This window comes from Neopsephotus bourkii, unplaced genomic scaffold, assembly GCF_033783945.1.
Source record: "Neopsephotus bourkii isolate Nb327-2 ecotype Australia unplaced genomic scaffold, CSIRO-AGI_Nbou_v1 NB_284, whole genome shotgun sequence".
NCBI classification, from domain to species: Eukaryota; Metazoa; Chordata; class Aves; order Psittaciformes; family Psittacidae; genus Neopsephotus; species Neopsephotus bourkii.
Genome location: NW_026900793.1, coordinates 2,139,429 through 2,210,990, shown reverse-complemented (window position 1 = coordinate 2,210,990; position 71,562 = coordinate 2,139,429). Strand labels below are relative to the sequence as shown.

General features: G+C 45.1%; 1 protein-coding gene and 1 pseudogene across 1 annotated transcript; both read right to left on the bottom strand.

Annotated features, from left to right (window-relative positions):
- Positions 1-27,077: 27,077 nt before the first annotated feature.
- Positions 27,078-29,871, bottom strand: LOC133208786 (uncharacterized; annotated as a pseudogene).
- Positions 29,872-36,462: 6,591 nt separating this feature from the next.
- On the bottom strand, positions 36,463-63,875 carry RHOA (ras homolog family member A). Its single transcript, XM_061347067.1, has 5 exons — positions 63,713-63,875; positions 44,769-44,926; positions 41,833-41,953; positions 38,738-38,868; positions 36,463-37,741 (listed from the first exon to the last, which is right to left on the bottom strand). The coding sequence occupies exons 2-5, from the start codon at positions 44,922-44,924 to the stop codon at positions 37,568-37,570; spliced, it is 582 nt and encodes a 193-aa protein (XP_061203051.1). The 5' UTR covers positions 44,925-44,926; positions 63,713-63,875; the 3' UTR covers positions 36,463-37,567.
- Positions 63,876-71,562: the final 7,687 nt, after the last annotated feature.

The following is a 71,562-nucleotide window of genomic DNA, read 5'->3' as shown; positions in this document are numbered from 1 at the left end:
ATTTCAAAGCTCTTCCTGCTGTACTGATGGTTCTCCTCAGCCCTTTTCTGTCAGAAAATATTCTTCTTTCTTAGTTTTTTTAGTCCCATAAGTCTAAAGCAAAACTTAATGCTCAGAACTCCACTATTAGACACAAAAATAATTACTGCATCCAGCCATTTAGTTTTTATTATCTGCAGTAAGAAAAACTAATAAAAATCAGCCATTTAATACTTCACAGAGAAAAAAAAAACTCTGAAATATTAATTCCATGCAGACTGTAAAAAACCTGTGCTTTCTATACTTTAGACTTATAAAAGGAGAAATTTATAAACTAAAACATTTCTTTTTACTACTCTCCACCAAAAAGCACCAGTTTTTTAACAGCCTGTACATCCCTAAACAAAATAAATATACTGTTTTGGTTTTCTTTAAACCTAGGCATTCAATTTACTTTTTATAAGTACATACACCAAAAAGCACCTTCATATAACTGGTATGTTGGTTCAGTAGCCACTACCATAACCATTATATGCAAAAAAAAAAAAAGTAAATAAAGTAAGAAAAACAAAAACCAAAACCAACCTTGGCCATATTTTCTATGCCTGAGAACATCCAAAAAAGTTTGCTAAGCTCAAAAGCACTAAACACCACAGCACCCTAAAAAAATCCGCAGCACAAAAAAAGTTAACTGGCACACACCCATATAAGTATTAACAAAACTTAAAAATTTTAGTTAAGAAAAAAGCATTTCAAAAAACTCAAAAAAACAAAGCAAAAAATAAAAGACAAAGCATAAAAACCTCAAAACACCCCAAACACCTCACCTTGATAAAAAGCAAACCCAAATGAAATGCCCTGTTTGGAAGCTGTGCCTTATATATCCCAGGTCCTACCCACAGCCCCTCCCTCAATGCCCTGGCTCAGGGGTGGGGGCAATCACTACCTGGTGTAAAAGCAGCCTGACAAGGGACAGCTGGATTGGTTTTGCTTGGATTTTGCTTTATTGCCTTATCTCTGGCTTTTAAATTTTTGGTTTCTTTTTTGTCCTTTAGGATTACATTCAAAACTCACAGACTGCATAGCTTCAATTTTATGAAGTCAGGCTGAGAATTATGTTTAGTTTCTGACTGTGTAGGGTTTTTTTAATCTCAGATTCTGGGTCTCGGATTCACAGGAGCTTATTTCCACACAGAGTGGTTCAGACTCATATGTTTAAGCTGCACAGGTGCTCTAGCTCACACTTAGGTTCAATCTGGCTTTGACTGCCTCACTCATCCACACAAGTCTCATGCTAACACAGAGTTCTTGGCTCAGACTCGCTCTCACTTTCTAACTAAATAAAGACATTCAGGTGGTTTAGCCAAGGTTGGGAGCTTTGAAAGAGAAAGAGGGCTATTACATAACAGGCCAGCATTGGTGGGTGGGGTGGTGGTGGTGATGATGATGGCCAGCACATGGTGCTCATGTTGGTTCTTTTGTTTCTTGCAGGTGATAAAGAGGAACTTGGCAGCTGTGGCAAGATCCCAGGATCAGTTTGAGATCCATGGCAGTATAGAAGATAAGTAGAAGGACTGCTGCTTGGGACTGGAGGGTGAGGGACAAGATCAGGATGGCAGGAAGGTGTTTGAAGTATAGCATGGGGCTGAGGGAAAGGCAGGGGCTATTTTGCAGCATGAGCTTACATGGGTAGGGCAGCTATAGCTTGACTGTGTTATGGAGTGAGGGTGTCACCCATAACCCTTCCCTCAGTGCTCTCAGTCAGGGGTGGGGCAAACTCCCAGCTGGGATAAAAGAACCCTGACAATCCACAGCTGAGTCTTACTTAATGTGGCTCTGGTTCATTGGCTGCTTCCCAGCTTTAATTTTTGTTTTTTTTTTCTGTGGCTTAGACTCCCATTCAAGATTCAGAGACCACCCAGGCCCTCTTTCACCCAGACTGGCTCAAACTCATACTTCATTTAAATTGCACAGACACTCTCTGGTTCAGACTTTGCCTCACACTCCCTTAGGCTCAATCTGACACTGGTTGGCTCATACATCCACATAAATTTCATACTGATTCTAACACAGAATTTCTGGTTCAGACTACTTGAATAAGGCTCCCTGACACAAAGTCAGCCTCTCTCCAGCTGAAAAATAACATTCAGATGACTCAGCTAAGGAGAGCCATGCTTGGAATACCCAAGAAACAACTTCTTTCAGGGTCGGCTGCAGCTTCTATTTTTCTCTTAATGTCTGCCTGTTTCAATTTTGGTTTTAGGTGCCACAAGTAACTCAAGAGAGGTGAAGCTGCCAACTGAGGAGGGCTGTGAGAAGGTAAAAGGATTGTCTGCCTGAGTGGTGACTCAGAGAGTAACACGTCAAAGGGTTCACTACTTGTGTTTGTCACTGCAGGTCCTACCTTCTATCTCTGGAATCAGATGAGTGTTGGATGTGAGGTAGGGAGGTAACAACAGTGGTTGTGAGGGTCACTTACTTCTTGCAAGCACTATGGTTAATTCTCTTTATTGTATCCTAGGTTCTGGAGTGCAGCAGGAGCCTAGCACCCTATTCTGCAATAGATTTGGTCAAGGCGAACATAATATTAAGAAGGCTAAGTAGAGATACAGAAGAGGCGGGCATCGATGGCTGGTGTGGTGGAAGTAATGACCAACACAGCCTGTTCCCTCTTGTTTCTTTGTCTCTGGCAGATAATGAAGAGCAACTTGGCAATGGCTGCAACATGGCTGGCATCTGCTGTGGGAGTTCTGAGCAGTGCGGCTGCTTGGAGACACATGGCACTATGCACGTTAAGTATAGGGAGTGCTTTAGGAGGCGAGGGGGAGGGGGACAATGTCAGAATAGCAAGAAGGAGTTTGAGGGGTAGCATTGCAATGTAGTATTTGAGCCAGAATGTCTGAGAACACCCTTGGAGGTGCGTGGGAGGGGAATGGTCAATTTTAGTGTAGGTAGTGCCTCAGAGTCACATGCCAGGATGAAAAGGTGCCGTTTGTGGGGCTTAAGTCTGAGGTATTATGTCAGGGAGAATAGGTAATGATCCGTGGTGAAACACAGAATGGGGGAAAGTACTGTTTGTTCTCTTTGGCTCCTTGCAGACAGTTTTGCTTTGGCTGCTTCATGCAGAGTCCGGCTTTGGTTCCTACCCAGAAAGTTCTGCTTTCGAAGTGCCTGGGAAAGTCCTGAGCCTTGGAGACCTTCTTAGATTTGGTTGGGCGCTTCTTGCAACGTGGGCTGGCCCCCTGCGTCGCAATGAGTGTACATTTTTGTGAGTGTGAAAGCCTGAGCCTCGTGCTGTGTGAGGGAGGCAGAAGCTCATGCCAGGCAGGTGAAGGTTGCCTGCGCGGGGACGCCCGCTAAGGTTGAGCCTGCCACCTCTCACTGCCATGATGATTCTCGGAGCTGGTTTGCTGATGGTCTTCCCAGGGTCCTTGGGCTTGGTAAGATAAAGAAGCATGAGAAGTATCCTTTCCTATCTCTATAGTTTGCCATGTTAATAAACTATTAGTGAGTTGTTTGCTTGTCTCTGGTTTTGTCTCACCTGGAATTGTTGAACTGTGCAAGGTATGTGGTGCAGTTTTATAATGTCAGTGTAGCTGTGTACTCTTGATGAGCTGTGTGAATGGACAGAAGAGCTCTGAGAATAAGCTTGTAATGAATGAGTCAGGGCCAGAGAGTCTTCTTGGGAGTGGGTGTGATAGTATATCTAGAGTTAGTGTCTGAGGCAGAGGGTGTAGAGGCTATGTTGAGAGAGTCTGAATGTCAGTCTGTGTATGCATGTCAACTGAAGTGTCAGTGTGAGCTTGGGCTGAGACTTAGAGGCAGAATAAGCTTTTGTTTGGCATTGAGGTAACGGATGCCAGGTTGTTCTTGCAGATGGGGAGATGGTTAGCCCCATGTGAGAGGCTGATGTAGTAGAGTTAAGCAGAGTTGAAGGTACCAGGTGGGTAAACTTGTTGTGTCAGAAGCAAGTTATGCCTTGTTTTTTTGGCTGGCTTATGACTTGCTGTATTATTTTAATTTGGAGGTGCAGAACATGGAGCTAAGTGAGACCTCTGACCCTGACCTGACTTGAGCAAGGTGAGTTATAGTTAGAGAACTGAATTAGCAACTGATTGAGTGTCTTGTAATTTTCATGAAATCAGAAACATTCTGAATTGTCTACAGATGTGAAAAAGTCAGTGGATGAGCAGTGAAGTGATGGGAGAGGGAAATGGGACTTGGGGAGGAGTGCTTGCAGCTTTGAACCCTCTGTGTGTTTCTACTTGCTTGTTTTTCAGGTGCTGAATCCAACTCAGGAGGGTTGAAGATGCAAATCAAGGAGGGCTGTGAGAAGATAAATGGGTTGTGTGTGTGTGTGGCTGCTTAGAGTTGAGAGTATCATGGCAAAGGGGTTCAGTATTTGTGTTTGGTATTGCACGTCCTGCCTTTTAAACTGGAGTCGGATGAGTGTGTGAGGTGAGGCAGGGAGGTAAAAATAGAGGTTGTGGGTTAGTTTCTTTTTGCAAGCCCCATGGTAATTTGTTGCTCTCGTACTCCTAGGTTCCAGAGGGCAGGACGAAGCCCGGCATCAGACCCTGCTATTATTTTGGACCATGAGAGCACCATGTTGAGGACCATTGGAGGAGGCAGAAGGTTGTTATGGAACAGGCTGGCATTGTTTGCTGGGCAGGGGGTAGTGATGGCCAGCACAGTGTGTTGCTCTTCGTTTGTTGTTCCAGACGATGAAGAGGAACTTTGCAAATGCAGCGAGATCCCAGGTCTTTGTTGTGGGAATTGGGAACATTGAGGCTGTCTTGAGACCCATGGCGTTACGGAAGCTAAGCAGAGGGACTCCTGTTTGGGAAAAGAAGGGTGAGGTACACTGTCACGGTAGCAGGAAGGGGTTTGAAATGTGGCATGGGACCGAGGGAAAGGCAGTAGGTTAGTTAACCGTATGAGATAACTGTGGGCAGGGCAGCTTCAGCTTGACTGTTGTATAGTACAAGAGGTCTGTGTTCTGTATCAGCACCTCTTCAGGTCTTGATATCCTCATTGTTTATTGAGCACTAGGTCGTCAGCACATTGCTCTGGCACTGTTGTAAAATCACAGAATCATAGAATAGTAAGGCTGGAAAGAGCATTAAGATCATCAAATTCTAACCCCCCTGCTATGGGCAGGGACACCTCGCACTAAACCATATCACCCAAGGACTCTTCCAACCTGGTCTTGAACACTGTCAGGGATGGAGCATTCACAGCCTCCCTGGGCAACCTATTTCAGTGCCTCACCACACTAACAGGAAAGTGTCAGTCACCTAAGTGCCAACTGGAAATTTCCTTTACAGTTATACAAGCATAAAACACAGTAGAGCTTGCACTTCTGAGTCATAAATTTTAAATGCCTGGAAGGGAAATGGTTAGCAGTAGTGAAGGTAGTGACTCAGAGTTATGTGCCAGGATAAAAAGGTGACGTTTGTTGGGCTTAACTCTGGGGTGTTGTGTCAGAGACAATATGTAATGGTCCGTGGTGAAGCACACAAAAATGGAAAGTACTGTTTGTCTTTGGCTCCTTCTTGCAGTGTCCTGCTTTGGCTGCTCCCCAAAAATTCCAGCTTTGGTTCCTTTCCAGAAAGTTCTGCTTCTGAACTGCTTGGAAAAGTTCTGAGCCTTGGAGACTTTCTTAGATTTGGTTGGCTGCTTCATGCAACATGGGCTGGCCCCCTGCGTCGCAATGAGGGTGCCTTTTTTTTGAGTACCAAAGCCCGAGCCTCATGCTGTGTGAGGAGGCAGAAGCACATGCCAGGAAGGTGAACGTTGCCTGCATGGGGACACATGCTCAGGTTGAGCCTGCCACCTCCCACTGCCATGATGATTCTCGGAGGTGGTTTGCTGATGGTCTTCCCAGGGTCCTTGGGCTTGGTAAGATAATCAACCATAAGAAGTATCCTTTACTGTCTCTATACTTTCCTATGTTAATAAACTAGTTGAGAGTTTTCTGTTTGTGTTTGGTTTTCTCTTACCTATAGTTCTTGATTTCTGGAATTTATGTGGTGGGTTTTTATAATCACAGTGTAGCTCTCTATTCTTGATAAGCTGTGTGAATGGACAGTAGAGCTCTGGGATTAAGCTTGTAATGAATGAATCGGGGCCAGAGAGTCTGCTTGGGAGTGGGTGTGATAGTATATCTAGAGTTAGTTTCTGAGCCAGAGTGTCTCAGCCTGCTTTTGTATCTCGGTTCTCTTGGTATCCCTGTTTGTTGGTTAGAACATAGTCTGCGTATTTTCATGCTTGCAGATCTTCAAGTTGGGCTTTTTGCGTGTCTATTATGTCAGGTTTTGTGGTTGTTTTTGGAATCGCTTTGTCATGTTGGTCTTTGTTCTTGGCCTCCTGAGGAGCCCCGTTGCATTGTTCTTGCTGCTGTGCAGGTGATCTGGGCAGATTTAGTGTTCCATCTGCGAGGTAGCCTACGCCTGGTAGATTTTTCTCTCTTTTTGGTGTCACAGAGTCTGTAATGTTCTCTGTGTGTGTGTGTTTGCCTTCAAGTTGCTCTGCTCATAGTCTGTAGTTGGCCCAGGTGGACCATCTATAGTGCAAGTCTATGTGTACTATGATTAGAGACAAAGCTTATGCATTTTCTTCGGATGGAGGTTACAAGTTCTGGGCTCATCAATAGTCTTTAGAGATACAAAGTTGTGTGGGTATTTAGTTGTTTTTTAGCAACACGGCTTTAATTTTGCAATTGTTTTTTCAGATACCCCTTATGAAGCAGTTGTCAACGTGATGAAAATAGCCTTGCATTAAGGAACTGCGGCAGAGATGCACAGCAGTCGGTAGAGACTCAGAGGGACCCCATAGTGATCCCATAACGATCGCACGGTGATGGGCTGCGGGGGAGGGGAGCGGTGCGGCGCCGGGCGCTCTCGCTGCTGCCATCCTGTGTCCACAGTTCGGTACTGCAGCCCGGGCTCCTAGCATAAGACCCGGAAGTGGCCGGTGTCACGTGGTGGCTGCCATTGCTTCCGGTGAGCAATGGCCGGCGTGGCTGCTCGTTGGGGTGCGGGCGGGCCCGCGCCGTGCTCCTGGCCGCCGCCCGGTGCTCGCGCGGCGGCTCCGGTCCCTCCGGCGCCGTTTCGGTGACCCATGCGCAGCGCCCGGGAGCAGCATGGCGGCGGGCAGGGTCCTGGTCCGGGTCCCGGCGGCGGCAGCAGGTAGCAGTGAGATCCGAGTCAGCGGGGGTCCGGGGCGAGCGGGGAGGCCTTGGGCGGGCGCAGAGCGGCGTCTCCTGCCCTCTGGGCGCCCGGCGCGGGAAGCCTCACAGCGCCCGGTGCTCGGTTCTGGGGGGGGAGTAAAGAAACGGGAGGGGGTTACCTAGAGGTCCTTGATTCACACTGCACTTGCATGGGTAGGGAAGGGGGTGAAGAGAGAAATACCCGTTTAAAAACCAGCCAAGGAATTCCCTGTTTATTTTCTGTGGTCTAAACTTGCCCTTAGTTTGGAAATGAGACTGTTCACTGTGGCTTTAAGGTGCTCAAAGATTTCGAGACTGTAATTCTCCATGAAATGTGTGAGGTCTGCAGCAGGGGCTTCAGTTTTATGCCGTTTTTAGCTATTTTTTGGACTATTTATGGCCATTTCTCCCCTCTTTTAAGGTTTTCGTGGCTATTTCTGAACTGGTTTGGGCTATTTCTAACCCTTTTCTGCCCAGATCTAACTCTTTTTAAGCCATTTTGGCCATTCCCAAACCCTTTTTGTCCTGTTCTTTACCGGTTTCCTGCCATTTTTAACCCATTTCTGCCCTTTCCTCTCTGAACAGGCTCCTGGCCGTGTGCTGTCTGCACAGGTGTGCAGCAGGCCCCTTTCTCTTCCTTCTTTACTCATGTCCTTTTAGGGTTCGATTTCAGAACTCTCTGGCAGGCACACGGTACCCCACCTTACTGTTGAACCACAGCAGCAGTTTGCAGCGGCTTAGTTTTATAGGTTGTACAAAGGTAGTCAAGCAGTTGTGCAAGCCTGGTGTTAGCAGTCCTCGCAAGCTCTGCGTGTATTGGGAGGTGATGGCGTACTCCCGTGTGGTTGTGCTGTTGTGGCAAGTATCCTGTAGGAACTTAAGTCCTCCACAGCAGTAGAGGAGAGTGTCTCAAAGCAGTTTTTAAGGCTCCTGAGTTACGTGCTTAATGAGTTATGTGCTGCCGAGTTATGTCTTGCTTAATTTTGGGCACGGAAAGTAAGTGATGGCATCGGTTGGGTGCTGTAGTTGGGAGAACCAGTGCCTGGGTTTAGACAGAGTGAAGTGAGAATGGCTGAAGTGGCAGCGAAATTGAGTAAGAGTCCAGCTGTGCTGATACTTGGCACCAGATGTAGCAAGCTGGACTATCTAATCAGGGTGTGCTTAGTCCACATCTGCGTGTACTGATCTTGCTTTGCTGCAGATGTGATGTTAGAGCTGACTAGTCTGGCAGTAATGCGTGTTTGGGTTTCGCTTACCTGAAGTGCTGAGGGCAAAACACTTCACTTGTCAAGGTTTAAAACAACCCCAGCCTTGTCTTTGCACTCTTCAGAAACACTCATTTGATCTGGTTTGTTTCTTAACAGGCACGTGGCACGGTTACGACCATCTCGAAGGAATACCTGGATCTGCCCTCACTCTTTGTGATCCTGGATTCCAGAGAGACTTCCGAGTGTACCTGCAGCTGAGGCAGAAGTGGGTAGCGTTTAGTAAGTGCCCTTTCGACTTGGTATCTGTTAAGAGATATTCAGGAGGTTCAGTCGCTGTCTGGCTACAGTTTCTGCCTTGGTAAATCTCCTCCTCTACATATGGTGCTCATAGAAGGAAGCAGAATTCACTGTTCACTTTTTCTGGAAGGCTACAGGTGTGTGTGTAAGGGGCCATAATGCAGTCTCAGTAGCGATGAGAGTGAAAAAGGCTTGTGTTACTAGCAACCTGCTTGCTCTGTAGCAATTTCTTGCTATTTCTGATCCATTTTCTGCCTTTTCCTAACTTGGTTTAACCCATTTATGGCCCTTTCTAACCCTTTTGTGCCCATTTCTAACCCATTTTAAGGGTGGTTTTTTTTTGGCCATTTGTCAACAATTCGTGGCCATTTCTATTTCGTATTTGCCCTTTTCTTACCAGTTCGGAGCCTTTTTTTGGCCATTTCTAACCCATTTCTGCCCATTGCTAACCCATTTCAGGTCTTTTTTGGCTATTTCTAAACAATTGATGGCCACTTCTTTCTTATTTTTGCCCATTTCTCACCCTATTGAAGTCTTTTTTGGCTATTTCTGAACAATATATGGCCATTTCTAGCCTGTTTTAACATTTTCTTAGCTATTTCTAAACCGGCTTGGGACATTTCTAACCCTTTTTTGCCCAGTTCTAACTCTTCCTAGGCCATTTTGGCCATTCACAAACCATTTTTCTCCTTTTCTTACCAATTTCTTGCCATTTCTAACCTGGTTTTGCCCTTTCCTGACTTGGTTTAAACCGTTTTTGGCCCTTTACCCCTTTTTAAGTCTTTTTTGGCTATTTCTAAACTATTGCCGGTCATTCCTATCTTATTTTTCCCCATTTCTCACCAGTTTTAAGGCTGTTTTGGCTGGTTCTAACCCATTTTTCCCATTGCTAACCCGTTTTCAGTCCTTTTTGGCTATTCCTAAACAATTGATGGCCACTTGTATCTTTGCCCATTTCCTACCAGTTTTAAGCCTTTTTTGGCTATTTCTGAACTCCTTATGGCCATTTCTAGCCTGTTTTAAGCTTTCCTTAGCTATTTCTAAACTGGCTTGAGCTATTTCTAACCTTTTTTTGCCCAGTTCTAACTCTTTTTAAGCCATTTTGGCTATTTCCAAACCATTTTTGTCCAGTGCTTACCGATTTCTTGACATTTCTAACCCACTTCTGCCCTTTCCTGACTTGGTTTGAACCCTTTTTATCTGTTTCTAACCCCTTTTATCTTCTTTGTGCTATTTCTGTAGGATTTACAGTCATTTCTGTCTTAGTTTTGCCCATTTCCTACCAATTTTAAGCCATTTTTGGCTATTTCTGAACAATGTATGGCCATCTGTAGCCTGTTTTAACATTTTCTTAGCTATTTCTAAACTAGTTTGTCCTATCTCTATCCCTTTTTTGTCCAGTTCTAACTCTTTTTAAGACATTTTGGCCATTTCCAAACCGTTTTTGTCCGGTTCTTACCAATTTCTTGCCATTTCTGACCTGGTTTCGCCCTTTCCTGACTTGGTTTAAACCATTTTTGGCCCTTTCTAACCCATTTTCAGTCTTTCTTGGCTATTTCTAAGCGATTGCTGGTCATTCCTATCTTATTTTTGCCATTTTCTTACTAGTTTTGTACCATTTTTGTCTATTTTTGGACTATTTATGGCCATTTCTTGCCTCTTTTAAGGTTTTTGTAGCTTTTTCTGAACTGGTTTGGGCTATTTCTAACCCTTTTCTGCCCCAGTTCTAACTCTTTTAAGCCATTTTGGCCATTCCCAAACTCTTTTTGTCCTGTTCTTTACCGGTTTCCTGCCATTTTTAACCCATTTCTGCCCTTTCCTCTCTGAACAGGCTCCTGGCCGTGTGCTGTCTGCGCAGGTGTGCAGCAGGCCCCTTTCTCTTCCTTCTTTACTCATGTCCTTTTAGGGTTCGATTTCAGAACTCTCTGGCAGGCACACGGTACCCCACCTTACTTGTGAACCACACAGCAGTTTGCAGCGGCTAAGTTTTATAGGTTGTACAAAGGTAGTCAAGCAGTTGTGCAAGCCTGGTGTTAGCAGTCCTCGCAAGCTCTGCGTGTATCGGGAGGTGATGGCGTACTCCCGTGTGGTTGTGCTGTTGTGGCAAGTATCCTGTAGGAACTTAAGTCCTCCACAGCAGTAGAGGAGAGTGTCTCAAAGCAGTTTTTAAGGCTCCTGAGTTACGTGCTTAATGAGTTATGTGCTGCCGAGTTATGTCCTGCTTAATTTTGGGCACGGAAAGTAAGTGATGGCATCGGTTGGGTGCTGTAGTTGGGAGAACCAGTGCCTGGATTTAGACAGAGTGAAGTGAGAATGGCTTAAGTGGCAGCGAAATTGAGTAAGAGTCCAGCTGTGCTGATACTTGGCACCAGATGTAGCAAGCTGAGCTATCTAATCAGGGTGTGCTTAGTCCACATCTGCTTGTACTGATCTTGCTTTGCTGCAGATGTGATGTTAGAGCTGACTAGTCTGGCAGTAATGCGTGTTTGGGTTTCGCTTACCTGAAGTGCTGAGGGCAAAACACTTCACTTGTCAAGGTTTAAAACAACCCCAGCCTTGTCTTTGCACTCTTCAGAAACACTCATTTGATCTGGTTTGTTTCTTAACAGGCACGTGGCACGGTTTCGACCATCTCGAAGGAATCCCTGGATCTGCCCTCACTCTTTGTGATCCTGGATTCCAGAGAGACTTGCAGTGTACCTGCAGCTGAGGCAAAAGTGGGTAGCGTTTAGTAAGTGCCCTTTCGACTTGGTATCTGTTAAGAGATATTCAGGAGGTTCAGTCGCTGTCTGGCTACAGTTTCTGCCTCGGTAAATCTCCTCCTCTACATATGGTGCTCACAGAAGGAAGCAGAATTCACTTTTCACTTTTTCTGGAAGGCTACAGGTGTGTGTGTAAGGGGCCATAATGCAGTCTCAGTAGCGATGAGAGTGAAAAAGGCTTGTGTTACTAGCAACCTGCTTGCTCTGTAGCAATTTCTTGCTATTTCTGATCCATTTTCTGCCTTTTCCTAACTTGGTTTAACCCATTTATGGCCCTTTCTAACCCTTTTGTGCCCATTTCTAACCCATTTTAAGGGTGGTTTTTTTTTGGCCATTTGTCAACAATTCGTGGCCATTTCTATTTCGTATTTGCCCTTTTCTTACCAGTTCGGAGCCTTTTTTTGGCCATTTCTAACCCATTTCTGCCCATTGCTAACCCATTTCAGGTCCTTTTTGGCTATTTCTAAACAATTGATGGCCACTTCTTTCTTATTTTTGCCCATTTCTCACCCTATTGAAGTCTTTTTTTGGCTATTTCTGAACAATTTATGGCCATTTCTAGCCTGTTTTAACATTTTCTTAGCTATTTCTAAACCGGCTTGGGACATTTCTAACCCTTTTTTGCCCAGTTCTAACTCTTCCTAGGCCATTTTGGCCATTCCCAAACCATTTTTATCCTTTTCTTACCAATTTCTTGCCATTGTTAACCTGGTTTTGCCCTTTCCTGACTTGGTTTAAACCGTTTTTGGCCCATTACCCCTTTTTAAGTCTTTTTTGGCTATTTCTAAACTATTGCCGGTCATTCCTATCTTATTTTTCCCCATTTCTCACCAGTTTTAAGGCTGTTTTGGCTGGTTCTAACCCATTTTTCCCATTGCTAACCCGTTTTCAGTCCTTTTTGGCTGTTCCTAAACAATTGATGGCCACTTGTATCTTATTTTTGCCCATTTCCTACCAGTTTTAAGCCTTTTTTGGCTATTTCTGAACTCCTTATGGCCATTTCTAGCCTGTTTTAAGCTTTCCTTAGCTATTTCTAAACTGGCTTGAGCTATTTCTAACCTTATTTTGCCCAGTTCTAACTCTTTTTAAGCCATTTTGGCCATTTCCAAACCGTTTTTGTCCAGTGCTTACCGATTTCTTGCCATTTCTAACCCGCTTTTGCCCTTTCCTGACTTGATTTGAACCATTTTTATCCGTTTCTAACCCCTTTTATCTTCTTTGTGCTATTTCTGTAGGATTTACAGTCATTTCTGTCGTAGTTTTGCCCATTTCCTACCAGTTTTAAGCCATTTTGGGCTATTTCTGAACAATGTATGGCCATTTCTAGCCTGTTTTAACATTTTCTTAGCTATTTCTAAACTAGTTTGTCCTATCTCTATCCCTTTTTTGTCCAGTTCTAACTCTTCTTAAGACATTTTGGCCATTTCCAAACCGTTTTTGTCCGGTTCTTACCAATTTCTTGCCATTTCTGACCTGGTTTCGCCCTTTCCTGACTTGGTTTAAACCATTTTTGGCCCTTTCTAACCCATTTTCAGTCTTTTTTGGCTATTTCTAAGCGATTGCTGGTCATTCCTATCTTATTTTTGCCATTTTCTTACTAGTTTTGTACCATTTTTGTCTATTTTTGGACTATTTATGGCCATTTCGTGCCTCTTTTAAGGTTTTTGTAGCTTTTTCTGAACTGGTTTGGGCTATTTCTAACCCTTTTCTGCCCAGTTCTAACTCTTTTTAAGCCATTTTGGCCATTCCCAAACTCTTTTTGTCCTGTTCTTTACCGGTTTCCTGCCATTCTTAACCCATTTCTGCCCTTTCCTCTCTGAACAGGCTCCTGGCCGTGTGCTGTCTGCGCAGGTGTGCAGCAGGCCCCTTTCTCTTCCTTCTTTACTCATGTCCTTTTAGGGTTCAATTTCAGAACTCTCTGGCAGGCACACGGTACCCCACCTTACTGTTGAACCACAGCAGCAGTTTGCAGCGGCTTAGTTTTATAGGTTGTACAGAGGTAGTCAAGCAGTTGTGCAAGCCTGGTGTTAGCGGTCCTCGCAAGCTCTGCGTGTATCGGGAGGTGATGGCGTACTCCCGTGTGGTTGTGGTATTGTGGCAAGTATCCTGTAGGAACTTAAGTCCTCCACAGCAGTAGTGCCTTAAAGCAGTTTTTAAGGCTCCTGAGTTACGTGCTTAATGAGTTATGTGCTGCCGAGTTATGTCTTGCTTAATTTTGGGCACGGAAAGTAAGTGATGGCGTCGGTTGGGTGCTGTAGTTGGGAGAACCAGTGCCTGGGTTTAGACAGAGTGAAGTGAGAATGGCTTAAGTGGCAGCGAAATTGAGTAAGAGTCCAGCTGTGCTGATACTTGGCACCAGATGTAGCAAGCTGAACTATCTAATCAGGGTGTGCTTAGTCCACATCTGCTTGTACTGATCTTGCTTTGCTGCAGATGTGATGTTAGAGCTGACTAGTCTGGCAGTAATGCGTGTTTGGGTTTCGCTTACCTGAAGTGCTGAGGGCAAAACACTTCACTTGTCAAGGTTTAAAACAACCCCAGCCTTGTCTTTGCACTCTTCAGAAACACTCATTTGATCTGGTTTGTTTCTTAACAGGCACGTGGCACGGTTGCGACCATCTCGAAGGAATACCTGGATCTGCCCTCACTCTTTGTGATCCTGGCTTCCAGAGAGACTTCCGAGTGTACCTGCAGCTGAGGCAAAAGTGGGTAGCGTTTAGTAAGTGCCCTTTTGACTTGGTATCTGTTAAGAGATATTCAGGAGGTTCAGTCGCTGTCTGGCTACAGTTTCTGCCTTGGTAAATCTCCTCCTCTACATATGGTGCTCATAGAAGGAAGCAGAATTCACTTTTCACTTTTTCTGGAAGGCTACAGGTGTGTGTGTAAGGGGCCATAATGTAGTCTCAGTAGCGATGAGAGTGAAAAAGGCTTGTGTTACTAGCAACCTGCTTGCTCTGTAGCAATTTCTTGCTATTTCTGATCCATTTTCTGCCTTTTCCTAACTTGGTTTAACCCATTTATGGCCCTTTCTAACCCTTTTGTGCCCATTTCTAACCCATTTTAAGGGTGGTTTTTTTTTGGCCATTTGTCAACAATTCGTGGCCATTTCTATTTCGTATTTGCCCTTTTCTTACCAGTTCGGAGCCTTTTTTTGGCCATTTCTAACCCATTTCTGCCCATTGCTAACCCATTTCAGGTCTTTTTTGGCTATTTCTAAACAATTGATGGCCACTTCTTTCTTATTTTTGCCCATTTCTCACCCTATTGAAGTCTTTTTTTGGCTATTTCTGAACAATATATGGCCATTTCTAGCCTGTTTTATCATTTTCTTTAGCTATTTCTAACAGGGCTTGGGACATTTCTAACCCTTTTTTTGCCCAGTTCTAACTCTTCCTGTAGGCCATTTTGGCCATTCCCAAACCATTTTTCTCCTTTTCTTACCAATTTCTTGCCATTTCTAACCTGGTTTTGCCCTTTCCTGACTTGGTTTAAACCGTTTTTGGCCCTTTACCCCTTTTTAAGTCTTTTTTGGCTATTTCTAAACTATTGCCGGTCATTCCTACCTTATTTTTCCCCATTTCTCACCAGTTTTAAGGCTGTTTTGGCTGGTTCTAACCCATTTTTCCCCATTGCTAACCCGTTTTCAGTCCTTTTTGGCTATTCCTAAGCAATTGATGGCCACTTGTATCTTATTTTTGCCCATTTCCTACCAGTTTTAAGCCTTTTTTGGCTATTTCTGAACTCCTTATGGCCATTTCTAGCCTGTTTTAAGCTTTCCTTAGCTATTTCTAAACTGGCTTGAGCTATTTCTAACCTTTTTTTGCCGAGTTCTAACTCTTTTTAAGCCATTTTGGCCATTTCCAAACCGTTTTTGTCCAGTGCTTACCGATTTCTTGCCATTTCTAACCCGCTTTTGCCCTTTCCTGACTTGGTTTGAACCATTTTTATCCGTTTCTAACCCCTTTTATCTTCTTTGTGCTATTTCTGTAGGATTTACAGTCATTTCTGTCGTAGTTTTGCCCATTCCCTACCAGTTTTAAGCCATTTTGGGCTATTTCTGAACAATGTATGGCCATTTCTAGCCTGTTTTAACATTTTCTTAGCTATTTCTAAACTAGTTTGTCCTATCTCTATCCCTTTTTTGTCCAGTTCTAACTCTTTTTAAGACATTTTGGCCTTTTCCAAACCGTTTTTGTCCGGTTCTTACCAATTTCTTGCCATTTCTGACCTGGTTTCGCCCTTTCCTGACTTGGTTTAAACCATTTTTGGCCCTTTCTAACCCATTTTCAGTCTTTTTTGGCTATTTCTAAGCGATTGCTGGTCATTCCTATCTTATTTTTGCCATTTTCTTACTAGTTTTGTACCATTTTTGTCTATTTTTGGACTATTTATGGCCATTTCTTGCCTCTTTTAAGGTTTTTGTAGCTTTTTCTGAACTGGTTTGGGCTATTTCTAACCCTTTTCTGCCCAGTTCTAACTCTTTTTAAGCCATTTTGGCCATTCCCAAACTCTTTTTGTCCTGTTCTTTACCGGTTTCCTGCCATTTTTAACCCATTTCTGCCCTTTCCTCTCTGAACAGGCTCCTGGCCGTGTGCTGTCTGCGCAGGTGTGCAGCAGGCCCCTTTCTCTTCCTTCTTTACTCATGTCCTTTTAGGGTTCGATTTCAGAACTCTCTGGCAGGCACACGGTACCCCACCTTACTGTTGAACCACAGCAGCAGTTTGCAGCGGCTTAGTTTTATAGGTTGTACAAAGGTAGTCAAGCAGTTGTGCAAGCCTGGTGTTAGCAGTCCTCGCAAGCTCTGCGTGTATCGGGAGGTGATGGCGTACTCCCGTGTGGTTGTGCTGTTGTGGCAAGTATCCTGTAGGAACTTAAGTCCTCCACAGCAGTAGAGGAGAGTGTCTCAAAGCAGTTTTTAAGGCTCCTGAGTTACGTGCTTAATGAGTTATGTGCTGCCGAGTTATGTCCTGCTTAATTTTGGGCACGGAAAGTAAGTGATGGCATCGGTTGGGTGCTGTAGTTGGGAGAACCAGTGCCTGGATTTAGACAGAGTGAAGTGAGAATGGCTTAAGTGGCAGCAAAACTGAGTAAGAGTCCAGCTGTGCTGATACTTGGCACCAGATGTAGCAAGCTGAGCTATCTAATCAGGGTGTGCTTAGTCCACATCTGCTTGTACTGATCTTGCTTTGCTGCAGATGTGATGTTAGAGCTGACTAGCCTGGCAGTAATGCGTGTTTGGGTTTCGCTTACCTGAAGTGCTGAGGGCAAAACACTTCACTTGTCAAGGTTTAAAACAACCCCAGCCTTGTCTTTGCACTCTTCAGAAACACTCATTTGATCTGGTTTGTTTCTTAACAGGCACGTGGCACGGTTACGACCATCTCGAAGGAATACCTGGATCTGCCCTCACTCTTTGTGATCCTGGATTCCAGAGAGACTTCCGAGTGTACCTGCAGCTGAGGCAAAAGTGGGTAGCGTTTAGTAAGTGCCCTTTCGACTTGGTATCTGTTAAGAGATATTCAGGAGGTTCAGTCGCTGTCTGGCTACAGTTTCTGCCTCGGTAAATCTCCTCCTCTACATATGGTGCTCACAGAAGGAAGCAGAATTCACTTTTCACTTTTTCTGGAAGGCTACAGGTGTGTGTGTAAGGGGCCATAATGCAGTCTCAGTAGCGATGAGAGTGAAAAAGGCTTGTGTTACTAGCAACCTGCTTGCTCTGTAGCAATTTCTTGCTATTTCTGATCCATTTTCTGCCTTTTCCTAACTTGGTTTAACCCATTTATGGCCCTTTCTAACCCTTTTGTGCCCATTTCTAACCCATTTTAAGGGTTTTTTTTTTTTTGGCCATTTGTAAACAATTCGTGGCCATTTCTATTTCGTATTTGCCCTTTTCTTACCAGGTCGGAGCCTTTTTTTGGCTATTTCTAACCCATTGCTGCCCATTGCTAACCCATTTCAGGTCTTTTTTGGCTATTTCTAAACAATTGATGGCCACTTCTTTCTTATTTTTGCCCATTTCTCACCCTGTTGAAGTCTTTTTTTGGCTATTTCTGAACAATTTATGGCCATTTCTAGCCTGTTTTAACATTTTCTTAGCTATTTCTAAACCGGCTTGGGACATTTCTAACCCTTTTTTGCCCAGTTCTAACTCTTCCTAGGCCATTTTGGCCATTCCCAAACCATTTTTTGTCCAGTGCTTACCAGTTTCTTGCCATTTCTAACCCACTTTTGCCCTTTCCTGACTTGGTTTGAACCACTTTTATCCGTTTCAAAGCCCTTTTATCTCCTTTGTGCTATTTCTATACAATATACAGTCATTTCTCTCTTATTTTTGCTCATTTCTCATCAGTTTTAAGCAGATTTTGGCTATTTCTGAACAATTCATGGCCATTTCTTGCCTGTTTTAAGCTTTTCTTAGCTATTTCTAATCTGGCTTATGGTATTTCTAAGCCTTTTTTGCCCAGTTCTAACACTTTATAAGCCATTTTGGCCATTTCCAAACGATTTTTATCTTGTTCTTACCTATTTCTTGCCATTTCTGACCTGTTTTTGCCTTTTCCTGACTTGGTTTAAACCATTTTTGTCCGTTTCTTACCCATTTCAAGTCTTTTTTGGCTATTGCTAAACAATTGCTAGTCATTCCTATCTTACTTTTGCCCATTCGTTACCAGTTTTAATTGTATTTTGGCTGTTTCTAACCCATTTTTCCCATTGCTAACCCATTTTTAGTCTTTTTTGGCTATTTCTAAACAATTGATGGCCTTTTCTATCTTATTTTGTCCATTTCTTACCAGTTTTAAGCTATTTTGGCTGTTTCTGAACTATTTATGGCCTTTTCTAGCCTGTTCTAAGCTTTTCTTAGCTATTTCTAAGCTAGTGTGTCTTATTTCTAACCCTTTTTTGGCCCAGTTCTAACTCTTCTTAAGCCATTTTGGCTGTTTCCAAACCGTTTTTGTCCTGTTTTTTCCAATTTCCTCTATTTCTAACCTGGCTTTGCCCTTTCCTCACTTAGTTTGAAACATTTTTATCTATTTCTAACTCTTCTTTTAACTCCTTTTGCTTTTTCCATACAGATCATGGTCATTTTTAGCTTTTTCTTGCCGATTTGTTACTAGTTTTATACCATTTTTGGCTATTTTTGGACTGTTTATGGGCATTTCTAGCCTGTTTGAACCTTTTTTTAGCTTTTTCTGAACTGGTTTCAGCTATTTCTAGCCCTGTTTTGCCCAGTTCTAACTCTTTATAAGCCATTGTGTCCATTCCCGAACCATTTTTGTGCAGTTCTTTCCAATTTCTTGCTATTTCTAACCCTTTTTTACCCTTTCCTTACTTGATTCGAGCCATTTTTGCCCATTCCTAACCCATTGCTGGCCATTTGTAACCCATTTTAAGTCTTTTTTGGCTATTTCTAAAAAAATTATGGCCATTTCTATTCTATTTTTGCCCATTTCTCACCAGGTTTAAGCTTTTTTTGGCTGTTTCTTGTCCATTCTTGCCCCTTTGTACCGTATTTTAAGCATCGTTTACTATTTCTAAGCTATTGATGATAATTTTTATCTTACTTTTGCCAATTCCTTACCTTTTGTAATCCTTTTTTGGCTATTTCTAATCCATTCTTTGCCATTTGTACCCCATTTATACCATGCCGAGCTGTGCTGTTTCGTGCCGAGCAGTGCAGTGAAAATTCTGGCCCTTCCCATGGCAGGGGGCTTGGAAGCTCATGATACTAAGGTCCTTTCGAACCCTAATTCTTATGTGATTCTATAGTTTTAATACAGGGCAGTGGGGGAATGGGGGATAATAGGGTGTAATGGGAGGTAACGGGGGTTAACCGGGGTGTAATGGGAGGCATGTGGCCGCAGCACGGTGTTCGCGCACCAGTTCTGGTCCCCCGCCGCTGCCCTCTTCTCCTTCATCCCTGACTGCAGCCATCGGTCCGTCACACCGACGAACACCGTTGATTGGCCGCCGGTCTCTAGGCGGTCAGGGATTGGACGACGCTGACATTCCGTCTCCATATCCCGCCCTCTCCGTGAGGCGAGCTGCGCCGTGATTGGCTATTAGGCGGGAGAGGGCGAGGCTATAAAGGGGGCGCGGGGGGGGGGGTGGCAGCCGTTTTTTCGTCGGCGGTGATTGGGGTTAAGATAGCGGCGGTCTCGGCAGCGGCGGCGGCTTCGGCAACAGGAGCGGCTGGAGCGGCGCGGGGTCGTTTCGGAAGGAGGGGGCAGGAGCGGCGGGGGAGGGCCGGTGGCAGCGCCGGAAGAGGCTCTTGCGGCGGCAGTGGCGAGGTAGTAAAAGAGCGGCGGCCGCCGGAGGAGCGGCAAGGGCAGTGGGCAGTGCCAGCGGCGGTGGCCGGAGCGGCGGGGGGTGGTGGGGGAAGGAACTAGGGGACTTAGAGTTCATCAGTGCATTTAATTAAATTTGACTTACTTCATGTTTATATACGACTGTACAAATTTGAGTTTTAGTGGAGGCTTTGACGCTTTTGTTCACTTCTGTTCACTTCTATTCATTTAATCATTTTTTTAATAGAGTTGTATTCACTTAATACTGACTTTCAGCCACTTTAAATTTTGTTCTGTATTTGTTCACTTTATATTCGCTTTTTAGTCACATTTTTCAGGTTTTGTTTTTTTGTTTTCCGGTTTTTAATCACTTCTGTTTGCATTTATACCCTTTTTATTGAGGCATGTTAACTTTTGCTTACTTTTACTCAATTTTTTGTACAGTTCTGTTTACTTTTAATGACTTCTTACTCAGCTTTGTTGGGAAAACCTGCTTTTGGTAACACCCTGTGAGGCAGAGTGAAGTGTAAAGGCTTATTTGAATAAAGGGAGATAGAATAGAATCATAGAATAGTTAGGGTTGGAAAGGACCTTAAGATCATCCAGTTCCAACCCCCCTGCCATGGGCAGGGACATGTCACACTAAACCTTATCACCCAAGGCCTAGTCCAACCTGGCCTTGAACACTGCCAAGGATGGAGCAGTCACAGCCTCCCTGGGCAACCCATTCCAGTGCCTCACCACCCTAACAGGAAAGAATTTCCTCCTTATATCCAATCTAAACTTCCCCTGTTTAAGTTTTAATCCTTTACCCCTTGTCCTACCACTACAGTCCCTAATGAAGAGTCCATCCCCACCATCCCTATAGGCCCCCTTCAGATACTGGAAGGCTGCTGTGAGGTCCCACATAGCCTTCTCTTCTCCAGGCTATATCTGCACCAGACATGTCTGGTTCAGGGTTTTCCATTTGCATTCAGTATTCACTTACTTGATACCTTCCCTGCCCTGCCCTGTTAACATTACTCGTTTCGTGTTCCTTTGAAACTCCTGAGGGATATCTTCTCATTCTTGGAATTTGTTCTTGTTAATTTTAAAAATTTATTCTTTGTTTCTAAGCCTTGACTGAGCAAAGCATACATGAAATGGACACTGTATGAGTAAAGCTTTACATAGATGACATTGCAACACCAGTCAAATGCAGTTCTTCACATCTTAAAAACAATTGGAGATAGAGGAATATTTAGACAAATTCAGCAAGAAGTTGTCAGTCTTCATATGGCTGTACTTGGCATTTTCTCTTCATTTAACCTTGCAGGGTCTTTCAAATGGTTCCTTAAATTCACTTTCCAAGATAAGATAGGTTGTTTAATTTTGGCTGCTGCTTGAAAGGTATAACCCAGATTAATATCTGCCTGAAAAAAATTACCTTGTGACTTTAGATCAGGAAAACTGGGTGATAGCTGATGATCAACCTGAAACCATCTGTCATAGGTCTCCACTAACATGCAGAATTACGATATCTCTGCATGGAAGTACTTTGGTAATTGAACATTTTCTAGGAACCGAGGAACCATCTCATTTGGTAGTTGAATTTGCACAAAGATTATGTAAATCCTGGTAATCTTATCTGCATTTCAGGTTAACAATGAAGCTTATGCCTGTTACACCTCAAGAATGAACAGAACTAAACAGAGAAACCTAAGCCAAAGGCCAGTCTTGGAATGAGCATCCGTATCTGACACACGTGGTTTCCAGATGTAACAGTATCTCCTATCTTTGTTTAGTACCTCTGACAGAATTGTTTGCTACATCAATCCTTCTTCGTCATGATCATGATTTTTTTCTTCAAACTTATAGTCTATGATTCAACATGTGGATAGTCAAAAAAAAGTTTCCAGGATTAGTGGACTTTGTAGACAAAGAGAAATACGTCCTCAAAAATGAGGAGTCACATTTCTTTACTATGATATTTGAACTAGATGCTCATACAATCCAGAAATATTTTCATTATGAAAACTGAATTATGAAAATAAAATATAAAATCCGTATCTGTATATCACACATATAGACAAATGCAAATTTATGTCTGTCAGGTATGTTTTTATAAACAATATTGTATCTTCTTAAATCCTAAAGCATGAACTTGTCTAAGTCTAGGCAATACTCCCATTGCATTTAAGTGATTAAGTTTTGACATGTGACGTATCCTATTGAGCTTTTCAGGCTTGCAGAATGATGGCATTTTGCATGGATATCTGATCCAGGCTTGGCTGTTTTACTTTCCAGACATTTTTATTGTTATACAGTATTCCATAGTGAAAGACATGCATTAGTTCTCTTGCCATACAAAGTTCCAAAGCTGGAACTGTGTGTCTCAGATCCTCTGAGCCATTCTACTCTTCAGAAGTGACAGTTCCCATGAGACAGGCGAGTTTTACAAGGCCAAGCAAGTCCTGCGAGGCTTAAAAAGTTATTGCGTTATTTTCACCGTTTCTTTTTCATAGAACCACAGGTCTTCTGTAAGATTCAGCACTTTCTCACTGTTCTCAGCAGGTTGTGTGGTTTTGGCAAGGCCACAGCTTTTCTCCACACCTTTATTTAGGCTAACCTTTATTCACTTGTATTCAGCTTTGAACTCACATGTGCTTGCTTTAGATTCGCTTTTCATTCATGTTTATGCAGTTTTATTCAGACTTATTTGCCTTTTAGTTACATTGAATGGTCTTCAGTTCAATTCTGTTCACTTTTCTTGGAGATTTATTCAGGCTTATTCCCTTTTATTCTTTTTCATTGACATTTAGTTAGGTTTTATTGAGTTTTATTCAGGTTTATTGACTTTCACTGGTGTTTACTCACTTTTCAGCTTGATTCCTGTTTTATTTAACTGCAATCTAGTTTACTTGAGCTGGAGTGACTGCACTCGGCCCAGCGTCAGGATCGAGTGGAGCTTCCCGCAAAGGTGAGACCCACAGTGATCCCCACAAAGGGGAGACCCACAGCGACCCTCACGCTGCCGCGTGGTACCCCAGTGACACCCGATAGGTACCCTGCAGCGACAGGTAGACACTCCCAACACCTGCCCCATAGTGCCCTATAGATCCACAACACATCGATACTCCACAGCCACCATGTAGGGAGCTCTGGAAGCCCTGTAGTGAGCCACGGCCACCCATAAACACCCCACAGGAACCCACTGCAACTGCTACATGCCTGTTGACCCACATGTGGCCCCATGACAACACACAGAGCTGTGCAGACACCCTGCACTGCCACGTAGCACCCCGCAGGTTCCTTTCACCACTGCCCCATAGTTCCTTATAAATGCATAAACACAGTGACTTTCGTTGACTTAAAATGTGGTGGTGTCACCTGGCCTGTGATGACATCATCAGTGACATGGTACCTGATAGGGAGCCCCATTGAGGGTTCCCAAGTGCCCTGTAGGGCTTGCACACATGGACACACCCCCCCATGAGTACTCCAACACCGATTTTTTTTCATTGATAGTAATTCTTTCTCGTTGACTTCTATTTAGTTTTATTCAGTCTTGTTCACTTATGTTCATTTTTATTCAAGGTTTACGCACTTTCTTCACTCTAATGCGCTTTTCACTTGCGTTTTTTTCAGTTTTCTTTAAATTTGGTTTTATCACTTCTATTTTTTTATTTTTTTTTTCAGATATCCCATAGCGGTGCAGAGCAACCCATGGATGCTCCATAGAGCCCCACAGACCCCAATAAATCCTATTGGATCGCAGAGCGACCCATAGACACTCCACAGCACCTGTGAGCGAGCCATGGACATGCCATAGTGAGCCACAGACACGTGTCGTGACATCATCAGGACTGCAAAGGATATCATTACCCACCATGGTGCCACATAAGCCCCCCCCACCCTGTTGTGTCCCATAAGTACCCCAAAACCAACTAATGAATTTTTTTTTTCAATTGACTTCCATTTTTTCATGAACTTTCGTTCACTTTTCTTTGTAACTCATTCAGGCTTGTTCACTTTTATTCCCATTTATTTGCTTTCTATTAATTTATAATCACATTCTTCTTTTTTACTTTTTATTGTCTCCATAGTTTTATTTGTTTGATTTCTTACTAAGTTTTTTTTCACTTATCTCTGCTTTTTTAGCCTCCTGTAGTAACATGCTTTGGGTTTAGATTCTTCCTAGGCCCCAGAGGCAGTCATAGAGCCATCCCATGGATGTGCACATCAGTTACTAGAGGCACAGAGAGACCATATCCATGATTATCACAACTATGACATGATGAGGAGGGGCTGGGCGTGGGGGTAATAAAGGTGTAAGCGTGTGGTCTTTGCTGTGCGAGTGGCTAAGGGGTGGGGGGCAGGAGGTGAGGAGGCCTCTGTTGGGCTAGCCCAAGGTGTGAGAAGGGGTAAGACTCTCGTGCAGGTGTGCTCTGGGCTGGGGGTGGGGCTAGTGAGGTGTGGAGGTGTGGTCTAAGAAAGGGGGAGGGGGTGGGTGGGGTCTGCTGTGGGGTGGGGCTAGGCCTGGGAGTGTGTGCAGAGGCCCCCATGGTTGCACCTCAGGCCTGATGCAGTCCTCCCAGCAGCTCCACCCACCCTATCATGTGATCTACTTGGGTGGTGACCCTGGCCACGCCCCTCACACCCGCGCTAGCCCTACCCACATTCCTTGCAAAGGAGATGTCACTGACCGTGGCCCTGCCCTCCTGGAGCGATGCCCTCAGCTTGGGCACACTCAGGGCCTTTTGCCCTGGCAACACTTCCCAATCCCGCCCAGATCCCTGGCCGTGCCTCCAATTTAGCCACACCTCCCATTCCCGCCCAGAGCCCTGCATATGCCCCCAACTAATCTACTGCGCTTGTGCGGACCCGGATCGCTACTGCGCATGCGCGAGCCCGAATCGCTACTGCGCATGCGCGGGCCCGGGTACCTACTGCGCATGCGCGGACCCGGGTCGCTACTGCGCATGCGCGAACCGGGATCGCTACTGCGCATGCGCGAGCCCGGGTAGCTACTGCGCATGCGCGAACCCGGGTCGCTACTGCGCATGCGCGGACCCGAAACGCTACTGCGCATGCGCGGGCCCGGGTCGCTACTGCGCATGCGCGAGCCCGGGTAGCTACTGCGCATGCGCGAACCCGGGTCGCTACTGCGCATGCGCGGACCCGGAACGCTACTGCGCATGCGCGGGCCCGAAACGCTACTGCGCATGCGCGGACCCTAAACGCCACTGCGCATGCGCGGACCCGGCATCGCTACTGCGCATGCGCGGACCCGAATCGCTACTGCGCATGCGCGGACCCGAATCGCTACTGCGCATGCGCGGACCCGAATCGCTACTGCGCATGCGCGGAGCCGGATCGCTACTGCGCATGCGCGGACCCGAATCGCTACTGCGCATGCGCGGACCCGAATCGCTACTGCGCATGCGCGGACCCGAATCGCTACTGCGCATGCGCGGACCCGGATAGCTACTGCGCATGCGCGGACCCGGATCGCTACTGCGCATGCGCGAACCGGTCTCGCTACTGCGCATGCGCGGACCCGAATCGCTACTGCGCATGCGCGGACCCGGATAGCTACTGCGCATGCGCGGGCCCGGGTACCTACTGCGCATGCGCGGGCCCGGGTCGCTACTGCGCATGCGCGGAACCGGGTAGCTACTGCGCATGCGCGGACCCGAATCGCTCCTGCGCATGCGAGAGCCCGGGTAGCTACTGCGCATGCGCGGACCCGAATCGCTACTGCGCATGCGCGAGCCCGAAACGCTACTGCGCATGCGCGGGCCCGAAACGCTACTGCGCATGCGCGGACCCGGATCGCTACTGCGCATGCCCGAACCGGGATCGCTACTGCGCATGCGCGGCCCCGAATCGCTATTGCGCATGCGCGGGCCCGAAACGCTACTGCGCATGCGCGGACCCGAATCGCTACTGCGCATGCGCGGACGCGAATCGCTACTGCGCATGCGCGGACCCGAATCGCTATTGCGCATGCGCGGGCCCGAAACGCTACTGCGCATGCGCGGACCCGGATCGCTACTGCGCATGCGCGGGCCCGAAACGCTACTGCGCATGCGCGGACCCGGATTGCTACTGCGCATGCGCGGACCCGAATCGCTACTGCGCATGCGCGGACCCGAATCGCTACTGCGCATGCGCGACCCCGAAACGCTACTGCGCATGCGCGGACCCGGATCGCTACTGCGCATGCGCGACCCCGAATCGCTACTGCGCATGCGCGGACCCGAATCGCTACTGCGCATGCGCGGATCCCGATCGCTACTGCGCATGCGCGGACCCGGATCGCTACTGCGCATGCGCGAGCCCGGATCGCTACTGCGCATGCGCGGACTCGGATCGCTACTGCGCATGCGCGGACCCCGATCGCTACTGCGCATGCGCTGACCCGGATCGCTACTGCGCATGCGCGGGCCCGAAACGCTACTGCGCATGCGCGGACCCGAAACGCCACTGCGCATGCGCGGACCCCGATCGCTACTGCGTATGCGCGGACCCGGATCGCTACTGCGCATGCGCGGACCCGGATCCCTACTGCGCATGCGCGAGCCCGGATCGCTACTGCGCATGCGCGGACTCGGATCGCTACTGCGCATGCGCGGTCCCGAAGCGCTACTGCGCATGCGCGGACCCGGATCGCTACTGCGCATGCGCGGACCCGAATCGCTACTGCGCATGCGCGGGCCCGGATCGCTACTGCGCATGCGCGGATCCGGATCGCTACTGCGCATGCGCGAGCCCGGGTAGCTACTGCGCATGCGCGGACCCGGGTAGCTACTGCGCATGCGCGAACCGGGATCGCTACTGCGCATGCGCGGTCTCGAATCGCTACTGCGCATGCGCGGACCCGAGTCGCCACTGCGCATGCGCGGACCCGAAACGCTACTGCGCATGCGCGGGCCCGAAACGCTACTGCGCATGCGCGATCCCGGAACGCTACTGCGCATGCGTGTACCCGAAAGGCTACTGCGCATGCGCGAACCCGGATCGCTACTGCGCATGCGGGGACTTGGATCGCTACTGCGCATGCTCGGCGTGTGGATGCTACTGCGTATGCGCTGCTCTGGAACGGTACTGCGCATGCGCTTTTCCGGGGTGCTACTGCGCATGCGCGAGTCCGGGACGCTTTTTTTTTTTTTTTTTTTTTTTTTTTTTTTTTTTTTTTCTTTTTTTTTTAAAACCTACCTGCTGCGCGTTATGGCAGTGAGTGTTATTTTTTCCATTCTCTTTACGCTTTTGTATTTGCATGCGATGAATCCGCAGAGGAGCAGGGCAGTAGTAGATTGAAGGGTCCTCTGAAGGGAGTGGATTTGCGTCTGATTCAACTACAAAGACCTTTCCATGACACGCACAAAACTCGGTGCAGTGGGGCAGCGGGGGGGTTTTGCGGCGCCCGGCGCTCTCGCTGCTGCCATCCTGTCCCCACAGTTCGGTACTGCAGTCCGGGTTCCGCGCATGATCCGTGGTGCTTTTGTCTCCGGAAGTGGCCGATGACTGCTGGCTTCCGGTGAGCAATGGCCGGCGCGCCTTCAGGTTGAGGTGCGCGCGGGTCCGCGCGGTGTTCGCGCGCCGGCTCCGGGCCCTCCGGCGCCGTTTCGGTTATGCAAGCGCAGAGACCGGGAGCAGCATGGCGGCGGTCAGGGTCCGGGTCCCGGTCCAATCCCAATCCCGGCGGCGGCGGCAGCAGGTAGTAGTGAGATCCCAGCCACCGGCGGTCCGGGTCGAGCGGGGAGGCCTTGGGCGGGCGCAGAGCGGCGTCTCCTGCTCTTTGGGCGCGCGACGCGGGAAGCCTCACAGCGCCCGGTGCTCGGTTCTGGGGGGAGTGAAAACACGGGGGGGAGGGCTTACCCGGAGGTCCTTGATTCACACTTTACCTGCATGGGTAGGGGAAGGGACGAAACAATTTCTGGCCATTTCTATCTTATTTTTGCCCATTTCTTACCAGTTTAAAGCCTTCGGGGGCTCGTACTAAACCATTTTTGCCCATTTCTTGCCAGTTTTAAGACCAATTTGGGTGTTTCTAACCCATGTTTTCCCATTGCTAACCCATTTTAAGTCTTTTTTTGGTTTTTCTAAACAATTGATGGCCCACTTATTTTTGCCCGTTTCTTACTAGTTGTAAGCCATTTTTAGCTATTTCTGAACAGTTTCTTGCCATTTCTAGCCTGTTTTAAGCTTATCCTAGCTATTTCTAAACTGGTTTGGGCTATTTGTTACCCTTTTTTTTGCCCAATTCTAACTCTCTTTAAGCAATTTTGGCCATTTCCAAACCTATTTTGTCCAGTTCTTAGCAATTTCTTGCCTTTTCTAGCCCATTTTTGCCCTTTCCTGGCTTGGTTTGAACCATTTTGGCCATTGCGAGCCCATTTTGGTTCCTTTCTAACCCATTTTAAGTCTTTCTTGGCCCTGTTTGGTGTCTGTGATACCTGTTGAAATATTTAAACTGATGGAATCAGAATGAAGCCCCGTTTCAGTGTTACTCTTCAGGATACTGTGTTCTGTAATCTTCTCTGGGAGACTGCATCTCTTTTCCTAAATGATTGGCAGAAGATCTTTCTCAGGAAATCACTGTCTTTGAGCCTTCATCTTGAATTTGTGCTGCACTCATTAAATTATAAAAGCAAGAAAGGTCTCTCTGCAAATCATAGCAAATTCTCCACCTGTGTGAAACGTGATTCATGTCTGCTCCTTGACTGCTATCCATAGCTTTTTAGATTTGATTTTTATAAATCACCTGTGCCACCACTAGTGTGTAAATGGATGTGCAATGGATTGTAATTACCAAGAAACTCAGCGATGTCCAAATGAAAACAGTGCATAGGGAAAGAGTTAGAGTCACAAACACTGCGTTATTTAATACAGTGACTTTTAAAGACAAGATCTCCTCTTAAAATAGGAAGCTCTATTTTCTTCTTAATGCAGATCGTTGTCAGAGTCTTTGTACAGGAGAGAGCGAATGGTTCCCTGTGTCATAAGCAGTAATTGTAATACTTAGATTAGAAACCAAAGAACAGTTTCTATAGAAATAAATAAATGTGAATAAAAAGGAAGAACAAGGAAAGCAGGCTCAGAGCAGCAGGCGTGGTGGTATCCTTCTGGAAGCAGAGGGTGGACTGGCTCTGCCAAATCTGTGCCATGGCACCGATTATCACAGAAACCCGCAGAGAAGGGCTGCCTTTGATGGAGACCTGAAGGCCCTGCCTTTCAGGGGGTGTTTCACAGCAATGTATCGGTCAGTGGAGATAAATGTAACTACGTAGATACTCACTAACATGTTGATGAAACGTGTTGTCTCTGTAAACTGGCAGAGTTCATCCCAGGCTGACTTAACTCCACAGCAGATAAGCCATGAAAGGCAGGTGCAGATGACAAAACAGTCTGCAAAGACTGAGTTGGTTACGTACACCCTTGTTTCTGTCCACTTCTTTATCTTGCAGGAGAGCACCCAGAGGGCAAGGGCATTAAATAGAGCTCCAAAAAAGAAAATGCCGTTATACAGAGCAAGTTCAAAGAGACAGACACGGTGATAAAGCTCTAGCCTTGTGATACTGCAGTTGCTGGACACAGTCATTGTCGTGCTATGCAGAAGTTGTGTGATGCTCTGAGACCTGGAATAGGAAAAGACATGGTAAGACTTTCCTCCTGCCTCTTGATAGATGCATATCCCATAGAAAATGAGGTGTTTAAGTAACTGTTTACCTTGCCCATCACAAATGTGAATTTGAGTCTACAAAGCTGGCTGCCTCAGTCAGCCTCTACCTGGGATGCGTCCTTTGTCAAGCTTTGTGTGTATTTACTCAGTTTAGGAGTAAATATCTCCAAGTACGCTTCCAATAGGACACAACAGACAGTCTGTATTAAATAGTGGCATCTTGAATGGAGGGGTGGAATAGCAGTGGGAAGAACCCTTAGGGACAGTGAGGGCATTCTGTGACAATGGGATTCCTTAGGCCAGGCTGTGCAAGTGAGGTAAGATTACCCTTAGCTTGGTTATGAGCTAGGCAGGGATTGCAGCAACCAAACCTAAAGCCCAGCACAGCCCATGAGCAAAAGCTCTTCTAGCAGGTCTGCTGGCTTGGGAGACAGAGGAGCAGTGTGAAGGCCTGGAGGGGCATAGCAGATGTCTCTTGGTAGACATACTCGTGCTCTGGCTCTAACTGGGCAGGTTTCTGAGCCTTTGGGCTGCCTTGCAAACCTGGAGCTCCTGCTCAAAGCTGAGGCAGAGAGATGAATCTGAGTTCCTTCATCCCAAAGGCATGCTTGAAACCCTAAGTGAGTGAGTGAGGCATGTAGCTGTCCACGCCTTGTGAGGGCAGTGGGGAGGTGCAAGGATTAACCTGATTGTAAGCCCATGCATTCCAGGAGAGAGTTGGATTCTGTGGATGTAAAGCAGACGGACACGCCTGAAAGAGGGAACACCAGTGCAAAACAAGGAACTTGCCATTAAGGGCTGCATGAGATGGCTCCTGCTCAAGGCAGGCATTCTGCCACCCTGCCAAGTCCATCAGATGTAAGTAGGTAGTAGCTACTGAGTCTGTGTCACACTGACTGCAGGATGCTCTGCAAGCAAACTGGTTGTGTGGAGAGTGTGAGTTCACGGGCTGATAAAAATCAGCTTTTGTCAGGGCCCATCCTGTGCACGGTGGCTGTATGTGTGGCCTGCAGGAAGGAGCAGTTCTCTGAACTGGTGATTCTGTGTATTCGTCCCTGAATTTCTGCTTGCACCTAAATGCGCTTTGGAAGGAATTTAACCTCTGAATTTGAAGTACCTTTTTTTGCCTTTCCTACAGGAGACTGAAGTGGTGAAACCCTACAGCTTTTAGAGCTTTAGGAAGGAACACCATGACCGAACAGGCCTGGTTAAGCAGTTATTTGCCTCTGCAAGCAACTCAGACCTCCCTGTGGTCAGTTGGTGAGAGCACTTGCTGCAAAATCAGACCTCAGTGACTGATAAACGCACAAATAACTAACTCAGTTGCTGGGGGATAGGTAAGTGTCTTAGGCACTCACAGGCACTGATGTGACTCCTGCACAGAGCTGTCTCCAGTTCTTGTGTGCTCAGCTCTGGGTTTCCCAACAGAGGCTTGCTGCTCGCTGCCTGCACGCTGGAGGGAAGCTGTTGGCTGTCACCTGAGGAAAACCTCTCTGAACTGCAGTAAGTAGCAGTAGGGAAATAGCTTACATCAGAGGCTGAAGCTGCCGCATTGTTACGCTCATTAACCGCATCAGGCAGATGTCTTTGCTGGCATGGCTGATGCCCAGACTGCTTTCATCAGCCCTGGTCTGCAGTGCCAGCAGCAGCCTCTGTGCTCGAGTACAAGGCAGGCAAACCGGACCGGTGTGCTCTGCTGCATGAAAGGGCTGTGGCTGACACCACCCTTACAGCTGGAGATGTGGCCCATATGCAGTTCCCAGCGCCGGGGCTCAGAAGTGCTCCAGATTGTGCAGATCAGAGACTGGTGGGAGGAGGGAGGAAATGAGCAGAGAGTTTTAAAGCAGGCCATGTAGCACAGATGGGGTATGGGTGAGCACAAAATATCTTTAAAGAGGTGCAGTCTGATAAGCTAGCATATAAACACCTCATGAGGCAGAGTGAAGTGTAAAGGTTTATTTGAATAAAGGGAGATAGAATAGAATCATAGAATAGTTAGGGTTGGAAAGGACCTTAAGATTATCCAGTTCCAACCCCCCTGCCATAGGCAGGGACACCTCACTCTAAACCATATTACCCAAGGCCATGTCCAGCCTGGCCTTGAACACTGCCAAGGATGGAGCAGTCACAGCCTCCCTGGGCAACCCATTCCAGTGCCTCACCGCCCTAACAGGTAATAATTTCCTCCTTATATCCAATCTAAACTTCCCCTGTTTAAGTTTTAACCCATTGCCCCATGTCCTGTCACTACAGTCCCTAATGAAGAGTCCATCCCCAGCATCCCTATAGGCCCCCTTCAGATACTGGAAGGCTGCTGTGAGGTCCCATGCAGCCTTCTCTTCTCCAGGCTAAATCTCCACCAGACATGTCTGGTTCAGGGTTTTCCATTTGCATTCAGTATTCACTTACTTGATACCTTCCCTGCCCTGCCCTGTTAACATTACTCGTTTCGTGTTCCTTTGAAACTCCTGAGGGATATCTTCTCATTCTTGGAATTTGTTCTTGTTAATTTTAAAAATTTATTCTTTGTTTCTAAGCCTTGACTGAGCAAAGCATACATGAAATGGACACTGTATGAGTAAAGCTTTACATAGATGACATTGCAACACCAGTCAAATGCAGTTCTTCACATCTTAAAAACAATTGGAGATAGAAGAATATTTAGACAAATTCAGCAAGAAGTTGTCAGTCTTCATATGGCTGTACTTGGCATTTTCTCTTCATTTAACCTTGCAGGGTCTTTCAAATGGTTCCTTAAATTCACTTTCCAAGATAAGATAGGTTGTTTAATTTTGGCTGCTACTTGAAAGGTATAACCCAGATTAATATCTGCCTGAAAAAAATTACCTTGTGACTTTAGATCAGGAAAACTGGGTGATAGCTGATGATCAACCTGAAACCATCTGTCATAGGTCTCCACTAACATGCAGAATTACGATATCTCTGCATGGAAGTACTTTGGTAATTGAACATTTTCTAGGAACCGAGCAACCATCTCATTTGGTAGTTGAATTTGCACAAAGATTATGTAAATCCTGGTAATCTTATCTGCATTTCAGGTTAACAATGAAGCTTATGCCTGTTACACCTCAAGAATGAACAGAACTAAACAGAGAAACCTAAGCCAAAGGCCAGTCTTGGAATGAGCATCCGTATCTGACACACGTGGTTTCCAGATGTAACAGTATCTCCTATCTTTGTTTAGTACCTCTGACAGAATTGTTTGCTACATCAATCCTTCTTCCTCATGATCATGATTTTTTTCTTCAAACTTACAGTCTATGATTCAACATGTGGATAGTCAAAAAAAAAGTTTCTGGGATTAGTGGACTTTGTAGACACAGAAGAATATATTTTCAAAAATGAGGAGTCGCATTTCTTTACTATGATATTTGAACTGGATGCTCATACAATCCAGAAATATTTTCATTATGAAAACTGAATTATGAAAATAAAATATAAAATCTGTATCTGTATATCACACATATAGACAAATGCGAATTTATGTCTGTCAGGTATGTTTTTATAAACAATATTATATCTTCTTATATCCTAAGGCATGAACTTGTCTAAGTCTAGGCAATACTCCCATTGCATTTAAGTGATTAACTTTTGACATGTGAAGTGTCCTATTGAGCTTTTCAGCTCCGCCCTGGACCTCCCCGCGGGGGGGTACAGAGGGCTCAGTCAAGGGGACTGCCCCCCTTCAGCGCACCTGCTTGGGCAGGGTGGGAGTTGTGCTCGTCAGTTCGCAGCTCGATTCGGGGGTTCCGACGTTCCCGGGCACTACAGGAGGAAGTGGCACCGGTCCTCAGAAACGGTGGGAAATCAGCCCAAAACATCGCTCCCGGGAGCTCCCGCTTTGGGGAGACAAAACCTCCGGGCACGGAGGCAGCACCGCAGAGCTCCAGGGGCCTCCCTCCATGCACCAAGAGGAGGAAGAGGGGGACCAAAGAGGGGCCATGAATTCTCTTTTGCGATTTTTCCTTCACCCCTCTGAGGCTGGTGAAGCCTCCCTTTGCTGCAGTGGCTAATTTACCCCATGCCTGGCTATTCTATTTCTTGCTATACTGATTTAGGCTACTTTAGGGGGTTTTAAATCTCAGAGTAGCAACTGCTCTTTTCCTCGGGTGGGTGGTTTCTGGCAGCCCCAGGTGAATGATGCAGACTGTTGGAGTGCCCACACAGGACGCATAGCCCCCTGTACCTCCATGGGGCTTTGTGTCAACACAAAATCTTGCTCCACAAGCCCCCTGGGAAGAGGCAGGCCTCAGGGTGACATCCATGGTGGCACCAGCAGGGTCCGTGGGGCAGCAGGGACCAGGGGCCTCAGCTTCAGCCCAGCTCCCACAGGGACAGGGAGTGTCCTGCCAGTGTTTGTGCCAAGTAAGCTTCATGCACAACAACAGCCCCAAGGTCAGAGAATGCTTATCAGCCCTGACCTCCAGCCAAGGCTGCCTGGGCCCCAGGGGGTGTGCTCAGGGCCCCTCTGCTGCTGGCTGATCTCTGCCACACTTGGTAGCAGGGACTCATCAAAAACTGCCAGCAGCCCCTAACAGGCCATCGCATAACGCTGCGTCTCTGGTCTGGGTTCCCAGGACACTGCAGGATCCTGGGGGGTTTGCTTTGGGCCACTCTTAGCACCTGCCCCTGCAACTGAATAGTTCCTGTCTGCAGCCAGTTTTGGGGACTCATTATTTTGCACCCTTGTGAACCTACAATTTCTGTGGTGTGTTGCAACGCCGATAGCAGGAACCGTGACAAGTGCCCTGAGAGATCAAAGCAGCTAGGAAATGGCTGTTGGGAGGAGCAGAGGTGCATGACCCTCATTTGCTGCCCAATAGCCTGACAGTTAACAGTCCAGCCAGCCTCCTCACCCACCCTCTAGGCACAGCAAGCCACAGTGGCTTGAAGAAGAGGAATTTCTCTCTGGGGTGCCCCAGAGGCATAACCCTGCTGCCACTTCTGGCACTTAGACTGGCACTGTCAGTCTTTGGGCTGGGCCTGGGGCTTCCGTCAGGAGTAGGGAGTTTATTTCTGTGGCCCTTCCTACATCAGCCAGGCATAGTTTACAGCTTTCCCTTCCCTTGTGAGCCAGGTCTAAGGAAGCCAAGTGAGCTGAACTTCCTTGCTGGCTCAGAGCTACACCCTGTGCTTGGACATGTTCTGCTGAGCCAGCTGGACTTGGATCCAAGAGAGCCAGGAGCTCCCGAGGGACTAGGTGGCCTCAAGGGACCCCTTTTGAGATGTATGACAAATGACATCTAGGAGGTCAGAAGATCACCATTTAACAGCAACACCTGTAATTGCTAAGGCCACAAAACCACACTTTCTGGCCTCCTCTTGCATCTTTTCCCCACCCCTGGCACCTAACCCTCCCCTAGCCAAGGACTGCTTTTTGACTTCCAGCTTTTCCCCTGCCCTTCTCAAAGCTCCTTGCCTGGCTGGGTCACTCTCCAGAAGCACTGAACTCCCATTTCTTATGTCTGGCCTGACTCCCTGTGTTTAGTTCAGTTCCATGAGAACCCAAGTGCCTCCCAGAGGCAACAGACATGACAGGAACCCAAAAGGAGCCAGGCCACCAGCCCTTGAAGCCAGGAAGGCAGAGGACTGACAACTTCACAACCTGCTCCTAAGCAGACTCCCGCTCTGATATCAGTGGTGCGAGGGACAAAGTGGGCTGGAGCTTCTGGTCATAAATAGGAGAGACAGAATTAAGATGTCTGAACTCAGAGAAAGGCCAGCCAGGGCTGGACACCCAACACCAGCAGGTAGCAAACATGGAGAAGATGGGGAGGTGGTGCTGTAGGGTAACAAAGTAATTGTAGGGTAACAAATTAATTACTTGGAAGTGCATCAGCAGACATATCCCATGAACTGAGTCTGAAGAACATGCAGACCTTACTTAGAACCCCCAAAGAGAAGCTGGAGGAGCTGCTCTGTAACTATGACCAGGGAGAACTGCAACTCTGCAGCTCTGCAAGACTGAAAAAACAGTTTTGCTCAACTGCAACACCCCACAAGAAAAACTGCAGAGCAGCGACTGCCAGGCACAGGGTGAAATCCCACCTGACAGCCCCCAGCTGGGAACTTCCTTCTTTGCTCACCACCACCAGCCGGCACTGGTAGAAAATGCACCCAGGAGAGGAAGAGTGGGTAGGTGGGTGGGTGCCACCGCTGAGCTGGCCAGATGCATCACTGGTGTCTGTGGCTGTAGAGGGAGGACAAGGACCAGAGGTGCAGGGCATTCCCATGGCTGGAGTGGCTTCTTCATTGTTGCAGGAATAGGAATTGGGAACACTGTTAAAAAAACCCTACAAAACAAAACACCCCAGAGTGACACTGACATTTTGAGGACATTAATTGTATGCAGCAAGGTCCTCACATGGATTGTCGTGAGCAACTGGACTCCCCACTGCTCAGCCAAGCAGGCAGAGGCTCTCAGCTCAGCAGCAGCAGCTGTAAATACCAGTGCAAGCATGGAGGAGCATGCTACATGGAGGAACAGGGGGAGCTTCTCACACAGGAGCAGTATGATCTGCTTGCCAGCAAACAGGCCAGTACCTCAAGCCCATCCTTTGCTGCAGCACTTGAAGGTGTCCCTCATGAAAGCAGCATGGCAAATGTGCTGCCAAGCACAGCACCTCACACATGCTCCAGTGCAGCACACAGGGTACATGACAGCACAGACCAACCACCGTCTGCTTCTGCAGCTCCCCCCTGCACATCCTCCTCCTGCTTGTCAACTCCCATGCTCCATACAAATGCAACTCGACCACTGTACTGAGGTCTGGTTTGAGTATCAAAAGCAGCTCCTGGGAAGCTTTGCCACTCACTACAGAAGTCAGGCAGGGTGAGGGATTCCACCTCTGCTCTACTACATTTGGGAGTGGCTGTGAGCAATGGGTGAGTACCACTTGCTAGGAAACAAAAATATTAAAGCACTTGTAATGGCCAAGGGAATCCTACCACAGCTGTATCACAAACGGTATTTCTGCCTGAGGCTGTCAAATGCTGGGCCAGAAAGCCAGAGTGAGGAATACAGACACCAGGATACAGGGAGCTTAGAAAACTGCCTTTATTCTATTAGTTGTTGGAAAAATGAAAATACAGAAAGAGTTTAGCTGGCCGCAGAACAGCAAGAAGTTCACAGGTTAGGAGTCTGATCGCTACATGGTAACCAAACTTACACAAAAAGTTTCATTTGTTGGTGTTTTTTTTTTAGTTTTGAAACTGGGTTCAGCAATGAACTTAAGGCAACTGAACAGTTCAGAAGCTTTGAGTGTGAGCAGGCTGTCTTTTCTCATCCCTACGGCACGTCATGGAAAAAACTCCTCCTGGGTGTGCAGACCACTCAAACCATTCACATGGGTCAGACTCTTATAAATGAACAGGGGAAGAGGATCAGCTGCTTTCCATCGGACTTTATTTTCAAATACAGTTTCTTAAAAAACCCAGAACACCTTAACGCAGAGGTTACAAGTAACAGTATTAGGAAATCCAATTATACAAAAAATACTACATCTAAGCTGGGGTAAATAGATTTATTTTTGGTAACATACATTTAAACTGGCACTAATTACACAGTAACTAAAAGGTAACTAACATGAAACCACAGAACCCTCACTTTTCCGTAGCTGAATGGGACTTAGTCATTTCAGAGTGATCACATTTTCAAACTAATGTTTTACACCACTGAGCCATGAAAACCAGATCTTCCTAAATGTGATAGCACTGAAGCTACACTTGATTCCACAAACAGCCATGTAACTGTTTTACTCAATTAGCATAGGACGTTAGTTATAAAGTAGTTACAAACCAATCCTCTGTGTTGACAGCTTTTTCTCTTTCTAGAGAGAAGAAAGGAGAGAGAGAGAATTGTCTTCAATTAGCGCCTGGCATATCCTGTGAGTGCAGAAAAGGTTTGTTAGAGGAATGTTGAGGTTAACCTTGGGTGCACAGATGAATTTGATGCAGATTGTTATAAAAATCATGGTTGGCTTCTAAATACTGGTAGCAAGATGACTCGATTTTTAAATCTCTTAAGTAAATTATAGATAATGAAAAAGGCCAGTAATCATACACTAAGATTAATAAACAGCACTTCAAAATTACTCAAGTGCAGGGTGCTGCTTTGGCCATCTTCCTCTGGCCACACTTTATAAGAGAAGGCACCCGGACTTTTTCTTGCCACGCCGGGCTTGCAAAGCAGCTCTAGTGGCCATTTCAAAAACCTCCCTCACACCGTCTTTGGTCTTTGCCGAACACTCCATATACCCAAAAGCACCAATGCGGTTTGCCATATCTCTTCCTTCTTCGGGTTTGACAGGCTCCTGTAACAGCACAAAAGCATGGGTGAGAACAAGCCAAAACGATGCTAACGTGCACCGGTCTTTTTCCCACCTAGATTCCCTACAAAGGCATTTCTGGATTAAATGTATATAATTAATTGGTTAATTAATAATTAATTACTCCCCTGACAGTGATCCTTTAAATAATAAAAGCAGATTTATAGTAAAATCTGTTTATTTTCTCAAGACGCAGTGTGCACCTCAGCCTGGATTACACAGACAGGTGTGTGTTTGTGTACTGCATCCACTCCCTGAGGACACCATCAGTGTTCTAACACCTCTGAGCTTGAATGCTGCAAGGTTCTTTGAAACTGGATCAAACAACTGTTTATTTCTGAGGAAACACGCAACTCCTTGTTACAACTTTCACAAAAGCCTATGGACAAATTCCCAAATTAATGCCTCAGCCTTTGTATAAAAACAAGCATGCAAAAGCAGTAAATATTCCAGGATAGGGCAGAATATCTGCAGTCTCAAACCTGGGCTGGAAGCTTCAGACTCAATCTGAAAATGAAACCTAGTGATGGGCTCAGGAACGAGCTACAGCATCTGTAGTTACCACCTCAGAACACCTACCAATAAAACTGTTCCCTTTCACATTCCAAACATACAAAAATTAATTAACATCTCAAGTTGTTCTTTACACAGGAGAGTTCTTTACACACTTAGTGTGTCGATGTCTCCTCATTAATTCCTTTCTACCTCAGGGATGCAGCTCTCCACCATGGAGAGCAGCTGACTGTTGGTAACCCAATATAGCCATTTGTATTGTTGAGAATTCCTTTTTTCTAAAAGTTGTATCTCCAAATACGAAAAAAGAAACACTCAAAGACTATGATATCTATTTTCTGTTTTCTGTCATGGTAAGTGCTCATTATGCAGCCCACTGGAAGCTGGCAGCCAGCCATGGAGGCCTATTTAATGCTCTGGCACAACCACTACACACTTCCTTCATTTATTGGAAGGAAAAGAACCTGCCTGCTTCATTTTGGCCAGCTCTCGTCTTGTGTGCTCGTCATTCCTCAGGTCCTTCTTGTTTCCTACCAAGATGATAGGCACGTTGGGGCAGAAATGCTTCACCTCCGGGGTCCACTTCTCTGGGATGTTTTCTGAAAAAACAGAAGTATGACTGTACTAACCCCCACTTCTGGGGAGGGGTTTTATTGTAAAGCTGCTGCCTGAGGGGTTTGAACCTGATAATCCACACTAACGCCCTTTACTCTTAATTTGGGAATCCAATAGAACTGTTCTGGTATTGCCAAAGATGACAAGCCTGTCTAGCTAAGGTAATTTGAAGGCTGAAGGACACCTAACCTCTTGGCTTCTCACATCTCTCAGTAGCTATTTGACAAGGGTTAGCATAAGGAACTTCAAAGAACAGCATGCAGAATCCTGAAGTAGAAAGTTACAGAATGTTTTGCTTCAAGGGAAACATTTATCTCCAGAAGCTAAAGATGGGCACAACCCAGAAGCATCAGTTTTTACACTACTTCTTCCTTTTATAAAGCAACATCAAACAATCAATCCAAACTCTCCCATTAGCTGTAGCATTAATGTTCTCTACACTCATCACAGATGCACAAAGACTCTGTAAGTCACTTGCAGATATGCCACTTCTCCCTACCTGCAGCAAATGAATTTGCTCATATATAAGAAACTTCTTCCTCCTGACAAAAATACCCTGCATAACGTTTTTTTTTAAATGGAACTGCAAATGGAAGACTGGAGGGCTTTTGAAAGCAAAACCTTCATAATTTTTCTGTAGAAGTGCTAAACAGTCCAAAACATTCAGCTTTGCTTTCAGAAGCTCTCAGACATCAGAAATTTCCTGGTGAAGGTACCTGCAGGATATATAATCCCTTTTTATCTCCACAGAATTCCATTCAGCTTTTGAAGAGACATTCACTATTATGGTATTGTTTTATTGCTTGAAAGAACCCCCCAGACAGGCATTTTGAAGCCAGTTTTTGTCTACAGCCACAAGAGTGGTTCTGCAGCTGCACCTGGAGTATTCAGGGGGTGCCTGCCTCTAGGTGCAGCAAATCTGGCATGTCACTGCTCCCTCCACTGCCCCCAGGGACACAGGTACTGATAATGGCAAGCAGGAAGGGATGAGAATGAGTCAAAAACCACCCAAAATCAGACCTGGCTTAATTAACCCTCTCTCCCTGCCTCCAGGGTTCAGTGAGCCATCTTGTTCCCAGAGCAGCCAGTCAATTTGCTCTCCAGCAGCCAGGGAAGCAGCACATGCAGTGGAAGTGAGCACAGCTCACACCTTGTGCGTGGCTGTTCACAGCCACCCCAGGTAGGACCACAGCACTGCTGCCCACTGAACCTCCAGTTGTTCTAGAGGCACAGTGAAAGTGAAAGATGTTCCCAAAAGATGTTTCCAAACACAGGATTAGGTGGTGAAGAGAGAGAGAAGGACTAGATACCAAGCCAACAATGGTTTTTCTAGAGTGTTTCACACCCAGCTGCCTGTTCAACTGCTGCTGCCCTTCGAAGGCAAAGTAAGGAACGAGAAAGAGAAGCTATCACACACTACCCCAATCAAGCTGTAATATCACTGTAACAATCTTAAGGAATATTGTGTTTGCTCATTTACTCAAACTCTGTGAATTGTTGCAGGAATGGTATTTTTCAGCCACTGTGATAGCTGCATGCAGGACTAATCCTTCCACTAACTGCATTTCTGTGCTTCCTGGATCCTTTTTGTCTCATTTCTTCCTAAGACAACTATGGGACGCAGTGGTCATCCATAAGACAGATCAGTACCAGTCAATCACTGTAAAGAAGATTCTTGTCCAAATACAGCTGGTCATAAACACACACAGAATCCACATGCCTAAAGATCTACCTTAACAGTATCTGCATTCTCATAAGAAGCCTCTCACTGTCAAGAAGTAGATACGGGAATTTTTACAGAATTTCAAGGAAGTGCCACCTGGTGTATGTGTTTAGCAGGCCACCCTGGATGTAGTAATTACCATTTGAAAGGGACAGAAATCAAAGTTCCAGAGTCTTAGAGATGAGAATATCTCTATCTCCTGCTCCTTACCCTCTTCAGAAAGTCTTTGTCAGATCAAATACATTGGTATCTACACATCGGATTTATACATCAATCAGTGAAGATTCCGGTCTTGGATTGCACACAGAAGAGCAGATCATCTAATAGACAGGTTTTTGAAACATGTTTCTGGAGCTCAGAAATCTTAAATCAGGCAACTCTTTTTTCTCCATGACAAGCACATGTCAGTCACTGTAAAGCTGACTAGGAGAGTACAGATCTCCAGCCACTGCTAATTTCCACGTGTGAGAGAGTTCCCTCCAATATACTTCTAAGCCTATGTCTTTAAGTCACCAAGGGGAGAGCAAAAACCCCTAGGTTATTTGGCATTCAGAGTGTTTCAATCTCTGGAATATATGGGGGAGAGAGGAAAGGTATGAAAGCACAAAGCTAGCTTTTCCATACACACAGAAAGGAAGTTGCTCTATTTCCATGGATATAGTGTGGTCCTGAGTGTGTACGAACCTGCAATTCCAAGGAGAACTTACAAAACAAACAAACAAACCAACAAACAAACCCCACCATAAAATAAACTAAAACTTGTGTGGGCCATGCCACTCAGTGGACACCTGATGTACTTGTAGGGTTCCCAGACAGCAGAGTGCAACTACAGCCTTCCTCTTTCCTTGGGGTCACCCAGGCAGCACTGCCCATAGGATGAGCACACCAGCATCCTGCCCTGACCCACCAGACCACACTGCTGAGTTGGGGCTGCTGATCTAGGGCAGGGAGCTGCCTTCCTGCTATGTGTTGCTCAAATGACACAGCATAGCCCCGGGTAAACAGTGGGCTGCTGAGGCTTTCAAAATGCCACTTAGCATGTTTGAAGAATACAGATTCCTTTAAGATCTTAATATCTGAAAATTATACGTTCAAACCAGTATAACATTCTGAAACTAGGAGAGCTCTCAAGCATTAGACCCAAAAATACATTTTGCAGGACAATTTCCAAAGGGAGTACAGCAACACAGAGAGGTGCTTCTGATTCAGTTTGTGCTCTACTTACCTAAACTATCAGGACTATCAATTGAAAAACACATAAGTATAACATCAGTATCCGGATAAGAAAGCGGTCTAAGTCGATCATAGTCTTCTTGTCCTGCTGTATCCCACAGAGCCAACTCAACCTGCAGAAGGAAAATAAGGCAGTTACCCAGATCAGGGAAGTTTTGATTCAGAAGCCAGTAAGCAAAGAGGAATGGATAAAATATTTCAGTCAACACCACTTGAAAGGAGGAAACTGCAAGACAAACTGCTTGGACAGAGGAACTGTTTGAAATTTTATGTTCCATAACTCCAGAAATCAATTTATGCACCTTATGAGACTTTTCTTTATATCCATGACCAGCGTCCGTTCTCTGAAAAGACACAAAAGCCACCAGCAAAAAAAGCAAGACAGAAGAATCTAAGGGAATTTGCTCCAAAGGGCTGGACATCTCTCTGATAAACATTCCAGGAATACCAGTTTTCAGTGAAACTGGACCCTCTTAAGTATATACTTTTTAGGATCATGCACATTTTTAATTGGTTTACAGCTGGAACCTGTACTAAGAAATGTCAGGATTGTACTTATTTGTGCACAAAACCATTAAAACTCCACCACAGCAGAAATTTACTCTTGCTATTTACTTTGAAATAAACCTGACTTGTGTGCAAAGCTTCTTGTTACTAGAAACTGAATAAAGTAGCTGACGTTTTCAGTATTTCTGCTTATGGTGGAGCTAGAGGAAAATACCCATTTAAAACTGAAGAAGGAATAATCAATGTTTAAACTAAGAAATTAAACAAAACTGTAATCAACATCTTCAGGCATACTCTTGCTTGAGGTTTCCTGATGCGTCTCTGCCTTTGCAACAGAGTGGGCTGCTTCTTTAAACTCTCATGTACAAAAATTTCAGCAAAAAAGTCCACAGCAGCTCTGATAAAGACAGAAATGGAACCCGAATGTGAGCTTGGGTATGCAATAAAACTGTTCAGTTAAATCTGAAAAACAAAGCCTTAGTTACATGCACATACGAAACAATTATTCTGTACTTCACTCAGAAATACTCCTCTCAGAGTCACCTCTGGATTTGTGAATGTGAATTTTGTAGCAAATATTCGTATTTTTTACAGAAATGTCTGTTGAGGGTTCCCTCACGTGACACTGGAATCAGCTCCTTTGCTCCACCTAAACCCCCCACATCTTATACCATCACTGGTTTGTCTTCACATGGCTTTTGAACATTTCTGGTGATGATTTTTTGGGAAAAGAGAGTTTAAGTGACTGCTAAACAATAGTCTTAAGCACTGATCTCCTACAAACTTCCTGTTATCAAGTTTTCTGAAGACAAAGTGCTTGGATAAAATATATCTTCTAATTACACAAAAATAGGTGGACATTTCCACCACAGAAAATGCTTTGCTGAAGCTGCTTATGCAAGTTGTGTTTAGATACTGCCTGCATACAGCTGATAGGCCATGACTCCCTGATCATCCATGTAGAGATGCAGAGATTCAGGCAGAAGGGAATAAGGAAGTTTGAGTAGGTGATAAGAGAGAGAAATGAATATTGGACATATTTTAAACACTAGACTTTAGAGTCTAAGATACAATATAGAAACTGCAGAAGCTGTCACTTGAGGGGAAAACATGTTCTAATACTAGTCTCAAAGTAAGCTTTATTTGTATCACAGGAGATAAAAGCTCTTTTTAGACTCAAATGGCATGAACTATCATGATTAAACCCACAAATAATCTATGCCTGTAACAGGAGGAAACCAATTTTAATATAAGCCCAAAACTAGCTCCAAGTTTTGTTCATATGGGGATCAAAATAGAGCAGTTTCAATGTCACTGCATCTGAACTAGAATGACTGACAATGTTCTGACTGCACCTGAGCCCAGAGCAAAGGCACATGTCCCAGGAAGAGGTGAAACAGGGGAGCTCAGCATTGTAAGCATCAGAAGCTGCTGCATACTTGACATGAGGACCCATGGCACTGAGGTCAGCTCTCTGTGGCTGCAGTAACAAACCAGACACATGCTGCTTAAAAGGATTTGAAAATAGTTGAGCTTTCAAGATGCAAAGTGTATGCTTTGTGTGCTTCCGGAATATTATGGCAAGTGACAGTTTTACGCACCATGAACTCCCTTGTGTGACATGAACTCCCTTGTGTGACATAAATGCAGAAGGCAACCAACCCTGTGTTCAGAGAGCAGCCTTCTGAAAGCTGCCTCTCACAGCAGGTGCCTGGTATGTTTGCTTGTTTGGGAAACAAAAGGACTCAAGAGGTCACACACATTGAAAACTGATTTTCAAAATATTTAAAACTAGAATGAAGTATTTTAATGGTTAATTTACTGAAGTAGCAACTGAAAACAAAGCTCAGTGAGCCGTGGGCATGCTTGGCTGCTAAAAATTGCATTCCTTCAGACAAGTAGGACAGATGATGGTGACGTGCACTACAAAAATCAAATCCTTTTGAAGCCTGTCAGTCATCTGCTCTGAAGAGGATTCAGCACGTTGCCAGGAGTGGGTATGAAAATAAGACTCTCTCCAGAAACTAGTCTTTGTTAATCACAACACCAGGTCCTTATCAAAACAGGGACTCCACTACACAACTCCAAAAGCTGGTAGCTCTATGTCCTCAGCATGTAGGCATGTCTTTGAATTGCTCCATCCCCTCCCACCTACTGCAACATTTAAGTTGGAATAACTATGTTTTTTTAGAATCTCAACTTGTGTAAGGTTAGAAATAGGTTGTTAAGCAGACACTAAGTATGAGCAGGTTCTAGAAAGGCCAGTATGTTTTTCCACAGGAACATGCTTAATATTTAAAAATATATTTACAATACAAGCACAAAACATTTGCATTAACCACTTACTAAAGAAGTGGAGATGTGCATGCTATTCTGGATAAAGGCACGCTCATTATGGCTGTCACAGCAGTGTGCACATACCTGCTTTCCATCCACTTCAATATCTGCTACGTAGTTTTCAAAGACAGTGGGAACATACACTTCAGGGAACTGGTCTTTGCTAAACACAATCAGCAGACAGGTCTTCCCACACGCACCATCTCCCACTATAACCAGCTTTTTTCGAATGGCTGCCATAGCTGAAAAATAAAACGACAACTCATTAACTGAGATGCTAATAATAAAGAACCACTAAACTTTCAATTAATAAGAACTTTCAAATTGGGTCAACATGTCCATTAGAGACACTCACACAGGTGTTTGAAACCATGTGAGTTCAGATTCTCATCTGCTGAGAGAAACATTCCCCAGCACTTGTCAACACACTGGTGAACCACAGGGTGCAAAAATAATAGGAGAGGAGACCAGCTTGGCTTTACATTTCTTGAACTATTCTAAAGGTTGAGATAGGAACACCCTGAGACAGCAAGTGAGCAAGCAGCACTGTCCAGGAGCACCTAATGAAAAGGTGAAAACTGCTTCAATTCAAAGGCAGTAACATTTTTTTGCCATGCTGAGTTGTCTTAACTATAGAGTGCCAGCGAGCTGGACTGAGGAGCATTTGCTGCCATGTCAGAGTACCAACAGAAGGATTTCAAGGTAACCAGCCTGTTCCTCAAATTACAACTACCACATTGCAAAGGATTTGGAAGGCCACATGCCACTCCCCAACCTGCTTTCCAGGACACGCTATTACAAGCTTAATACAGCCTGCTGTCAGCTTACATTAAGTAAAGGGAGACACGGAGAGAGACACCACCATGGTGCTCCACACACATACCTGCTGTTCAGTGTATTGTACCAGAAGCCATGGCTGGCTCACATGCAACTTTGTCCTCGGAAAGACGGTACAAAAGCTGAGAAGTTTCAACGGAAGTCCGGAGTCAGCGTGAGACTGGAGGAGATGATTGTGATGGATTTGGCAATTTACTATAGTCACAAGTCACCCAAGTAGTGTGGACAGGGACGGACTGTTCATCTTCATTCCCCACAAATGGAATGCGACAGGTGTGGTACAAAGACAGCAGAAAAGGGATCAAACCCACCAGAAGGCAATGGGCCTTGAGAACTCCAACAAGAGGATGTTACGGACACAAGAAACTTACACAGGCCTAAAGAGGACTGGGCAAGTACATGGGAGAAGCTTCCCATGTGAATTAAAGAACGAAAAGACCACATCTGCCTTAGAAAATCTCCACAGTAAAAGGACTTTGAGGCTGAGAGAGTACTTTGGGAAGCACTATATATGTGCCTGCTCTCTTCTTTCTTTTCCCTAAGCATTTATTTGTGACCAATGCAGGAACAAGACAGAGATTTAGGGAGTAACCTGGCTAGAAGAGACTGGAATGAAGACAGAACCATAACTACTTTCTTCACCATAACATAAAACCACTCCAGGGAAAGTTGCTTAGTCATCCCATGAAGCTTCTTGGAAATGGAGCAGTGCCACCATAATACCTATTATTGCATGACCAAAATACTATAGAGGGAGCACCCCTCTGAGTTAACTTTTGCCATGACAATCCCAGTACAAAGCTCTATGAAGATGACTGGTGCTGCTGGCAAGGGCAGAACAGCTCAAGAAAGCACAGAAGAGAATTAAGACAAAAAAAAAAAAAATTTTCTCCTTTGTACCTCTTCTTTTGCCTTACGAAATTAAATAAAAAGGTAAAACCAACCATCTGAAAGCAACATTAGTACTATTAGGGAGTGAAGAAGCAGTGGATATTACAGAGATTCTGTACTTCTGTTCCAGGGGCAAACAGAGAAGGACCATTTTAGCCCATCAAGCTGCATGGATTCAAGGACTTGTATCACATAGCTTTGTCAGACAAAACTGCTCAAGTAATCCAAATCTATATCTAAAGTGAGCTTATTTCACCTTGTGAATATACATGTGTGCAATTCCAGTTACTCACCTTAGGGGTTTGGGGTTATTTTTGTATTTGTGGAAGGTTTAAAGTGATCCAAGCTTTAAAAAGGGGTTTTTTTTCAGTGATTTTAGATGAGTTTGAATACTTTCTAGCAATGGTAGTATTTGATTTTTACAGACCTGGAAATCACCTGTCCTCTGTACCAAGTTAGGATCAACTACTTACAAGTTCTACCTACTGTCAGCTTCATCTAATCTGCCTTTCAAAACTGTAATGTCCTACAAAACCTCTGAAGCTGTCAACTCCTGTGCACCACAATATTTATTATGAGAAAATATCCCCCAGTGTGTACCCTCAACCTTTTCTGATGTAATATAAGCCTATTACTGTTTATCCTATTTCTCACAGGCATAGGAGAATAGTTTATGCCCTTTCCCTAGTGCAGTTGAGAATACATACTTTCATTTGGCCTTCTCTTCAGGCAAAATAATTCCAGTTTATTAAACCATATTTCACAGACTTCCCTGTTGCTCCCTTCTGGGCACAGTCCAATTGGCACAAATCTACCAAAGCACAGAACCCAAAAGCTGAATCCAGTATTTCACCTGGGGCTCTAGGAACATTAACTAGAGCTGAAGGATTAATTTATTTACTGATCTTCCAGGATACACTGTTGCTTAAACTCCATACTGGAAGTGTGTTTCCCTCCCCCCCCCCAGAAGACAACAGTGTCAATACATTTATCTTTTAATTCCTTTTAATTCATGATAACTCCCAGATCTTTTATCTTAGGACAGCCACATAGTGAGTTGCTCCCTATTCACACAGCTGAACATTCTGCTGTCATGCTTTTATTTACCCTTCCGCTGACATGTTCTGTTCTACCTTCCAGTTCTAGTTCTGTCCTCCACCTTAACCATAGTCTTTCTCAAATCCAACTTTAGTAATAATTATCTAGGTCACTGATGAAACCACACTGGAGACAAAGCAGGTGGATGACAGGATGGGATAACCTGTCCTTCTTCAGGATCCTTCCTCTTCTGCCCTTCTGTGCTGGTGGCTGGGGCTCTGGCCCTTGGTCAGTTGTGTTACCTGCAATTGCACATAGGGTAGGTGACCAGCATAACCTATGGATAACTGTCTTTTTCTGTGGATTATCAGATCAACTCTTCCTAAATACATCTGTTACTCCAGGCTTTTTTAAGCGTTCCTTGCCAGTTGAATCTTATTTTATGCTTTGGCCTTCTATACACTTAATGCAAAGGTCTACAGGAGAACTGTAATTCTTTAAAAAACCCCCAAACAGTATCATTGAAAGTAGTGCTTTCTATAAACCCTTTCCTAAAAAAAAAATCCAAACAACACAAACCCCAACAAAAACCCAAGAAAACCCAACCCTCCCCCAAAACACAAACCCTCGAATTTATTTTTTTATGTATATATTTCAAGAACTTTATTTTATCTTTGCAATATATTTTTCCTGAGAAAAGCCTATCATGAAGCTCTCCCTGCCTGAATCTTTCCTGAAATCTGTTGAGTTTGTACCCAACATGGAAAACCACTCTGTCAACCCAGGTGCCTTTCAGCAGCGTATGCTCAGCCACTTCCTTCCCATGCTTACGACTCACCCCATGAGACTCTCCCCTGCTCAGTATTTTATCTGCAGGACGGTCTTCAGGGCACCTCACATCTCTTGATCAGTCCCCTCTAATACTTCAACTACCTAGGTAATTAAAATTTTCTCATCACCACTTTCTAGAGGACCCTCCAAGACACTCACAAAAAGCTTTAGAGGCCTATGGCACTCTCATATTTTTACTTCCAGAGCGTTACCACAGAAGAATTTGTTCTGCATAATATCCTTGGGGGAAATGTGCTGTATAAAACTCAGTAGAGGATGCAGAGATCACCAGTTACATCCTTGAAGCTTTCACTTGTACCTAAAGCCTAAGGAGCTGCTTTTGATTTGCTTACTTCAAGCACTGCCCTGGGCATGCAGCACAGGCTGAGGATAGTTTGTTTTTGGACCTCAACACATTTTCAGAAACAGCTCAGATATAAATGCGGGGTAGACACAGACACCTCAGGATGTCAGGTCTGATCACTGTACAGATCCCTTCATCCATCTCAGAAGTAAGTCATGAAACATCACAACCACTTGTTTCTTTCTGACATTAGTGGTTACAAACTTCTCAGCTTTCTGGTACTTGAGATTTCTCCTCTACTGGTGAGGCTGAATCCTTACCTGCTGCCACAACAATATCCTTCACTTCTATTCAATCTGTGGACGTTCAAGGATGGAGCACTGCTGTTAAGCCTGCACCTAGCTTTCTTCTTACAACAGATTCATCTTGTCTGTATCACTGAAGGTCTTCATGCGTATGGAAATCATTCAGCAGTGCTACAACGTCCCAACCTCCATATTCGATCTTCAAATGTTAGCAGATATCTGGCCACAGCAACAGCATCCCATAATCCACGCATTAGCATATTTACAACAATAATGTCTTCATTTACAGGATTCAGTGTACAGATCAGCATCTTTCAGCTAATTATTTTTAGCTGAAATAAATACATTCCTATCCAGTGGGGAGCTGGAAGGGACTGGCAGATCTGGCAAATACTCAGAAAAGCAACACCTCTGTAGTAAAATAGAGGAAAAAAAAGATTGCTTAGAATGGAGCTACAGCTTAGTGGTGCATATCACAAGGACAATACTAACAGCATTCACAGCAGTCAGGTCCTTCTGCTGCACTTTGGAATGCTCTGGTTTTCTTAATCAAGTGTTCTGAAGCCTTGGACCAAATTTGCTTTTTGATTTGGAAATCCAAAAGTACTTTGCTAGCCTAAAAAGTTTTATTGAATATGTACAGTACTTACACTGCATGCAAGTTAGTAGCTGCTGCAGCACAGCCTGTCACCAGTGTGTCTACATTCAGAGGTAAAAAAACCCAACTATATGAACTACCTAAGAGGATACTGCAAACAGACCAAATCCAAGCTACTATGACCTAATTGTAACAAAACACAAGTACCACATATTCATCCTTTTAAGCAATGTTTAGAGAAGGAAGGGACCAAAACTCCAGAAAGCTGCTGGAACAGCACCACTGCCAATGCACACAGAACATGAAGCAAGAAGCATTCTATCCCACTTAGTGTAGCAGAATGGCTGCAGTGATCTTCTAGGGGAATCTGTGCTGTCTTCTGCAGCAAGATGACAGAGCTGCAATTTTTTCTACTCTTAAATGAACCACTCCTCCCACCTCTTTATTTATAGGATTCTTAAAACCAGCTAGTCTGCTAGATTCAAAGTGGAAACTCTCATAACATGACTCGAGTGACTCATCTAAATGGAAGAGATTCAGTGATGACATTTCCTCAACCTAGGCCAATGCCTTTCACAGGTATTGTAAGAGCTTCAGCCATCACTTGCGCAATCCCACTAACATTACAGGAGCTTACAACACAAGGAACTCCTGTTTGACAAGTTGCCACACTAATATCCTTGTTACATGAGGCTGGTATTTCCAAGTGCAGTGATGCTCCCAGACTCATGCAGCATAAAGCTCTGCTTGTTAAAAGAATCCAGAAAATACTCCAGAAGAACAAGAAATGGGGAAAATATTCCCTTCCCCCCCCATTTTAAATGTACTCCCCTACCCCAAGTATTATTGTTTACTGCATGGAATTTGCCTCTTCTCTTCAGCAGACTATTTATTTTTACAAGGAACAACATTTCCAGTGCCTCCTCTCCTGCAAATCCCAAGGCCACACAGCACGAGTGAGGATTGTGGACACACCGTTGACTTGGATATCTGAAGTTAGTTAAGCTGGTAACAAACATCCCAGGTTTGCCTGTCTCACCCTGAATCTCATCCTGGAGAAAGTAATAAAGTGGAAAAAAAAGCCTTTTACCACCACAAAGGCATCCTGACTGGATTTAATTTCAATACCAATCAACTACCATCAACTTCATGTTGCCTCATGTGTCAGATGGTCAGATCTCCTCCTGCTCTGTACTTAAGCAGTTTGCTACTGAGTGAGTTACAGCCTGGTATTCTTCTCACTTCCTTCATTTCCCCCTGCATTCAGCCAGTCCTGCACTGGGCCAGCAGCAGGAAAAGGCCAAGGCTGAGGACCCAGAAGATGAAACACTGCTCCGGTGTCTCCCAGCACGACCAGTCAAGCCCTGCCCTCTACCTACCAGAAGGGAGAACTGCCTCTGCACCAGGACCTGAATTTACCGCTGAAGTTCACTCACTTTTGTCCCAAGTTTTGACAGGGAAGAGGAAGTTTCCGCAAAGACTCTAGTGATGAAGAGAACACAGATAAGCAGGCTTTGCCCACAGCTTTCTTCTGGCTGTTTAGCATAGCAAGGTCTGGCATAAAAAATGAGAACTATCAAAACAGTTTGGAGTAGAAAGCACATCAGTCCAAAGGCAAATAGGTCTGCTCTTAGGGAACCTGTATAAGGTGAAGAAACTGAGGTCAAATACGGAGCATTTGAGTGGGGGAAACGATCCAAAGACCATGAGCAGAGAATAGGGAGGGGATGAGCAAACAGGCCAGGAGGAGGATGGCAGAAGGATGTAACTGCTCAAACCTACCCTCCTTTAGAGCAGAATCCAGGATTCTCCACTACACTTTTCATTAGTTAAAAGTACGTACAGACAAATGTCAGAAACATTTGCTGCTGAAATGCTATTCATGCTACTCTAAACAAGCTCCTTTGAGCATACACAAGCCTATCATGCTATCTTTTTCCACATAACCCATACAGGATGGACATGCTCTTAAATTTAGCAATAGTTGTGAAGTAAAGGAAACTGTGAGACCAGTCCACCTCTTACAGAGGTTGCAAAATGGGTAACAAACAGCCTTGGGACTGCAATAAGCATAGAGAAAAAAAAAAAAAAAACAACAACAAAAAAACAAACCCTAAGAATTAAAAAAGGTGATTCAATCACATAGAGACAATCCATGCTTGTGCTACAGGGTTCTTAAAGACCCTGGAAGAACATGATGCAAGTGACAACAGATTTATTGCCTTTATTTCCAAAGATATCCAGAATAGATCTCATCTGTGAAGCTGCACTGAAAGTAAAGCCAGATTAATGCCATGCTCAGAGGGGTTACGCACATTTGGTACAATGTACAAATGGAAATCAGGAGTTACTGGGGTAGAAATACAGTTCAATTACAAGCTACTGGAATACAAGCACTAAAACTAAGAATGCAGTCACTACTATAAAGGAGACAGTCACAAAGCATATTTTAATAACTGAAATGTACTGAATTCTATGCAAACTTGCCTGTGGACACTTGCATTCACAAACAGATAAGCCACATTATTTAAAGCAATGCTAACAAGGCCTTTGGGAAATAACTATATTTATATTCCTTGCAGGATCCAGCACATAAAGCAGTTTGCCAGTACTGCAGCAAGATAGACCTGTTTCTAACTATGGTGCTATGTGGGAGCACTTGGTAAGAAAAAGCTATCTGCTGAGGGTTTTTGGAGGGTTACATACAAAATTAACACTTTAAAAAATTCCCAAAGTTGGCAGAGCACAGGGCAGGCCACTGACACTGCAGTAAATGGTAATCCACAGAGAAATAGTAATGTTCTGTTCTAAGACTGAAGTACAATTGAAAAACTGATACAGAAGATCAGCACAGGATTAACATACTGGACATGGGTCATAGGTCCTTCAGGAAGGTCCTTGAACAGGGAGAGGCAGGCATTCAGCTTTCTGCTAGCAGTTTATTCCAACTGTGTGTTAACCATGCTAAAGCCTGACAAGTTTTACTAGTTTGGTAAAACTGCTTTGCAAACATAGCTGTACACTTCCAGAGCAGCTTTAACCTGGGAGAAGTACAGCTGTGTTATAACCCCAGCTCATAAACCTCACCAGGTCTCAGCTAACTCCACAAATAAGCAGCTCAAGCCTCTTTGTATCACATCATCAGAATGGGGAGCAGGGGCAGCTTAACAGCATTAGGTCTCAACATCGGCTGCCAGTCCTGGTGAACCCTCAAAGACTGATGTGTTATCAGAAAGTACAAAACCAGTGTTCAATAGACATGGGCACACAAGGCATTTCAATCAAGCACACACTGTGTTGTTTATGCTGCCTTTATGATGGATGGGATAGTGCACGAGATTCCTCCTCCAGGATAAAGGCTGCCAGTGCAAAGATCCTGAGGACACCCAAATGGGCAGCCAGTCTAGATCCAAGTTGGCTGTCATGCGGACAGAGTACATCTGAGATATCATGTGAAGTCTCAAAGCTGGATTCATCATATCAAATTGCAGCCTCTGCCCTTGCTTTCCTCTTCAGGATAAATCCTGTATCATACAATTTATCTGACTGAGACAAAAATGGCTTTGGATTCTGATATATTTTCTTGATTTCTAATTACCACAGGAAAGATTAAACCATTTTGCTTTGCTCTCCTCCCCTGCTCAGCCCACCCGCCTGTGCTTTACATGCATGATGCCTCAGCATGACCAAGCACTTCCAGAACACACAAACTATCTTTTGTTAAACACCCGAGCCACAACCTGTGCAACCCTCTACACCTGCACCATGTCCTACAAACAGCTCCAGCAGAGACACCAATCAGGGGACCAACTTCTCCCTGCAGCTAAACTTACATTTCCTACATCTAGAGACTCACAGACCATCCTTTATTTCAGGTTTACACACATAAAAAAATGAGCATATTGCCTTGGGACTGAAGTCCCTCCACCTCAGCGCCTGGCATTTAGGCTCAGCTTAGGAGTGGATTCCTACAGAGAAGCAGAAAAGGAGAAAGGAATGAGAAGCTTCTCCCTCCATGCTCTCCAGCCTCCAACCATTTTCAGCTCAGCAGCTTCTTGGGTCAGATGTGGTTCCCATGAATTTGGTAACCTCAAACAGATTTCTCCTCCATAAGCTTGTCCAGACATTTTTTGAATCCAGTAAACTTCCAGCACTCACAAACATCCTGTTGGAAGGAGTTCCCACAGCTTAATTACACATTGTGTGTAAAGCCACTTCCTTCAAATTTAAGGTTGTCCCTATTAGTTTGTTTTACTGCCTTCTAATTCCAAAACGGAAAGAGAGCAGTTTACCTCACTCACCCTCTTTCTGCTGCTCATGTAGCAAGACTTTCCAGACTGTAGCATCCTAGCATACATCTGTTTTAGCTTAATACCTTTACAACTTTGACAGTAGCAGCTGGGTGATCTATCAGCTGGCTGCTCGTAGCATGAGTAACAAAGTGGTAGAGGTGTCACCATGAAGTGCTTCAGCCAGAAAGGGCCCCTGCAAGCCCAGCAGCACAGCAGTGTGTATCTTCCCATCCCACACCATCCAGGCACAGCCCCAAATGCACCAGGGCTGAAGCAAACAACTTAGGCCCCAGGAGCTGGAGCGCAGATGGTTTTGACAAGGCTGTGCTGTTATATCCATTGAGCCACACCCTGAGCTGTGTTTCAAGTGCAAACAAGCTGCAGCTCAGTCACTCCTCGGTGGTTTCACTCCTTGCTTTAACTTAAGTGCAGGCTATCTTGCCTTTAAGGCAGGTGATAACAGTCTCTGAATGATCTAAGGCCAGCAGTTACATTTTCTGCATTAGTAGAGCGTTTTTTTGTCAGTTCCTCATTTATATGGCCTCTGCCAATTTCTTCATACTGGTATTTTGCGTTTCCTCCAGGTGATGGGGAAGAAATACAGCCCGTGTTCACTAGAGACAGATTCATTTGAGCCTCCACTCACCTTTTAAAACTGTCTTCTTTCTACTAAATTTAATATGAACCATATTGATTTTGTCCTGGTTTCATTTCTAATTGACATGCAATTACTGTCAAGTGCTAATTGAGGGCTGAGATGAACACCTCTACTTAAGAACCAAACTGAAACAATGAACACTAATTGTTTCTGTCTCCCCCAGTCCAGGCTGAGTGATGTTGCTGTAATTCTTTCCTGAGCACTTTGTTACTTATTCCATTATTGCACCTGGGACTGATGCCTTAGTCTGATGGGATTATCATGATTAAGGTTGTCCTGCTTCTTTTTATTATTACTACATATTCACATTCTTTCAAACTTCTTAAACTGCTGCAGTATGTAAAGAGCTTTCCGAAAAAAAAAAAAAAGACATCTATAACCCCCCCTCCATTCTCAGGCCAGAGATCTTCAGAACTTAGATATATCAAACCAGAGGTGTCAGTTACTAAGTCTGGCCACATAAAGCATACAATATAATTCAATCTTTTTAAATTTCATTCAAAGAGATAATCAAGACACCTGATTACAGGGAATTTCCCTGTGAACACGTCATTTTTTTTTCATGGCTTGACTTCGCGAACGAAGATTTGGGAAGGGCTTTACCCATGCTTACTACAAGCACGCTGATGACTAAGAAGGCTAATGTGGGATAGGCAAAACCAGCTACAAAAAGCACAGCAGAAGGTCTCCTTGGGTGGTACAGGTGGGACGCGATTCTTTCTGCTTTGTCTTTTCTCCTCGAGGCTAGCTCTTCGTGAGCTCTCAAAGGAGTCAATGGCATTATGTATGGTGTGCCTCCAAGTCTCCCGATTGGAGGCCAAGGTGGACCACTGATGGTAGTCAATATGGCCAAGGCTAAGGTATTGTTTCAGGGAGTCCTTATATCTCTTCTTTGGGGCACCTCTCTTGCGGCTACCGGGGGCAAGTTCACCGTAAAACACGATCTTGGGGAGGCGGTGATCCTTCATTCTAGAGACGTGCCCTGCCCAGCGCAGCTTCAATTTCAGCAATATGGCCTCGATGCTGGTGACCCCTGCCTGTTCGAGGACAGTGACATTAGACACATAGTCAGTCCAATGGATGTTTAGAATTGTACGGAGGCAGCGCTGGTGAAAGCGTTCCAGGAGTTGCAGGTGATGACACTAGATGACCCATGATTCAGACCCATATAAAAGAGTAGACAATACAGTGGCTCTATAGACACTGATCTTTGTACTTTTCTTCAGGTGTTTATTGGACCAGACTCTTTTATGGAGTTTTCCGAAGGTTCTATATGCCTTTGCTATTCTGTTGTCTATCTCTTTGTCGATCGGGGCATCCGAGGAAATGATGCTTCCCAGATAGCTGAACTGCTGAACTGTCTTAAGCTCTGACTCGCCAATGGTAATGTGGGGATGGCGATAATCTTCTTGTGGTGCAGGTTGGTAGAGGACTACTGTCTTCTTCTAGCTGACTTCCAGCCCAAAAACCTCAGCCACCTCCGCAAAGCAAGATGTTAAACGCTGCAGAGCTGCTTCTGTGTGGGCAACAAGGGCGGCATCATCAGCAAAAAGCAGTTCATGGACAAGATGATTTAGGGTCTTAGTGTGGGCCTTCAGTCGCCTTAGACTGAATAGGCTACCATCGGTACAATATCGAATATAAATGCCGTCTTGTTCATCGAGGTCTGCCGTAGCCCTTTGGTGCATCATGCTGAAGAAGACTGTGAATAAGGTCGTTGCGGGAACGCAACCTTGTTTCACACCATTGATTATTGGGAAAGGCTCAGAGAGTGCAGAGCCATACCTGACTTGGCCTTGCTGATCCTCATGTAACAGCATAATCATTTTGAGGAACTTGGGGGGACAACCTAATTGTTCCAACATCAGCCACAGGCCTTTTCTGCTCGCAGCTTTGGTGAGGTCAACAAAAGTTACACATAACCCCTTATTCTGTTCTCTACACTTTTCTTGCAGTTGTCTGAGAACAAATACCATGTCTGTGGTAAAAGATGGGGAAACCAGACAGAAGGAAATGCTCATCTCTCACAGAAGACCATCAAATAAACCTGAACAGCCCAACATTCCTAAATGACCTGAAAAAGCCAGGAAAAATAGCAGTGACAAAATTTACTGATGATGCCAAGATGCCCAGGTAGTAAAGGCAAGGGCTTACAGTGATGAATCTCAGAACCTTAACAGATGCTGCATCTAAGAACTAACATTTGAAATAGATAAATGTGAAGAGATACAAAAGGCAAAAAAACAGATTCAACTTTCTATATGAAATGACGGCTGGGAACTGATCACTGTTGCTCGAGAACAGTATTTTAGGGTTATATAGTTAAATCCTATAAAACAAAAGCTCAACACTCTGAAGAGATAAAAAAAATAAAAAAAAAAATCCATTTTAAAGCACTAGGAAGAAATGACCAAACCAGAAATCATTAAGCTGATGTAGGAATCCACAAGCACACCTGCGTCACTCTGCAGTTGTGATCCTCCCCACGTCAAGAGGCCATAAGGGAACTGGAAATGACCCAGAGCAGGGCAACATGGATGAGTAAACCACAGAACAGCCTCCATATGAAGAACTATGGCTGAACTGGAAAAAAGAAAATCTGGAAGTGACACAGCCAAGGAAGAAAATTATTATAGACACTTGTCCAAGATCCTAAGCAGTGGTGAGAAAAGCTGGGACCTGAGTGTTCACTCTTGAGCACTCTGGATGAGCCAGGTTCAAAGCAGAAGCAGGCAGGGCACAGAGCAAGGTGTTGCTGATTCCAACGCATTTCAACTTAAGTCTCTTTGAGCCCCCTTTTTCTCTCAGTTACACTTCATGCTTTTAAGCTTCTGGTTTGTATTTTCTACTTTCAGTTTCAGCTTTCCTCATATTTCATGTGTAAGGCTTTCTTGCATTGTTTTTAAGTGCAAACAAAACAGCCATCTTCATTTCCTTTCCAAGTTATTGAATTTGCTTTCAATGCTTGATTGGGGGGAAAATGACACAAAAGGAGGTTCCTGAAACACCATTTCTAGGCCTGTTCAAGCCAAAATTGTTAGAAACTAAAATAGCAATAACTGCAACCAAAAGTATCTTAACATCATCACCGGGCATCCTGTTTCGCAAACACCAAACTTAGAAAGGTCCTCCTGGTCTACTACAAGTTTTTCTTTGTTCTTTACTATCTGCAAAGCTCACCCGTGTGCTGCTCACCTCCCTGCTTCTATAGAATTAGGAAATTATAACAATTTCAGAACCCAGGAAAGACTAATTCTAGCATTTCTCCCCTGCCCTACTCTGCCATGACAAGTCCCTCTCCAAGGCTGAAGGTAAAGGTGGAGCCACATGGGCAGAAAGCAGCGTTTTGTCCTCAGGCTCTGGGGCTGCCACTGCTGTCCCTTCAGCCTCACTTAACATCCCTGTGACTTTGCCCCTACCAACTAGATCTGTGTTATCTGTAGGTATGATGACTTAAGAGAACATTTCTCCTATGCAATACCGAGTCCCAAGATTACTTTGCACAAAATGAGATTAGGGGTTAATATTGAGGTAATTATAGTAGATCTGTGGATCTCCACTCATGCGAAATCTGCAAAATGCTTTGCATTTGTTCCAGGCTTTTTTTCCTTCAAATTCTCTCTTCCCAGACACCTCCAGCATGTCAAAAGGGACGTGGAACACCCACACGCTGAACAAGACAGGTTCTGCCTGGGTGAGAAGACTGTCTTTAGGCACCCACTGCTGCCCTGTAACTGGCAGCAGAAGCATGTATGGAGCAGAGAACACCAACTATACCAGACAACCATCTTTCTGTACCCATAGCTAACACTCTCACCTGTGGTTCCTTCTCCCACCCCAAGACATCTGCTAAAGTTGTACTGGTTCAAATCAAACACCCCTCAAGTCCAGCACCCTGCCTGACACATGCAAGGTACCTTAACTGATTAAGACAGAGTAAAAGAAGAGCAAACGCATTGATATCTCTGTATTTTCTGTTTCCAGCTTGGGGGTATTCTTAACTTTTTTAATCTTTGTGATCAACAGCCCATTTGATAGCATTTTCTTCTGTGATTTCATCTGTTTAATTCTGAAGCCACATAAATCATTGTCATTCAAAGCACTTTGTGGTGCTGCATTCTGCAGTCTCAATACAGACTGCTGGAGCGGCAACATCAGTTTTGATCTAGACCAGACTGTGCTCAGACACATCTTTGCCAAGCTCAAGGCTTCAAATCTTTCTAACCATCCCTTGTATGGAACCAATTTCTTATCCCTGATCATTCTTCTCAGCCTCTTTTTTGCTTTTCTGGTTGCCTTGTATCTCAAAGTCCATCTTTCTTCACACGAAACCACAGTAATCAGCATGCTCAGAACTGAGAGCAGTGCAGTTACCTTCTTTATTCCTTTCTCCAAAGCCCCGCACACATGCTCATATGAGCACTGTTGAGTTTTAAACTCACACTGTCACAGAATTATGACAAGCTCTTCCTCTTAAGTAGCAATAATTCACTTTCACCCCACTGGTGCATAAAAAAAAAAGATATTTTTTTCCTCCAACTTTGTATTTATCAGATGAACAAATTAATCTGAGATTTTGCTGCCTGTACTTCAGTGTCAGAAGGATGAGGTGCAAGCTGTTTTTTCTTCCCTTACTACCTCATACCTTTCTCAACAGATCATTTATGAGTATGTTAAACAACATAGGTGTAACACATACCCCTATTCTTCTCTTGTCCCAAACTTCCTTACTCTGTACTTGTCAAGTCATTCAAAATCTCCAGCAGTTTTAAGCAGCACCATTTCTCTTTGCAGAAGCCACACTGACCTTCTCCCATGGTTAAGCTGTCAGACCATCTGGTTACTTTTTTTTTTTAATAATTTATTTTTTAAGAAAGCATTGAACTCTGTGATATCCTGCTCAACTAGCATTAAGAACTGCTACCATGTAAAGCCATCTTTTTCTTTCTCTGGCTTCAAGGTACTAAGGAGTTACATAGCACCATTAACAATTCAGTCACTTCAGGCCCAAGTCTCCTTTGGAACCCCTGGCAAGCACCAGCTGGTCCTGGCATTCTGTAACTATTTATCACTTAGCTATAAAAAATTCTTTGCTGAAATTTCAAGCAGAGACAGATCTTTCCACGAGTGCTGTTCCACATAAAGAGAATTTTTTTAGGCATAGGAACCTCCTTGGACATCTCCAGAGTCAACAGGAATATATATAAAGTCATTTAACTTTCTATTGATGGCTTCATCATCAAGTTTTTTTTTCACTTTTTCATCATCAATTGGCCCTCCAGACTCCAGCACCTTTCTTGATTCTGATGTACTTAAAAAATAATATATATATTATTTTTCTCTATTAATATGATGTTGCTTAGAGTTCTGGTGGATCATTGTATTTTTCATTTGACTTGTAAGAATTCATGTTCTTATTTACTCTTCTGGTCAACTTCATGGCTTGAACTTTCTGAAGGCTGTATTCTTATTTCTAATACTTTCTTTATCCCAAACTGCATGCTCATTCTCATCTGTCAACATTCCACAGTATAATTTAAAATCTTCCCAATAACATTCCAATTTCAAGCACAGAAGCCTGGCTCTGCTGCAGTTTACATGGAACCCAGCCTTTCCAAACAGCTTTTGGACTAAGGGTCAAAAAATGAGCCAATTCACTGTCAGTACCAAGTCAAGATCCTACTCTAAGACACCTTCTCCTCTCACAGTTTCAATAGAGTAGATAGAAAGTAAAGAATAAAGAGCCACCAGGTGTAAAATGTAAGAAAACTGAAATGTTAGCAAAGAATGCAAACAGAGATAACTGGTATTTGGAAAGCTGATAGTTCTTTCAAACCACAGACATACACAAAGACAACCTTCCTTAAAACTGTGATGATGAGGAGGAATCACTTTGTACACATCCACACTAGTGATCAGCTCCAAATGCCACAGTTCAATCAGTCAGTACAGGGTCATGTGAGACAGAACCATTTACTGTTGCAAAGCACTGCAAACTAACTGAGCAGAAAGTTGAATTCAGCCCCACTTCTGATTAAATCAACAATAAAAAAAGAAGCAATCAAAAACCCCACAACTATCAGAGCTTGAGAAAAGAAAGACCTCATATCCCTAGTGGGTGTACTGCCCAGTTATCACTCAGTATACCAGTGGCTCTCTGTTCCTTCTGCTAGAGACCTTAGCCATGAAGGCTGGTCAAAGACAGTGAACCTTGTCCTGATGAGTTTAATTAGATGACTCATTTAGGAAGGACTGCCTGTTAGCTGGGTGTACACAACAGGGGATGGGAAATATCTTCATTAAAAGGTAGTTTATGGATTCTTCAGTTCTTTTACTGTCTCAAATGCCATTCTCAGGTGAAAACATGGTGATAGGAAAAAGACAGAAAAGAGCATAAACAGAGCAGAGTTGCTCCATTAACTCTAATTATGCTTTTGGTAGCTTTTGTTCACACTTCAGAAAGAGGCAAGAACAGAGATCACATCAAGGCTAGAAGGCATCCGGGCACCTAACAGTGGTTTAATATGGCTTAAAGCAATAATAAATTAACCAGAGGCAGTCTTTGGGGATATCTGTTCCTATTTTTGAGATGATCCCCAAAGTAAAAGCAACTACCTCTTCCTACTCAGCTACCCCGCTATTTATACGTAGTATCCAGTGTTGCAAGAGAGGAATCACACCACCAGGCATGCAGCAGAGGATTTTCATCCTGCATTCAGGTGTGTGCATTTGCATAGCTGTACTGTGGGAGTGACAGCTGTTGCCATTTGGTGCATTTCCTTCCCACAGCACTGCTCTGTATTATGGGGTTTCACTCCTTATTACATGTTTACTAGGACAGACTCATCACAGATCAATTTCAGATTTAAACAGTATGCTGGTGAACCTTCACTGACATGCTAACTTCCTCAAACTCACCAACTGAACTTTTCCTCCATATTAGTTAAACTGCGTTTGAAGACAAATCATAAGACAACAGAGCAGTACAGGCCAGATTACATACATGTGGCATAACACATGAGCCAGATTAAAAGTTAGCATAAAACATGGAAGATAGAATCTGTGTAGGGACTTGAAAAGAACCTAATGATATCATAGCAGGAAGGAATAAAATGTTGCAGAGAGACTGAAGAAGGAGATACAACAGGCTAGTGAGAAGGCAGCAGCCAAGGTCGGAAATTTCTAGGGTGGAGCGGACCCCAGAAAGGGTTCAGGGCAACATAAAGATGTTGAGAAAAAAAGCTTAAGTGTAAAAAGTAGGGAAAATAAGTGTTACCATTAAAAAAAAAAAAAAAAGAGGGCAATGATATTTCCAAGCTGCCCTCAAACTATCAAATTGGTTTTATTTGGAATTTGCTTATCTGAAGAGCCATCGCTGGTCCCACATCCTGGTGGCAGTTAAGATCATTTTTACTGTCAGTTCCTGGCTCAAAGAACTCCCTGCCTCTGGCGCTCAATTGCTGTGGCAGTGGGCCAGAGCTGGAGTATGGTGAACTACACGGGATAACACAGGAGCAGCTTAGCTTAGCTCTGTGACCACATTTCTTTTGCCCCTTGTGTGAAGGTGCTCTTATGTCTTGAGAAATTATTTTCTAAAAACTCCTGTATTTCAGTGTTAAATTATACAAATAACCCATTACAATTCATTTATGTCAAGCATTTATGCTGAATAGGCTGTGAAACATTCCAGTGAACTAATTAAAATGAAATAAGGCTAATGGCAATTGTTCTTTTTTTTTTAACATTCAAACTTAGTCCAAATCAGAGCCAGAATTAGTCTGCAGATGTGAAACAGAAATACTAGTGCTCTGTGGCTGGAAACCTGGGTAAGGACAGGAAGAAGGCACAGCAATGTATTAGAAGAGCCGTCAACATAAAAGTATTTTCACAAATTATCTTTTCAGGGAGAGACTTCATGTTTCCCTACTGAAAAAAATCCCCGAATAAAGCCACTGGAAACTCTAATACTTTGAGTCCCATACAACATTTAGGACACATAAAGCTAATTTTTTGAGATTTCTGAGCTAGCAGCACACCATTTAAAAATTTCACAGGCACTGGAACTGTTACCTAGTCTAAGGTCTGGGTGGGGGAACCGCAAAAATAAACCTAACATTCCCTAAGTAGGACCTAGAATTTAGCCTCCTCCGAATCCTGCAGCACATGCAGCGGGGGTGGAATCCGCTGCTGACAAACGGCTCCCCGCACCAAGCAGGTGAACTGCAGCGGGACAGAAACAAAAGCTGGATATGAGGCAGTAACTAAAACCAAACAACTCCCCGTTCCAGACATCTCGCCGAGAAGCTTAAAGAGATATCAGAGCAGTTAAGGTATCATCTGACTAGAGACAACGCTTTGTCCTGACCCTCTGTAACTCTGTAAACCTCCAGATCACGTTTTTGGTGGTTGGATGGTTTTTTTTACCAAAGTAGTCTCGAGGTGCCTCTCGCCGCAGACTGAATGGACTTCTCGACAAAGAATCTTTAGCTACCGCTTAATTTAAAGCTGGGTAATTTTTAGCCTAACATAGGGGCTGCTAGGCCACACGGTGCCGGTCGCGCCAGGAGTTCGTTTTGAACCAAACCCGCTCTCTTTGCTACACGCTTGTCCGCGCGCCTCTGGCCTGAGGAGGCCGCATCGGTAAAGACCAACGGAACGGGAAGTTCCGGGCCGCGCTCCGAGGGCGGTTTCTGCCCCGCTCTCGGCTCGGACGTTACCAGCGCCAGGAGCTGCTTCCGCAGTAGCCCAGCGCCACGGCCCGACTCCCGCGCGCGCGGCTGACGTCACCACAACAAGCTGCCAGTCAGCCGGGTCACCCCCACCGCCCGGTGCCCTCTCGTGTCACTCCCGCGGCCGAGCGGGGACGGCAGTTACTGTCGCCTCCGCACGGAGCGCGATCCCCGCCGCGGCACAGGCGGCTCCAGCCGGGGGGAGCCTACAGGGCCGCGCCCCGGCCCGCCCGTCTCTGCCCTCCCCTCCCCCGCCGCCCGGAAAACACGCCGTTACCGGCCCCGGAAACCTGGGGGCTCTCGAGGGGCAGCCGGGCCGCCGCACACTCCCTCCGCTTTTGTGCGTGCGATGCCGCCCGGACGCAGCGGAGAAAGCCTCGGCCGGGCCCGACCGCCTCTGCCCGCAGGCCACGGCGCGGGATCCCGGCGGGGGCGGGCAGGCCCCACCCGGCGGCGGCGGTGGCACGAAGGGAGAGGGAGAAAGCCGGCGAGCTGCCTACCTCCCACTACCCACCTCCCAGTAGGCGAAGAACCCTCCCCGGTACCTGCGGCCTAGCGCTGGGTCTCACTCCCGCCGCTTCCTGCTCCAAAGGCCTAAGCTCGAGCAGTGGCGAACGGAAACGGGCGGGGCGGGGGCGTGCGCGCTCACCGGCCCGGCGCGACGCGGCGCTCCGATGCGCTCCCTCAGACCGACCCCGCCCGGCGCCGCCCGCCCACGGCCCGCACGCACCCGCGCGCGCGTCCCCGACGAGCCAATCAGCGCGGCCGGGCGCGGGGGCTGCCGGGAAAGAGCGCTATAAAAGCCCCGGTGCTATTTACGCCGTGTGGGTTGGGTTATCGTGTGGTGGTTGCTCTGGCGGGGGTTTGTAGCTGACTCTGAGTGCTTCCAGTTCCCGCTGTGAGGTCTTCTCTGGTGGGTGACTTGCTGGGGAATGTGTGTGCGTTTCCCTTGCTTATCTTTGGGCTGGGCGAACCTGTGGAGCAGCCACTGGCTTGGAGTTTTCGGTGCTGGGTACCCCAGGGGACCTGGGTCCCACTGGGTTGAGGAAAGCGACTGTGGTTGGGTAGTTGGTGCATGAGGGTGTTCTCTTTGCTTATAGGCCTTTTAGATGAGCTTGTCTGGGCTGGGAGTTGGTTCCCTGTTTCTTTGAGTCAGGCAAGTAAGCTCTACTGTTAACAGAAGCTGGGCAGAGCTGCTGGAAGAAGCTGAAGAACTGACAGGGTCAGACTACACCATGTCTTATTGCCAGGATCTTCTGAGCATGTCTCTGGTGTGCCTGATGATGAGGCTTGTTCTTGTCTGGGGATGTGGAGCCTCCATAGTTGATATAGTGTGTCCTTTGTGTCCTGGAGGAAGGTATGGCTTTATCTGTTGCATTGTTTCCCTGCCTGCCCATCTGAGAAGGTTCAACAGGTGGAGCTGGCTTTAGGGGTCTTGGTCATCACTTTGCTGCAAAGGTGTAGAGAGAGGGGGGTGGTGATGGCTATCTTCTGCAGGTCTCTCAAGGTTCCCTTGCACAGCAGGCACATTAGCCTATAGCTGGCATTTGAGCACAGCTTACTAAATCTGGGTACCCCTAAGAGGAATGGGGTGCTGTGCCAATTCTGGTGTGTGAGCCTGTTAATAACTGTATTTTCCCATCCATGTTCCCTCCTCATTTGACAGTATTTGTGTTCCTAGACAACTTTAGACTGACCTTTTTAAGGACTACTCTGGTGTCTGTAGAGGAAGGAGATGCTTAACTCCTGGTAGTAAGCATGTCTCTGAGACTAGTTCATTCTAAGAAGTGTTTCAAGGAATCTGACTTATTTTAAATCAAGCAAGCGTTTGATACCTCACTTGAAGTATTGTGTACACTTCTGGTGTCCTCAACATAAAAAGGACATGGATCTGTTGGACAAGTCCAGAGGAGGGACACGAGAATGATCAGGGGACTGGAGCACCTCCCATATGAAGGTAGGCTGAGAAAGTTGGGGCTGTTCAGCCTGGAGAAGAGAAGGCTGTGTGGAGACCTCATAGCAGCCTTCCAGTATCTGAAGGGGACCTATAGGGATGCTGGGGATGGACTCTTCATTAGGGACTGTAGTGATAGGACAAGGGGTAATGGGTTAAAACTTAAACAGGGGAAGTTTAGATTGGATATAAGGAGGAAGTTCTTTACTGTAAGGGTGGTGAGGCCCTGGAATAGGTTGCCAAGGGAGGTTGTGAATGCTCCATCACTGGCAGTGTTCAAGGCCAGGTGGGATGAGGCCTTGGGTGATATGGTTTAGAGCGAGGTGTCCCTTCCTAGAGTGGTATCTCCTTGCCCAAGGCAGAGAGCTCTTTGGATCTGGCCCAAGGCCCCAGCTGTTGCTCTTTCAGGTGAGGGCTGTTCAGCTAGGTATTGTGTTAATCAAAGTGCTTTAGGAGCTGCTTTTTTCCAGTTTGGTAAGTAGATAGCTTTCAATGGATTGAGAACTTTGCTTTTTTGATGAAGACAGTAGCCAACAAGCTCTACTACAGCTATGAGGATCCTCAGACTAAGTCTGTGTAAACCACACCTTTTGAAGGGGTCCATAGTGCTGTCTTGCCACATTTTCTTATCTGTCTTGTGTATGTCATTTGAAAAAAGTCTTTGTCCTGACTTTCATATTACAGCCAGGACCCTGTTAGGTGCCAGCTCCCAGGATAAGAAGTAGTAGAAATATGCAGGTCTTCTTACACAGAACATGCAGAATTTTGACTTAAAGCAACATATTCTGAAGGAATTAGTTTGGTCATAAACACTTCTTTCTCTCTTCCTTCCCCCCCCCCTTTTTTTTTTTAAGATACCAATCCATACAGGGGAAGAAAGGTTTCTTAACTGATAGCTGGGAACAGCTGAAACATCCCAGAATATTTTTTTACAAATATTTTTATTGCACAGAAACAGTCTCTCAAGTGTGTTTATAGTTATCAGGAAAAAGGCAACAAAAAATGGGAGGAAATAATAAGAAGCAGTAGCTGATAAGATTTGTTCTCAGGGAATTTAACATGGGTTGTATTTTTAGTCAAGCTGTATGCTTGAAGAGTAAGTCATGTTTCTGTGCCAGGAAAGTGAAAGCTTACTTCTCACACTGCAGCATGACATAATTTAGCAAAAGTTCTTCCCTAACTTACCCAGCCCAAATGTTTTCTGTTATCTAATTGTATTATTATTTGCTTTTATACCATTGACAGTTTCCAGGCGTGCTTACCAGCATAATAGGATGGTATCTCAGTGTCACCTTTGCTTTAGCACTATGAGCTGCGCAGTGTGAAGAATCTGCCTACCCCAGTAAGGATGTATTTGGGTAGTGGTGTGTGTTGTTTAAAATGAATAAAAATCCCCAACAGCTTACCTTTCCAGGATATGTGGAGATGCAACTCTTAAAGTTAGGAACTTTTGTCTGAACTGAGGCTGCTCAGATTAATAAATGATGAACGCTAGCAGGTCAAGCCACTCCAAACATGTGAAGTACCTTTCCAGGTTCCTTATCTATGGCCTAATTAAGCAAATGAAGCAAAACTCTCCCAGTGGTGCCAGTATTAAAAAAAAAAAAAAAAAAGTTAAAGCGACAGTCCAAACCAAAAAGAGATGTATTTCTTTTATTTAGGACATAATTCTTCCCCTCTCCCCAGTCTGCACAGCATTTAGGCCAAGTGGGCCCTGATGAAGTTAGGTTTTGACCTGTCTCACAGATAAAGAAGCCCTTTAGGGTGAGTTGCCTGTCTGAGGTCCTGAAGGAAGTGGCCACCTTGGAAGCCAGTCCTTTGGCACCCCTCCTTCATTGTTGCTCTAATCTCTCTAAGGTGTTGGCTTGCAGATACACCCATGGGCATTGTGTTGATTAGTATGGATGTCACAACAGCCCTAACAAGGGGTAGAGCTCCAGTGCTCTGGACAGGGGGTTTTCACAGAGCAAGGAACTGCTTTTTCCTCAGGGAGAGGGAAATCCAAAGCCTTTGTTTTGCAGCTGGGGAGCAGGAGCTCCAAAAAGTAGATGGCCTTTAGTCAAACACAGGCTCCATGGTTGGAGAAATGAAACCTATGAGCCCCAGCTCAGTGCAGCTAGTGTGTGACACTGGCACAGGTTTGCTGTGGCAAACACCTTCAAGATGGCATTGGTAAGGCTTCCCTGGCCTAGGGAGCAGCAAGCTGTGTTACAGGACTGCTGGAGGAGAAAGCAGCTCTGTATTCCCACTGAGAGAAAACCCTGCACAGAAACCATCTAAGTTCAGAGGATCACAGGCCTTGCAAGAACAGCCTGGGTCTTGAAGCTTGTCTCCTGCCTCCCCAGGTGCAGCAAGCACTCTTAAAAATTGTACAGCAAAGTGACCAGAATCCTTGTGTTCTGTATTCCCTGTCCAAGTGTGGGATTCTCCTGGTCTCCTCATGTGAACGTGATTATCTGGATCAAAAGTTAATCTTGCATCCCTATCCAGGAATGCATATTGAGAAGTCTGTACATCTTATAGACCCTGGCTGGCTCCTGAGCATGACAGCAGTGACCTTTAGAAGCTCATCCCTTAATCCTAGTGTGACCCACCTTCCTCTCTCCCACAAATACAGCATAAGCAGCTCCTTGTGCAGCTCTGAAAACCTTTCTTAATTTTCACCTTTTTTTTTGTTGCAGGTCATTTATTTTTCTGCTCAGTTCTTTTAACTTGCAGCTCAGTTGAAAGCTGCTTTGAAGTTCAGTTTGCAATTTAGCTTCTTTCACAACAACATAGCACCTTTGCTTTAAGCTTTCTGTTGGATTTAAGTGCACGGTAGGTAAATATATTAATTATGCCCTTAGACTTAAACTTGGCGTGGGGCACAAAAGGTGCAGTAGAGGCAACACTACTTATACCCCATGCTGGCTTGTCAGCAAAGAGAACACATTAGGGATAACATCCTACTGGGACTATATTTCCATATGTGATTTCAGCCTGTCGTTAAATGCTCAGTAAATCCATGTTTTTTCTTACATGCAGAAAGGAACAACTGATGGATACCTCTTCAGTGTGAAACGTTGTAGCTGAGCAGCAAGGATAGACCTGCTTGTCACCTACTAGAAGAGAACCTCCAGCCTTGTCTGAGCAGGACAGTGCCTCTGCTCTGCTCCCTTCTTGCCATCTGCTGCTGCTTTCTGGAGAAGACATCAAAGGAGGACCAAAGCAGGACACCTGATATGTGTTTATACAGCTGGAAGGGGAAGAAAGTCCTGGCCATGCCTTGCTGATGGCTCACCCGTACCAGCTGCAGTAGGGCAGGGTGGGAACTGAAGCTTTAGTAGCTCTCAGTGCATTTGGCTGGGGGGGATCCTGTAGCACCCTGGAAGTCCTGGAGACTTGCTCTACCTACATGCAAAAAATGAATATGAATGAAAATTCGTAATATCAACTCCAAGTGAGACAGAGTTTTACACTGCTTTTAGTGCTTTCTGACAGAGGAGGGAGCTGTCAGCTCACCATTGAACTGTTCAGCAAACAGAGGTGCCCACCTGGGAGCTGGTGAAGGTGTCTGGATTGCACACCAAAGGAAGAGGCTAAGCCTGTCTTGCAGGAGGTGGACCCTAACCTGCAAGTACTTAAATCTTTTGTCTTTAAGTGCATGTATGGGGTGTTTTGTGTCCCTGTACAATGGAAATCACAATTACTAGGCTGCAGGGACAGTGAGAGCAGCAGGCCTGGGAAGCTGTTTGGAGCTGGAACATTTGGCAGTGGGGTGTTGCACACTTTGTTAGTGTAGCAATGCCCTTCTCTGCTACACCAAGAGCCCCCCGAAAACTGCAGCCAGTGCAACACCTTCCTATAGGGACAGAGCACCTTCCTCTGTCTGGGAAATGCAGGCAGCCCTTTTATCTGGGTTACTTGCCAGGAAGCAGAAACAGGCACGGCAAAAGCTAGGTTATGTTGATCTGAGGTTTACTCAAGCCAATGTGGACTAGTCTGAAGTGCAATAACAACCTGATTCCATCTGCTGTTTCTCATGGTGCAACTTGTCAGTAGCCTTCCTGCCTCAGTCAGTAGCAGTGTGACAAAGTCTTTCTTAATTACAACCCTGAAATAAAAAGAACTTCTTCATTAAGTGTTGCTTTACGGCTGTATCAGTCATCTTCTGTCCAGCTGCTCATGGCAGAGCTCCAAGTGGGCTGTTATGCTGGTTTGGCAGGTATGTGGAGTGGTGATGGTGGTTTGAGGGTGCAGCTGGGCAGAAATCGGCTCTGAGTCAGAGGTTTCTGGTGATGTTGCTAAATACAGTTTGCCACAAAGGTCTTTTTCTACTTCCTACTCGAGCTGTCTTTATGCAGTCTTCCGCTTTCAGAAATAGGGCTCAGATCCAGTTCCTGCTAGTCATATGCATTCATTTGTTAGCCACTGGAAAAAGGCAAGTAAGAAAAAGTGACGGCAGTGTTATGCTTGAGGCCTGGTTTCCACCATACTTGTCTTCTGAGAAAGATTGAAAGTTGAGGCAGCCTGTCTTCCTATCCAGGATTTAGTGCTTTATTTCTCCAGCCATGGAGATAATATGTATGTCAGATGACTTCGTTTTGAATTGTAGTGAGAGCGTGAACCAATGATTAAGGAGCATGCACTATCTTTGTTGTGGTTCTGATTTTGATGTGTTGCTTAGTGTACAAGAAAGATGGATTGTTACTTGGATAAGGCTAAATGTGGAGGTAATGCCAAATGCTATATGAAATAGAATCTCTTTTCAGCCTCACTTAGTCCTCTGAATGCTCTTCATCTTTCCCCAAGGTACTGGTGCTAGAAAGCAGCAGCCTTTCCTCTACCTCAGTCGATGCACCAGCTTGGTTTTGAGCTGGTCTGAATTAATGGTAAATCTTGTGTGTCTTGTACAGTGGTGACTGACTCACATCAGGTCACTTGATCACTTATTCCAGGAAGATAACACTCAAATTTGGCAGAGAACTGTCCCTGACATATTTGCAAATTCAAAGCTTTTGCAACTCTGGCAATTTCTATATGTTTTCCTCTAAAATTGTTCATATTGAAACACAGGGATTGCACAAAGAGCCTTGCTAGACTCTTCAATTTGACAAGAGTTTAAAATTAATCACTTGGACCAAGAGGACCACTTGTTCCATGCAATTTTGCTCAGACTAATGTAGACTTGCAGAAAAACCTCCCTAAGAAAAATCAAGGCATAAACTTGGGACATAATCTTTCTGTTCCGTGGTGAGTCTTTTTTAAGAATTTTAGCTTTAGTAACTCAGAAGAGGCTGTATCTATCTGGAAAAAAATGTATTACTCCAGTGATGACTTAATGCAATCCTTTTATGTTATTTTTTGAGGGATTTTTTTGGACAAGAGGCAAATGGAGCAGGAATAAATTCTTTAGAGGCATAAGACTTCCTGTTCATATGGGAGGAGCAAAGGTTTCACAGCTAAATAGGAAAAAGGCTTGCTTTGAGGATTCTGAGTTTTGGCATGAGTCCCTGTGGGGTGTGTGTCATGGGCCCTCCCCAGTCTCTGTACACTCTAGCATTTCTTCACAAAAATGGGACCTTTGCTGGTACTGAAGTAAACAGAAAAACACAAGGGATGTGCTTGGAGCAAGGGGGAGCAAACTGGATGTAGTGTGTGATGAGTGGCTCTGAGTTAACTGCCACTGCTGTGTATCTCTGTCATTTCAATATGCTAAGTAAGGTCACATCGCAGGGCTGAAAACCCTCCTGCTCTCAGAACTTCAGAGGGATGCTGTAAGGCTGAGATTTGGCTAAACAGACCACTTAAATGACAGCAAGGAGATCAGTTAAATCCCAAAACTGCCTCATAAACTGCTAAAATCTTGGGAAATTGATTTATCTTCAATCTGCAATGCTGAGCCAAGTGACATCTTGTTATTTGGGGCTTTATCTCCATTTCTGACTTCACAGATGAGAGCTGCAGTGTCTGAAAAATAACCTGGCTGGAAAAGTGCCAACTTCCAGCAGAAAATGTGCTTTAGTGGTTTACTAAAATGGAGGATGAAGCTGTGGCATGCAGAGGAGAGCAATGCAATTTCTACTGCTCATTGGTGTTTGGGCTCAGTGCAGGTGTTTCTCACATGTTATCCTCTGCCACAGCAGCAATAAACATTGTAATGAAAAGACAAGACACTGCTCTGTTGTGCCATTCTTCTGTCTCCTCCCCTATGCGTGCGTTAGGGCTTTGCACTCAAACTACAGTTGTGGATCACATTTGGTATTATAGCTGAATAAACTATAGTGTTAAAAATATTCCTGGATCTCCCTTTAAATGGTTTCCCTTCTCACTATGGCATACTTGGCATCACTGGGATTGTATTTCTGTGCTCTGTTGCTGCAAAGTATAGCCTATATCAGTGTCAGCAGTTCAAGCTGTCTTGTCAAGGGAAGAACAGCAGCCACAGGAGCCAGTTTGGGC

Excerpts from the sequence above, each read along its gene's own strand:
- RHOA (XM_061347067.1), bottom strand. The coding sequence starts at position 44,924 with ATGGCAGCCATTCGAAAAAAGCTGGTTATAGTGGGAGATGGTGCGTGT. Across the intron at positions 41,954-44,768 it reads TTGAAGTGGATGGAAAGCAG|GTTGAGTTGGCTCTGTGGGA; the intron begins GTATGTGCACAC and ends TTCCTTCTGCAG. Across the intron at positions 38,869-41,832 it reads TGATAGTCCTGATAGTTTAG|AAAACATCCCAGAGAAGTGG; the intron begins GTAAGTAGAGCA and ends CTGTTTTTTCAG.